Below are 67,665 nucleotides of genomic sequence, written 5' to 3' on the forward strand. Positions count from 1 at the left end.
GGGGTACATGTGAGGTACAGGAGGCTGGACTAGAGGCAGCAGGGCTGTTCTTATGTTCCCTGACAGGCCTTGGCCTGTACCCCTCACTGCAGCGCAACCAAGCAGCCAGAGGGAAAAGCAGAGTGGCCTCTCTAGGAACTGGGCCCTGGTTAAGGCACAGGAAGTAAGGCGGACAGAAGGGACCGGGTTCACAGTGGGCAGAAGCAGCGTGTGGAACTGTCTCATGTTCATGATTCACCTGGAGTTGGCAATTCCACAGTTCCAGGTGCCACCAAACTCTTCAGAGCGGTGAGGATGTCTGCCTGGGGAAGTGCGCCACTGGGAGACTGGAGCGCTGGGGTTGCAAGTGGCAGGCGGTGTGCATGGGGGCCAAGTGCCCCTCCTTCACACAGAAGCTGCTGGGGTGCAGTCTGGCACCACCAGACCCAGCTGGAAGCCTGGGCCCCACAAAGCTGTCACCCCAGTGCGGCACATCTCTCGCCTGCTCCTGGGGGCTTTCACCTGAGCACCCGCTGGGCCTCTGTGGCAGACGGTGACGGTAGACTACGTGGGCCCCTGAGGGGGTGTTTGCCTCCTCTGCCCAGGACCACGGCAGGGCTCCCTTGCACCCAGAGTTGCCTGGAGTCTGCCCAGGGACACGCTGTCAGTCAAAGAGCAGGCTCCGCCTTCAGCCACGCTCCTTGGGTGCAGGACTCGACCCTGCACAAGCGCTGGCACAGGGCCTGCCCGCTCAACGGCTCCTGGGCCCTCCCCGCCCTCTGCTCACCATCCAAAGGAGAAGCTGAATCACAGGAATGGAGTTTATTCGTAATTTTCGACAACACAGACTTCCTTCTCTGCGGACAGCCGGCAGCCCCTCTTCCCTCTGCAGGGAGGGCCTCGGCCTTGAAGAGCTGACCTGGGGTGTAGGGCTGGGGCTGCCCCCCTCTTCAGGGTAGCAGTCGCTCCTCCCACACAAACACACCCTCCCCCAGCAGTGGCCAGAGTCTACAGACTGGGCTGGGGGATGAGACCGAGCGGGAGGGGGGCTGGTCTCACCCCCCATCACCTGGGAGAGGTGATGCAGGTGCCCTGCCAGTATTGGGGAACAGGAACCTCTCTCCCTCCCCAGCAGGAGCCTTTTGCACCGATGCGCACACACATTCATACCTGATAAATACGGACCTCACACCCCTTCTTGCACACAGAGCACATATGCTGGGGAGGGGACAGGGGGCTGCTAGGCCAGTGCAGGAAGGGCTGGCCCTGCTGCCCCCCAATCCCGCTGAGCAGACTCCAGCCAGGACCCCCTGGAAGGGCTCACGGAGTCTGGGCCCCCTGCCGCTTGGGCTTAAGGGTCCCCAGCAGCGTCTGGACCCCCTTCCGGACAGTGGAGCCCACGCGTCGAGCCACCGAGTCTGCGGGGGGTGCTGGGAGGCAGGAACTGGTGCTCTGGGGCCGGGCGTCCAAGCACTTCTGGTAGCGGAGCTGCAAGGGAGGCACCCGCGTCGTCACACGGTCCCCGCCACCAACACACTTCAGCCCCCCTTGTGGCTCTGAGCGCATAGGTGGCGCTGCACCGACTACAGCTGCAGCTCCTGGCCTGCTGGCACGGGAGAGCAGCCTCCCGTCCCTGCAGCAGAAGCAGGGCTGCCCGCCTGCGCGAGGGACGCCCAAGGGGCAGCCCTCCAGGGACTTGCGCACTCACCATGCACGCTGCCTGCACAGCCTCGCTCAGCCCTGCCGCGTTGGGCTCGCACCAGACCACGTGGCAGCAGAAGCGGCCAGGGGCCGTCGCCATGATGAAGGCGAAGGAGCGGACGTCCTTCCCAATGCCCATGAAGGAGAGGAACCGCACCCGGCACTCGCACAGCACAGCATCTGTCTGCAGGGAGCCAGCACAGGGGTCAGCAGGAGTGTGCAGGCCCCCTCCCCCTCCCAAAAGCCCCTCCCCTTCGCTCAGTGGCAGCCATCACTGGACTGACTGTGCCCTCAAGTGGCAACCCAGGACTTGAATAGGGCCGTGGGGGGGTCCCACTCTGTCTCCCCAAGGTGCTCACCTGCTGGTGTGTGAGGGTGAGGGTGGCAGGTGCCACGCTGACCTGGGTGGGCATCCACTGCTCTTTGCTGCCAGTGGCTAGGGCTGCCTCCAACACCATGTTGATGACGTCCATGCCTGGAGAGCCAAGTGCAGGACTGAGCAGAACCATCGTCCCAAGGCAAGGAGGTGGGATGACCCCTTTCTCAGGCACCTACAGCTTTGGCCAGAGAGGCCTTGCAACTAGGTTGCTCCCCACCAGTGGCGTAGTGGGCAGCGGTGGGTGGCGGTCCACCCCAGGTGCCAGGCCAGAAGGGGGTCAAGATGGTGGCTTGAGAAGCACCTCAGGTCAAGTCTGGCAGGCTTGGCCAAGGAAGGGTGGGCGACACCCTTGCGCGGCCTCCGATGTCTCAGGTTGCGCTACAGCTTGCAAGAATGCGAAGAGGCAATGCGCCCAGGCTCAGAGTGGCCACATCTTCACTCTGAGGTCTGCGACAGCACGGCCACTGCAGCACTCTGAGCAGGGCAAAGCAGGGGCCTTTCCAAGCTGCAGACCCATGAAAGTGTCACATCACCACCAATTACTTTTGCATCTGCACACTCAGCGGTGATGCCACAAATCACCTCCTCACTTCGACAGGCAGGGACCCCCCCCCCCAGGCAGAGATACCGCTTCACATCTCTTGCTGAAGCCCCTTCCACAATACGTGGCTGGAGGCTGCCGGAACAGCACCCTCGCTGGTGTAGGTAATGCCTCCCCAGGCACCCCCCCCCCACTGCTCGCGGCCCTCCTCCACACTGCTGCCCCTCCCCCTCCCCCAACATGCCCCAGGCTCCTCCCTGCACGCCAGCAACTGGCTGTCCCTGGTGGCTGATCTTACCCACAGGCTTGGCGACCGGAACGCTGCCCAGATAATACACCTGGAACTTCTGCACAGACTCACTTTTGGGGGCTGGAAACTCCACTGGGGGAAGGAGTAGAAGCAGCTGTGAGCAGGACCAGAAGCACAACCCCTCCCCTGCCCAGCCACGACATGCGGGGCTCTGAGGGACCTCCTGGCCCCCTCCCCACCCACCCCAGCAGCAAACGTGTGACCTGCTCCACAGGGCACGACCCAGAGGAGAGGAGAGGGAGTGGTGCGAGAGCAGCCCCAGGCCGAGCCTGCTTGGCGAGCGCGGCACCTCTGGTGCAAGCAGCACTTGGGGGCACCTCCCCACACAGCCCCTGGGCGGCAGGGACGGCAGGCCAGCAGGCTCCTGCGGCACTCTGAGCCCAGCTACCTTGGAAGGGGATCTCCACCAGCTTGGCGTGATCTGGCGACAAGGTGTTCAGCGGGGCCTGTGCCCTCCGCCGCTCAGTCGTGATCTGGGGGGAGCAAAGGGCAGGTCAGTCGGACGGCTGGGGACGTGTGTGTCCCAGGCCCAGAAGCCCAGCACCACCTCCACAACCACTGCACTTCCCATCCAGGACCAGCCCTGTGGCCAGGTTGGGGCTTGTGGTTGGAGGGAGGGCAGCCCAGAGGACGAGCCTGGCGAGAGGAGAGCAGAAGGGCTGGCAGTGCAGTTGAGCTGCATCACTGCCCAAGTGGGCAAAGTGGGCGTCTCCCTGACGCAGCCTCAAGGCATCAGGCGGCAGCAGCACCTGGCAGGAAGGGCGGGAGCTCTGGACGAGGGACGGCCCTCTCAGCCCCGACAGGCTCTCCATATAGCAGGGCTGGGAAGGCCTCTCTGCCCAGAGACCTGAAGCGCAGGCAGGACAGACCTCGAGAGGCAACCCCCGCCCAGGGTCCGACTCCGCAGGGGGCAGCCCTGTAGCTTGGTGTGAGGCCAGGCACTTGACCCTTCTGGCCGGTAAGCCCGACCTCCAGGGAGCTGAGCCACCCCCTCCTGCCACACCTGCCCCTTTCTTGCAGGAGGGCTCCAGGCTGCAGAGCATCAGCAGAAACCCCCCATGCCAGTTCACTCAAAGATGCCCTCCCACTGCCGAGCAGCTTCCACAAACTGACCCCCCTGCCGGGCAACTGGCAGCCCGGACTACACCTTCACGTGCGTTCCTCAAACCGCAGGTCAGCCCCCCCCCACCCCCGAGAGGCCACAGCAGGCCGGCCCCGGGCAGCGGCACGAGGAGGAGGGCCGGGGGCTGGGCAGGGCATCACCTTGGAGCAGATCTCCTGCAGGCTGGTGGCGATGCTCGTGGCTGGTGTGTTGCAGCGAAACACGTGGCACTTCAGCATCTGGGCCAGGGGGTCACGGGCCACGTAAGCAAAATCCCTGGGGGGGGGGGGAACACTGTGTCACAGGCTGCGACAAACAATGACTGGGGCACTTCTGCCTTGCCCAGCAGAGACATCAATGTGGGGCCTGGGGATCCACCTCAGAGGCTCCTTCTGCCCCTCTCCAAAATGCAGCACCATCTCATGCGAATGTGGGGAGGGAACCAAGTGGAGCTCTGTGTGTGCCCTGGAGACCTTCAGCAAGCATTATCCCCCCTCCAGGGGGCAAAGTGGGAGGCCCACAGAGAACTGAGGGGAGAGAGGAGGACAGCAAGCGCACAAGAGGGGCATACCTCTCCCTGAGTCCCAAAGCGGAGCAAGAGAGAAAAAGGAGAGAGGGCAGGGAATTAGCAGGGTGTGCAGCCACAGGTTTTTCTCACTATCCCCCCCCAATGCCCCAAGAGGTTCCCTTCCACCCAGACCTCGTCATGACCCCCCTCCCAAACCAGCTGCCCTGGACCCAGCATTCCAAAGCAATTCTTAGGCAAAACCAAAGAAGAGGTTTGGTCTGTCTCAAGGAGGCAGAGAGGTCGCCTTCCACCCCTGCTGGGAGGGGTCCCCCAAGAAAGCCAGAAAATGCCCCAACGTCAGCCTCAAGGCCGCCTCCCCCCCGGCTCACACACATGCACGTACACACCCAGAGACCCACCTTCCACTGTCCCGCCCAACCCCCCAGACGCGGATGGCGGCAATGGGTTGGCTGTGCAGCAGGGTCCGCCCTTCCGTGTCCAGTAGCTTCAGCGTCTCGTCCTCCAGGACCAGAAGTGTCCCCCTGGCCTGCAGGGAGGGGAGGATCACATGCTGAGGGGGCCCTTCCAGGCAAGACTCCCCCTTCTCCAGTGCCTGCACTTGGTCCCCTGACATTCCCTCCTGAGTGGAACAGGAGGCCTTCAACTCACCCCCTCTGCCAGGCCAGGTGCCCACCCTCCGATCCCACCAGCACTGGCACTCCTTGATCCCCAACTCACCTCTGCCCAGGAGCCACCGTGGTCCATGTTCTGGCCCGAGAGCTGCCGGATGCAACTGTTGACGGCCGCACTGCTCCTTCCCACAGCCAGCTCCTCCTCCGCCATCTCCACCCAGCCTAGAGAGCGCACCACGAAGCACTGGCAGGAGAGATCACGGGGCAGACTGCATGAGGCCACTGCTTCTGCCCTGCTGGACAATGCCCTGCACCCAAGACTGCAAAGGAGTGGCCATGGGTGGACAAGCCACACTGCCACCCATGGCACACTCTTCATGGTGCAGGGCGACCATGCCACTCTTCTCAACCTCCTCTCTTTTGGAGAGTGGCTATGGGGGGAGACTGGAGGCACCTTGGGGGATGAGGGGCTCAACAGGACTTCTCGGTGAGGGGCTGCCCCAGCACTGTGTTGCAGTTGCTCATCTCTGCTCTATATAAGAACAGTCCCACCAAAGGGGCTTCCTGCATCTCACAATGGCCCACAAGGTGCCTCAGGGAGAGACCTGCATCCTGGCGCTATCTGTTGCATCTGGCATTCTGAGACAGCCTCCTTCTAGTCAGGAGGTTGTACATACACATCATGGCTTGTAACCCATGATGGACTTTTCCTCCAGAAATCTGTCGAATCTCCTTTCAAAGGCATCCAGGCCAGGTGCCATCACCACTTCCTGTGACAGGGAGTTCCACAGACTAATTACTTGCTGGGTAAAGAAATATTTCTTTTGTCTGTCCTAATCCTCCCAACACCCGGTTTGAGTGGACGTCCCCCGGTTCTGATGTTGTGTGAGAAGAAAAAGGAACATCCCCTATCCACTTTATCCATCCCCTGCATAATTTTTTCTCTCAAACCTCCCCTCAGGCACCTTTTTTCCCAAACTGAAGAGCCCCAAACGCTGTCGTCTTTCCTCATAAGGAAGGTGCCCCGGCCCAGTCATCATTTTGGTCACTCCCCATTTCCACTATATCCTTTCTGAGGTGTCGGGACCCAAACTTGATGCAATACCCCAGGTGCGGCCTTACCATCGAATTGTACAACGGCATTATAATATTAGTCGTTTTGTTCTCAATAACTTTTCTAATGATCCCAAGCATAGAATTGGCCTTCTTCACTGCCACCGCACATTGGGTTGACACTTTCATCGACCTGTCCACCTCCCCCAAGATCTCTTTCCTGATCTGATACAAGGACATCTGCAAGAGGGATCTGAAGGCCTTAGGAGTGGACCTCAACAAGTGGGAAGCCCTGGCCTCTGAGCGGCCCGCTTGGAGGCAGGCTGTGCAGCATGGCCTTTCCCAGTTTGAAGAGACACTTGGCCAACAGACTGAGGCAAAGAAGGAAGGCCCACAGCCAGGGAGACACACCAGGGACAGACTGCACTTGCTCCCGGTGTGGAAGGGATTGTCACTCCCGAATCGGCCTTTTCAGCCACACTAGACGCTGTTCCAGAACCACCATTCAGAGCGCAATACCAGAGTCTTTCGAGACTGAAGGTTGCCAACACAGTTATTGATAGATTGAACTTGATAGTTCTTAGGCTGGGTGCCAGTCTAGTTTTTTTTTACCTAATGAGCCTAAACCAATCCTAAGGGGGGGCTAACTATCACCACACTAAAACTAAGGTAAAAACTGAAAACTAAAAATAACAACTAAAGCCCATGTTGCTGTGGGAAGGTATACACTGGCACTCCAAAAAGGAGTATACAGACCTGAGTGACGGAACATGAAAGACACTGTCGCTTAAAACAGATTGAAAAATCAGCAGTTGCAGAACACTCAGTGACAACAGGACATAAAGTGGATTTTGAACACACTGAGGTGTTGTCTAATACTATACATTACCAGGCATGTATGTATAGAGAAGCAATTGAAATATATAAGCAGTAAAACAGTTTGAACAGGAAAGAAAAACAATGAGAATGGCTGCCACCAGACCTGAAAAATGTTACTCAGAGAGCAAGGAGCCAGGTGGGGCTAACAGCTGACAACAATGTTCCCTAATTCAAGAGGCCAGCAGTTACAACCTGTATAAGAACAGCACCAAGTTCCAGTGCCTGAGGAACTCATCAAAACTGGGGGTGAAATGTCAGGTTTCTGTCTTTAGCCTCTATAGTTTTATTTGATGCTTAGTTTCAGTTTTAATCCCAAGTTATTTTAGCTTCAAGCGTGTTTTTAGTTTTTTAGCTTGGTTTTATTTTTTAGGTTGAGTTTTAGGTGTTGTTATTAGTTTTCAGTTTTTCACTTAGTTTTAGTGGGGTGATAGTTAGCCCCCCTACTTTAGGATTGGTTTAGGCTCATTAGGTAAAAAAACTAGAGCATGGCAGCCAGCCCGAAAAACTGTCAAGTTCATACGAATTTCAGCCATGAAAGCCTCAGCATGTTTACTTTGATTGACTGCCCTCACCTAGCTCCTGGGACCTGATTTACTAGACCTTCAAATTACATTCTAACTTACATTAAGTTCTAACGGGTTAAATATAAAGGAAATTTAAATGAAGTAGAAAAGCTTGCTTTCCTCTTTATTCTCTTCTGTTTTGTTTGTTTTCCAAGTGACTCTGCCTTGGGCTCTTACTCTCAAGTAGTACTCTCCAGTAGACTTTGTTCCTACTCAGAATAGACCTATATAGATTTGAGCTGTACTTCCCTTCAGAATCAGTTCCTGTCCAAATTCTGCCTTACTGCTTACTGCCTTACTGCCCTATACTGCTCTGGGCCAGGGTATCTCAGAGATCGCCTACTTCCGTACAATCCGGCTCATCCTCTTAGGTCATCAGAGAAGGCCTTTTTACAAGTGCCACCGCCTAAGGAGGTATGTGGAGCGGCGGCAAGAAATAGGGCCTTCTCAGTAGTGGCACCAACATTATGGAACTCCCTTCCCCTTGACTTGAGAATGGCTCCCTCTCTTGAGACTTTTCGGCGAGGCCTGAAGACCTTTTTGTTTAAAGAAGCCTTCTGAGAGCATGGCCTTTTTAAACATCTTTTCTGTATCTTTTTAGTATTTTTACAGGCCTGATTCCTCTGATTTGCTACGTTTTGCTCTTTTTATCTGACTATGGTTTTTATGGGTATATGTTAATGTGTTTTTAATATGTTTTTATTTGTGGTTAATTTATGTTTTTAATCTGTTTTTAATATGTTGTGAGTCGCCCTGGGTCCCTTTGGGGAGAAGGGCGGGATATAAATAAAGTTTATTATTATTATTATTATTATTATTATTATTATTATTATTATTAAGAATGCACTTACTATTTTTATTGCCCTCCCCTATCTCCTGTGTCTCAAATTACTGGACCTTCAGCAGAGTTTCCTCAGGTTAGATTAAGTCCTACCTTTAGGCAAAATTAATTTTTAAAGTTGATTTAAGGTTAGAAAACTGAGAGACTACACTCACCTTCTCCTCCTCTCTTCCGTGCACTGATGCTTACTCACTCTGTCTTGCCTTGCTACTCAGTCCCAGGTGGCACTTCAACCCAACGAGGGCACTCGCTGCTTTGTGCTCTTCTTCCTTGCAAGTGCCCTCGGCAAGAGAGCACTGCTGGCAAGTGGGCCTTTCCCCACACAATGGGCCCATCACAAGGCAGCCAGCTGTGAGGGAGGGGCCCTGTGGCCCCAGGTCTCTGGCTGTCTTGAGTGCTCCCTGCAGCACCTGGTGGGTGCAGAAAGAGGGACCCCTTTGGTCTGCCCCAGCTGCTTGTGCCCAGTGGCAGTGACAAAGTTTGTACCTTGGATGTTGGGCCAACACCGCAGAGCAGATCCTCTTCCTCGCCCTCCTCCTCCAAGGAAGACCTGGAGAAAGGATGGCAGAGCCACTTGAGAGGCCAGCCAGGCCTCTGGCAGGGAAAGTGGGGCTCCCCTTGCCACAGAGAATGAGGAGCCCTCATCCCTTCCTTGTGGCCTGGAGTCAGCCCACAGTGCCAACCTCTGCTGATGAATCAGCCTGCCTTGCCTCCAGGCAGGGAAGTGGGCAGAGCAGCCACAGAGTACTGTCCAGGGCAGGGAGGGCCTGCAGCAGTATGCCATGAGTTGGCAGGAGGCGAGTCAGAAGGCTTGCCAGAGGAGGGCCACCCCCCCCCCACCTGCCCACTGTTTTCTGCCTTCAGGCAGCCTCCACTGCTCTGAGAGACCCCAGGCACTGGCAGAAACTCAGGCAGTGAGCCCTGGGCAGGCACTGGTGGGCAGCAACTCATGGGGGCTAGGGTCACTGCACTCTCCTCAGGCCCACAGACCACCCCCAGGCGGGGTGCAGAGCAGCTTGGGCTGTGCCTCTGGGCTGACCTAGTGGTCGCAGAGCAGCACTTGGGCCAGGACAAAGCATCCACTCAGTGCCCAGGAGCTGCCCTCCCCTCCCCGCCCCTCCGCCGACTGTCCTAGGACTGCACGGGCCCTTCCCGCTCTCCCCGCAGAGGCTGTGGCCCCTACCCCCACTTACCTGATGCTGGGTGATCCCGAGCACAAACTGGGCCGCCCCTTGTCTGGCTGTGCCTCAGGTGTTGCCTCTTCCAACGGAGGCTCCTAGGACACAGCAGGAAGGGGAGAAGACCGGCAGGGTGGGTGACCCTGGCTCAGCACTCCCTATTCCCACTCTCCACCTCCCACCCTCCATTCACCTTCCAGAAGTCTGTGGCTTCAGCCTGTTCAGGGTGTCCAAAATCCATCCAGGTGAGCTGCAGGTGGGTGGAGGGAGAGAATCGGGGCAGTCAGTGGCAGGGAGCAGCAGCCAGAGGCAGTCTGCTCACCCGCCCAGGTCCTCTCCCCTTTCCCGCCTGTGTGCCGTCCCCCTGGCCCCACACCCCCTCCACACATGCTGCCTGCCTTCTTCTCCCAGAGGCAGGGACTTCATTCTACAGCTGGCCCACAGCCCCCACTCCAATCAGCAGCTTTGGCTGGACCAGTCACAGAACTGTGTCATTCCCACCCGTGGGGTCTGGCAGGAGGGTCTGCAGTGTGGTGCAGAGGGTAGTGCGCAAGGGCTGCCTGCAGCTGGTCCCTTGGGCGCAGGAGGCCTGCCTGGCTGCTCTGCCTTCACCCGCCTACGTGCTCCAGAGAGATGAGCAGCGTTCCCTGTGTCCCTTCAACAAGTGAAGTTACTCTGAGGACCAGAACATCCCGGGACGCGCATTTTGTCGAGAATCGTGCCGGGGCCCTAGCTGTGGATCTGTGCATGTGATCTGGGTTCAACCCTCCCTTCTCCAGCTCACGAACTGTCCCCTCCACAGGCTCCAGAGGCTTCCTCTGGCACCACGTCACTGCCGTCTGCTCCATAGCCCCGAGCCCCAGACTGAGCTGCTCCCTTTCCCGCCAGACAGGAGGCGCAGGGAAGGTCTCCTCCACTTTGGAGCAGGCAGAAGTGTCCCCCTGGGGCTCCCTGGTTCCTGTCTTTTGGCACCCCAACTCCATGGCCTCGCCAGGGACACTTCCCTTCCCATCCTGGGGAAACCTGCCTCGCCTGCCCACTGCACTGCCTCCAGGGCACTACAGGACAAGGCAGAGGCAGCTGCTAGAAGTGGGTCAGCTGATTCACAGGTGAGCCCCACTCTAAAGGCGGGAGAGCTACCCTTGGTGTGCAGCACTTGGGAGCCAGTCACAGCCAGGGTGAGGCCAAGGGCAGGGGAGTCCCACTGCTCGCTCTACAGGAGCTGCGCCCAGGAAGGGGCTGGCCAGGAACAGGGCAGGCGAATGCTTTGAGTGACAACCATGACACCAGCCAAAGGCCAAGGCCCCCAAGCCACAGATATGCCGGGGGGGGGCAATATGCCTATGAACCCCCCTGGGGGCCGTGCACCTGAGCACCTGAGCCCTCCCCAGCCAGGAACCGGGCCACAGCTCCTCAGAACCGAGGGCGGAGGACAAGCCCACTGAGGCCTTCCAGTCGGGGGGGGGCTCACCTGGGTCTCCCTGGAGGGGGTATTTCCCGCAGAGTCGCTGCTTCCACTCCCCGGAGGAGGCTCCCACTGGGTGGTGCCCGTTGGAATGTGCCAGTAGTAGGTACCCGACGTGTCCTGCACCCGCATCCATCCGGCTGGGAGGTCAGAGTCCGTCTCCAAGGAGTTGCAGAGCCAGAAAGAGTCTGTGGAGAGGAGGAGGGAGGGCAGAGCAGGCCCCGGCCATTGGGGAGGGGGTTCTCTGCAGCTCGGCCAGCCCAGACAGGGCCCAAGGAGGTGGCAATGGGACAGCAACTCCCCCCTCCCCCCACACACAAGCACCTTCCCACAACACAGCATGGCCCTGTGCCTCTCCCACTTCTGCACATCTACCCCCCTGCTTAGGAGGAAGGCCAGGGTTTGAGTGGACTGGAAGAGCAGGCACCTGCAGCCCCAGGCCGTGAGCCTGCCCCCTTCCCCCCAAGCGGGGGTCAGTTCGTGACTTCCACTGAGCAACCCTGGAAGGGGGGATGGGGAGCAAGAGTGTGCAAGACACACAGAAACCATCACCGCACCGCCCAGGCCACCTAGGCCTTCTCCACCCAACCCGTCCGTGTGCAGAGCCCGACACCCTCCCCACCCAGACACAATCAGGGTCCCTCCAGATCTGGGTGCTTTTAACCCTGACACAGCTGCATTTGACACACGTGCACACACTCACTCGCACACCCTGCAATAAGCCAAGCGTTGAGGCACGAGGGGGGGCTGTTCTGTCCCCACACACCTAGGGGTCAGCAGCACTCCCCCCCCACTGTCCCGCTGCTGACACCTCTCTCTCTACCCAACTGTGGTAGGGGAGCACCCCGGGTCAGGTCAGAAACAGGTCAACACGTCAAGAGAGACAGCTTGCTAGGGAGGAGAAACCACAGGCTAGAGGCCGTCTGGGCAGAGCCATGTTCCCTGTACACCGTGAGGCTGTTCCACCCGCACACACATCCCACTGCCAGGCAGATCAGCTCAGCTCAGGTGAGGCTGCCACAGGCCAGGGCAGGACAGAGGGCAACCAGGTGGGGGGGCACAAGGTAAGACTTCTCAGCAGCTGCCGAAGGTGCTGGTCCCTTCTGGACCACCTGACTGGGATGAGACCCCGGGATGGGACCTGCAGGGCCAGAGTCCTTCCAAGGGCGTGGGCTGCAGGAGGCTGCGCTGGGGTCTCCTGGCTCGGCTGAGTTTTCGCCTTATGGGACTCACAGGGTCCCCCATGTTCTTGAACACGAAATCGTTGGAGGAGATTGTCTGTGGGCTTGGTGTGTGTGGGGGGGTGTCAACACACGGGTCACACCCTTCCAGTCTTCTATGCCGCCACCCCCACCCCCCGATTGGGGGAGCTATGGAGGTTCTGAACAGTTTGTTGGGAATGAATGAATGAGGACTCAGGTGGGCCAAGCAGGCCGGAGTGAAATCCTGCCAAACAGAGGCTCTGCTGGGCAGGAGACTCCCGACCTGGCAACGGCCTGTCAACCCATTCTGGATGTGGAGCAGCAGCTTGGGGGTCTTCCTGGAGCCAGCCTGGTGGTGGAGACTGTGACCTGGTATGTCTTCACCCAGCTTTGGGTGCAAAGCTGCACCCAGCTCTATCTCAGGCAGACTTGGTTATCTTCGTGGACTTCTTAGTCACTTCTTGTCTAGATGACTGCCAGCTGCGCTACGTGGGGCTGCCCCTGAAGATCCTACAGAGACATCAGCAGATACAAAATGCTGCTGCCAGAGTTTTATCGGGGACAAGGCTTTGTGGTCTTGCCGTGTTGTTGTCAGTTGCCAGCTTGTCTCTGGGCAAGGGTCACAGGAGGGTCATGATCTCTGAAGCCCACTATCTCAAGAAACAAAGATTCCGCCAACGGAATCTGCCCCCCCCGGGTCACCAGGGAGGCTCTCCTGCATGCCTCCATTTGCACATACCGGACATGGTGCATTGCCCAGCTGGAGAGGGCAGTGCAGGTCTGGCAGCGCCTGGCCCTTGGGCTTAGTCACAGCAGGCAGAGCGGGCCAGGGCCTGGTGAGAAAGAGGGGCTTGGAGAGGGGGTCAGCAGGCAGGCATGCTGTGCGGCAATGCCAAGCCAAAGGAGCAGCATGGCACAAAGGGAGCCAGAGCCGCTCAGATGTCTAATGGGAGCAGCCTGGCAGAGCAGCAGTTGTGGGCAGAACTGCAGCAGATGCCAAGCTGGACAGAGGCGTGTGGACCAGCAGCGTGGGCTGGGCTGGGAGCCACCAGGGGCCACTCAGTGCAGCCGTTTCAGGAGGGGGCGATGTGGTCGGGGAGGTAAGAGCAGTGCAGCATTTGGGTAGCAGATGAGGGGGCTGCACCACACCAGGAAGAGGCCGGCGAGAAGGAGAAGGCTGCAGTCACCAAGGCCAGGAGTGCTCAGGGCACAACAGGGGGCAGAGATGAGGCACTGGATGCTGCAACGCCGGAAAGGGAGAAATGACCAACTGACTATGGGGGGGGGGGAAGTGCGAGAGGATTCCAGGGTCCAGCTGAGACAGAGGCAGGGTGAGCAGGAGATGCCCGCAACACTGCAGCCAGGGGCACAGGGCTGGCCGGGGGGGGGGGGGAGGCGGACCGCTAGGCACTTCCAGTGTGATACTGGAAGAGGTCACAGGACACAAGAGCAGGAGCAGTGAGCAGGGGGAGGACAGCAAGGGCCCCAAGGCACCCTGGGAGAGGAGGAGAGGTTTCTCCTGAGGAAGCATCGGACACACACGGGGGGCAACCATCTGAGGAGGGGAGTCAGGGAGAGAGTCACGCTGGAATGGCAGCTCTGCCAGACACGCCAGAGAGCCTTTTCTGTGGTGGCTCCCACCCCGTGGAACTCCCTGCCACAGGACGCAGGATTGCTGCTCTCCCTGCCAACATTTTGTAGAAAACTTCCTCTTGCCTCTTGATTTTTCCCTCGAGCTCTTTTTTGTTCTTCTGGTGGGAATTTGATCAGTGCTCCCCATGACTTCCTCTCCGTTTAGGCAATGGCTTTAATTGCTATTTCTGGCTCCTGATTGGATTGTTTTGAAATTACAGCCGAAAGCTGCCAAGTCATTCTTGAGGAAAAGTGATTTGAATTCAATAAGTAAATATTGAATTATGGCCTCCTGGCCATGCCCTGGGGCAGCTGCAGCCCCTCTTGAAACCTGTCCTCCTCCTGCGACCCCTGGCACCGCCCGCCCCGCCCGCCACACCCCCAGGCACCACCCGGCTCCCACCTGCTTCGTCTGGAGAGCTGCCTGTTGGGCTGCCTTGGCTGAGGGAGGCCCAGCTGGAGTCCTCGTCGCTGGCGGTGGCGTGGCGCATCCCGAAGAGGAGGCTGGCGCTCCGGCCCTGCTCCCCACGGGGCAGCCCTCGCTCAGAGCTCTGCTCAGACTCGGTCACGGGCTCGCTCTGCACTGGGGTGGAGTCCTCCTCCCTCTCATCGTCCTCGTCCTCGTCCTCTTCTTCTTCATCCTCCTCTTCCTCCTGATCCCGGTCTTCTCCTTCACCGGGCAGCGGACTAAGCAAGGTGCTCAGTTCCTTCGTTGGGGGGTCCAGCTCGTTGCGGTTCTGGTCGCGGCCACGCTCCACTGCCTGCCTCAGCTGGTTCTGCCCGTCCTTCACCCACTTGGTGTTGGCCGATTCCTCGGCAGAGGATGGGAGGCCCAGGACGATGTTCTGCAGCTCAGAAGAGCAGCTGTTGCCGCAACGGCCCTTGCGAGGGAGCCCCTCGCCCAGTGGCGGTGCCAATGCCAGGCCCAGGCAGCTGTTGTCGTTGGCCAGGTTGCACCTCTTGCTCAGGCTGCCCGACATGGTGCCAGGGACTGGGCTGCAGGGCAGGGAGGGGGCAGGATGCACTGCCGCAGAGGGAGGGAGGGAGGGAGGGAGGAAGGAGAAACACTCACTGCTCCTGAAGCCTCCCAAAACCCTCTCCCGCCGCCCCCCCCATAGCCAAACACACACAAGCCATCTGCCAAGGACAGATGGCACATGGGTTTCCTCGACCTGTTCCAGAACTCCAGAGACCAGGCAGGTGGGGACAAGCTGAAGTGCCTTGGGGCAGAGGAAGGGACGCTAAGGGACATGCACTCAGGAACAGTGAATGACCGGGCACGGACACAGGTCCCCATGCCTCCAGCAGCTGCTTCTGACTGGGCCAGAGGTGCCTTCCATTTGGCACCCAGGGTGCATTTCACAACACAATGAGGTCTCAAGCTCTGAATCTTCATCCCAGGGAGCTCGACTGCTGACCCACTCAATTCAAGAAATTCAAGATTTAGGGCCCAATCCTGTCCAGCTCTCCAGCACCTGTGCAGCTGCAGTGCAGCCCCAGGGTAAGGGAACTAATGTTTCCCTACCTTGAGGAGGCCTCTGTGACTGCCTCCTCACCCACAGGGTGCCCCACTGGCACAGCTGCACCAGCACTGGAAAACTGGACAGGATTGGGGCCTTAGTCACTACACTTGACTTGCAGCAATGCAATAGCTGTTCTGAAACAGAACCCACATTTCCCTGGACTTGATGACTCCCACACAGGTCTGGGCACACAGGTGGGGCCAGTTTTCTGAAGTGTTGCATTAAAAACTACATGCTACAGAAATCTATTTAAACTGCTGCCCAATTAATAACTGCTGCCATGTTTCTGGTACAACAAGGTGTTGTTTTTTGCATCTATTATTCTAGTTTCTTGGCCATTTGTAACCTGCCAGCCCTCTTAAATCTGCACAGATCGGTGGCCACCTCAAAGCGCTTCCATGTCCATCCCTCTGCCCATCTCCCACCCTCACAGTGAGGAGCAGCTCTTCATTGCCACATTTGAAACTGCCTTCTGCCCTCCCAGTGGGGGCCCCCTAATTCCAAGTGCATGGGGGCCCCGACAGTGGCTGCCCAATGATGACAGGCAGGAGGTGCCAAGCCCTTCACTCACCACACCTGCCCCAATGCCCTGGGGCCGCATCGGCTCAGTGCCCATGGGTCTTACCTGTTGGGGGCTGAAGAGGGGCGGCAGGCTGGGAGGGCTACATGCTTTGGGGACAACACGGGTGGCGGCGGCTGCAAAGAAGGGCCAGCTCAGCATCCAGGCGGCCTAGGGGAGAGGAAGCGGCGGTGGCTCAGGGCACCCCACAGGTAGGGGTCCTGGAGGCAAGAGCAGCCTTCTCTTCTGCCGGGGGGGGGGGGGGCTCCTCCACAGGCCAAGCCACAGCTGCCTTCTGTTCCAAGGGCAGAGCTGCCCCCCCCCGGGACAGGTGCCCACGCATCTGGGAATGGCACTGGGGGCAGGCGGAGGAAGCGGTCGGGCGCCCCCAGGGCACCTGCCCAAGATGCAGCCCCCCCCCCAGGCGGGCAGAGCTCGTGCTCCAGGCCGGCTCCGGCCCCCCGGGGCAGCACAGGGCAAGAGGGAAGAGCCGAAGGGAGAGGGGGTCGGAGGAGCCCTCTGCGCTTCCCGCACAGCTGACACCCCCGGGGGCGGCCTGCAGCCAGGCGGGCAGCGCGAGGAGTCTGGCCCCGGCAGCCTGAGCAGGAGCTCTGCCCGCCCGAGGTGGGGCCGCACCTGGGTCGGGAGCGGGAGGCGCCCGGCTGCCTCCTCGCAGGCCCCGTCCTCGCCGGGCAGCCCGGCTGCTCCCCGCCCAGGCGCCCCCCGGGGACGCGGCTGCTCGGGCGCCTCGGGGCCCGGGCCCAGGCAGGCGCGAGGGGCCGAGGCCGGTCTCCCCCCGTCGAGGTGAGGGGCTCCGTCCCGGCCCCCCCCCGGCCCCCCCCCGGCCCCCCCCCGGCCCCCCCCCGCGTCGCGGTACCTGCAGCGGCGGCTTTGCGGGGATGGAGAGACCGGGCGGGGGGAGCAGCAGACGTCGCTTCCGCTTCCCGGCCGGAGCCCCGCCCGGCAGCCCCCCGGGGAGGGAGAAGCCGAGAAGGGCTTCTGCGCGCGGCCGCGAGGCAGGAGGGCGTGGGCCGCGGCGCTCTCGCGGGGCTTCCGCGGAGGGCGCTCTGCACGTGCTCAGAAGTGCCCCCGCCGCCGTCGAGGGCAGAGGCGCAGCAGGCGGCGGGCCTGGGCGGGGCCGGGGGAGATGCGGGAGCCTGGGCTGGGCCAAGCCCGCGGCTGCTCCGAGGCTCCTCCGGCGTCGCGACCGGACCGTGCAGAGCCAGTGTGCGCGCTGGACGCCTCGTTGGCTTCAGGGCGCGCCGCCGCGAGTGCAGCCCCAGGCCAGGCACGGGCCTCCGGCTGCCTCCCCCGCCGGCGAGCCGGGTGGGCCGAGGCCCAGAAGTGAGAGCGGCTGCGACCCTCCGGCCGCCCACTTCTGGCTCTCTCGTTGTTGGTCCATAAAGCCTGAGAGGGTTCAGGTGTGGAAGCGCGGAGTGTTCACCTGCGTTCTGCGTCGTGGGTCTGACTGGGAAATAGGAGGACTTCGCCGCTTGGGAGTAGAGCCAGTGCTTGTGTTTGGGCTCCAGCTTGAGCGAAGGAGGGGCAGAGTCAGGCACACTGGGGCAAGGAATCCAGGCTTCACCTAGAGGCTGAGGGGTTCTGAGCTGTCTGTGACGGATCAGGAGAGTGGGGGGGGGGGTGGACAGGTCCATGAAAGTGTCAACCCAACCTGCAGCTTGTTGGAGTTTGGAGCAACTCCGTCTGCTGTCCAGAGGTGGAAGGATACCTGTCCTGAAAGGCTTAAGCCATGGCCCAGTGACCCTACACTTTACCTGTCCCCTTTTGGTGACCTATGTGGGATGTGTGGCCCAGACCCTAGAACCTTCCCTTCTGCTCCGTGCATGCCCTTTCTTGCTCTCGCCCTCTCTTCCACACTGACCTGACAAGGTGGCACCCAGCAGGGCTCTGCTGGTGACGCCATCTTGACCACATGGCACACAGGGCGAGGCAGCTTTAGGGCCTTGCTGTCTCAAGTTTAGTGAACCTCTGATCGTAATCAGATGCTATAAGCATGCTTCTATGGAACCGTGAGTAAATGACTTCTTTTGCAACTTCAACCAGCCATTGTCATTTGTCTTTCTTGATTAGCAGTCAGCCCAGTGTGGGAGCTTCCCTGGGTTGCTACCCAGCAAGAGGGGGGGTCAGCTGCTGAAGCTACTCTGCTTCCCCCCAAAGAGGAAACCACTTTTTAAGATTCCTCCAACACGGCGGCAGTGAAGAAGGCCAGTTCTATGCTTGGAATCATCAGAAAAGGTATTGAGAACAAAATAGCTAATGTAATGCCGTTGTACAAATCAATGCTGAGGCCACACCTGGAGTATTGTGTCCAGTTCTGGTCGCCAAAAAAGACATAGTGGAAATGGAAAAGGCGCAAAAGTGAGCAACTAAGATGATTACGGGGCTGGGGCACCTTCCTTACAAGGAAAGGCTACGGCGTTGGGGCCTCTTCAGCCTAGAAAAGAGACGCCTGAGGGGGGACATGATTGAGATGTACAAAATTACGCAGGGGATGGACAGAGTGGATAGAGAGATGCTCTTTTCCCTCTCACATAACACCAGAACCAGGGGACATCCACAAAAATTGAGTGTTGGGAGAGTTAGTACAGGCAAAAAAAATATTGTGTGGTTAATCTGTGGAACTCCTCACCACAGGATGCAGTGATGGCATCTGGCCTAGATGCTTTAAAAAGGGGATTGGACAAGTTTCTGGAGGAAAAATCCATTACGCGTTACAGGCCGTGATGCATATGTGCCACCTCCTGATTTTAGAAATGGGGCATGTCAGATGCAAGGGAGGGCACCAGGATGCAGGTGTCTTGTTATCAGGTGTGCTCCCTGGGGCATTTGGTGGGCCGCTGTGAGATACAGGAAGCTGGACTAGATGGGCCTATGGCCTGATCCAGTGGGGCTGTTCCTATGTTCTGTTGCCTGAGGTTGGGTTGACTCTGATGAATAAGGCTGGAGGTGGATGTAAATGTTGAAAGAAAGAAAGAAAGATGTCTTACAATTATCAGCAGGGCTAATAATAATAATAATAATAATAATAATAGCAGGGCTAATTATTATTATTATTAGCAGGGCTGTTATTATATTCTTAACTTTATGGCCTCCATAGCTGAGCTTCACTGGGCAGCAGACCTCCTGCCTGGAGTTGGAGCTCAGATCGAAGTGGTAGATAGATCTGGGCTTCCGGTTTAACTTGTGGCTTCCATGGTGGGGATTCACAAGGTGGTTAAATCTGGGCTCCAGCCTGGTCTTGGAGCTGTTGGCTGGAATGGGAGTCCAGGTCTGCCCAGCTGGTATATCTGGGCTCCAAGTCCACGTGGGAGTGCAGCTCTATTCAACCATAGAGACTATAAGTTAAATTGGAAGCCCAGGTCTACCTAGCAGAGTATACATGGCTGGGTAGACCTGGGCTTCCATTCCAGTCAATCTCATTGGCACCCCACCCAGTGGACGTTCTCCCTTCCTGATTTTGCTCCCCAGCCCAGCAGGCACCCTTCCCTGCTGGCAGATAGTTTGGGGGGGGGGCTGCACACCCAAGGCCCCCACCTTGGATCCACCCCTGCAAGGGAGCCAAAGCTGATTCAGGCCCAAATCCTAACCAACTTTCCAGCATTGATTCAGCTGTGCCAAAGGGGCACAAGCTGCATCCTGCAATTGGGTGGCAATCACAGAGGCCTCCTCAAGGCAATGAAATGTTTGTTCCTTTATCTTGGAGCTGCAGTGCCCTTAGCTCAGTGCTGGAAAGTTGGTTAAGATTGCACCCTCAGTCCCAAATCCAGGTTGACATGGCTGGAAAGAATTGGCTTCACGCAGACATCTGGGTGGCAGGGGTGGCAACCCAAGAACGGGCTTCGAAGCTGGCTGGCTGGCTGGGGTCTGCTGCAGTGGGCCCCAAGGAGGGCTTTCTGGGCCAGAGGCCAACAGAACCCTCCCTTGACAGCTCCAATAAGCCAGGATGAACCAGGTTCCAGCACACACACGAAGGACCGACCGGATCCCCTCCACATTTGCAGCTTGGAAAGAACCCAGAACAACTGGGCAGGACCCCACAGAAAACAGGGAGAGCGCAGAGGCCAGGATGGCAGACCAAGGAGTTGGGCAGTGGGACAGTGAGCTTGGTGGCTGCAGCCAGACCCCTCACCCACCCCTAGAGAGCAGCAGGGCAGGTCAAGGAGTGGGGCTCCTGGCACTGTTCTGATAGCACCCAGCCTCTTTGGTCTTTGGGCTGACCTCTGGTGAAAGGGGGAGTGCGCGGGATGGGGGACAGCCCCCCCCCAGTTCTGTGTAAATGGTGTGACAACTGGGATGTCATCCCCCTGCCTGGCCTTTTCCCTTGTCCTGCAGACCCTGACCTGGGGGTTAAGAGAAGCTCTAATTTTGCCCTGTGGAGGTTGGAATTATTCTGGGTGGCTCTGCATGGCTTGGGAGAGATGTGGGCCTGGCTGCTGGGGGTGCCTGTGTCAGTTCTTGTAGGGTGTGGGTGTTTACATGTCCTTCCTTGTCTATAATCAGGATGCATCTTTGCAGGGTGGGGGTTTCAGAGGGAGCTCTGCAGATCAGGTGACGGGTAGAGAACCAGAATGATGGGCAAGGAGGATCCCCTGCCTCTCCTGGATCTTCCCCAACCAACAGAATTTGGGGGCAAAGTGGTGGCAGCCGCTGTTGCTGGAGGCCAGATGGGTAATCGGAGATCATCTGAGCACCCACAACAGGACCCTGAGTGGATCCCTGGTTCGATCTGGGCACAGAATCGGGGCTTGGCTGGATGAAGTGCAAGGAGTGACTCTGTCCCACCGTTGCCTGCTGGGCATCAAGACCTACTGACCGCCACCGCAGCCTGGCCTTATTCTCTCCCCACCTGCCTGCAGACCCCAGGGTTTTTGAATGGGATTCTGTTGCTGTCCTGCCTGAGCACTGAGTCCTGCTGGCTGTTAGTGCGGGGGGGGGGCCTGCATGCATCCTGAGCCCCCCTCTCCAGGGCAGGAGCAGCTCAGGACTTCATGGCCTGGCCCTGCTACCATCCGAAACAAGGAGTCTCCAGCTCCAGGACCTACTTCCGGTGAATGGGGAGGGCCTAGTGAAGGAGGGAATTAGCAGCACCTGCTCTGGGCAGGTCTGGGCTGTTGGCAGTCTCAGGACTTGGGGGGGGGCAACTTCACCTGGCCCTTCATCAAAAGGTTCCCCCTCAGGGGTGTAGCAATCCAGATGGATTCCTAGTGGCTCTGGGTTCTTCCTACCATTCTGGTGTGGAGACCCCGGCTGGCCTCTGGAAGGGGCACCTGCATGCGTGCCCCCCCCCCGCAGAGCTAAGGCTGCACTCGTGTTTGAGGGAGATGCACCAGGAACGTGCTTCCAAGGAAGGGTCTCTCTTCAGCCATCACCACATGGGGGGGGCTGTTGGAGGCAGGCATGCGGTGAGGGCTCTTTGTTCTGTGCTGCACTGTCTGCAGGCTGAAAATGGAGCAGTGAAGTGGCCCCTTGCCCTCCCAGTGGATGATGCTTTGTTTGCCCCCAGGACGTCCCACCAGTCTTGCTCCATGGGCGAAGGGGCTGTCCCACTCGCTCTGTGACAGGCCTAGCCTGCCCACTGCACCCAGATTCCTCCTGGGGACTGCCCCCCCCAGAGACCCCACTGCACCCTTGAGTCCCCCAGGCCTGCCCGTCATGCTGTGTCCACAGTGACTGCTGCAGAGATCGGCTTCAGGCAGAAGGGAAGGACTCCTTGGGCTGCGCCAGACCAGACCAGGAAGAGGTGGGCGGAGACTGTCCTGCACCTGTTTCCCCCAGGCCTGAGTGCAAGCAGAGATAAGGCCCCTGGCATAGCAGAGAAGGCAGCAGCAGCCCCGGGCAGCTGGCAATTCACAGTGGGAGGCAGCTCAGCAAGGGTTCTACGCAGCCAGGTAAGGGTGCCTGGGCAGCCCCAGGGCATGTTGGCAGGTGCAACTGGGAGGGGAGCCACCTGAGGCCAGGGCACCCCCTCCGGACCCTGTGAGTGCCAAGCAGGTGGGGGGGGAGGAGCCCTGTGCCCGCAGCTCCGTCCTGGACGTGAGAAAGGACGGGAGGGACCTCGGGGCTGGGGGGGCAGGCCCTGGGTTCCTCAGCAGCCTAACCCGGTGCAGTGTTGCTCGGCCTGCCTGGGGCTGCCCGCTGCAATGGCCTGCTCTCCGCCTGCAGAAGGCAGGCTGTGGCTTCTGTTTGTCACTGGCCAAAGAGCCCCGTGACACACACGAGCTGGCTTGGTGGCCACACGGACGCTGAACCAGTGCAGCAAACAAACATGCTCCGGACCAAACCCAGCTGTGGGGACCTCCTGCACCCTCCGCCTGCCTCTGCTCCCAAGGGCCAGGGGCAGCTGGTGCCTGGTGCCAGCCCCTCCCAGCCTGCCTGGGTGCCCTTTGGAGAACCGGGTCACCTTCAGCACCTGCTGGGACCAGCTTTCTTCACTGCCACCGTGAAGGGCACTGGAAAGGCAAGGCGGAGCCTCTCCCCTGGGTTTGGCACTGCCCAGTCCCAGCAGGGCACAAGCGGCTCCAGCAGGCAAGGCGCCATCACTGTCCTCCCCATCCCGGGACTGTGCACAGAAATGGGAAGAGTGCCTCTGAGCAGCGGAGCTTGCTGCTGTTCTCCTCTCGCCGGATTGCTGAGAAGCGAGAGGGAGGGGTGGGTATCGCGGGGGCTCCCTTGCACCGGGACAGCCCAGGGCTTGCCTTGGCTGAGCCCCTTCCACTTCTCGTTGCAGGATTCCACATGGCACTCTTCTCCCAGTGCCTGGAGCCCGTGGGCTTCCTGCAGTCCTTGCGCTCGCTCGCCCTGGGCGTGGTCTCCCATTTGAAAGGCGCTGCCAGCCCCGAGGAGCTGACCTTCGTGCGCCGGGAGCTGCAGCGGCTGGAGCAGGAGCTGGCAGCAGGGCCGGGGCTGCTGGAAGACGAGGAGCTGGGCACGTGCGAGGACTGCGTGGCTGCGGCCTTTGGGCAGCTGTGCCTGGCTGTGCGGGCAGGGGGCCCGCAGGCCCCCCGGGAGATGGAGCTCTTCCTGCAGGGCTGCTCCCGGGACAAGCTGGAGCGCCGCCTCCTGAGCCTGTGGAGGCGTGTGCAGGGCTGCGCGGTGGTGGCCCTGCGGCAGCCGCTGCTGGCCCAGGCTGTGGAGCGCCACCAGCCCCGCCGCCCGCAGATGGCGCGCCTGTGCCAGCAGCTGAATGCGGTGCTGGGGGCAGGGCTGCTGTGCCTTCTGAGCGAGGCGGGCCTCACGCAGCGCGAGCCGGCCCTGCTGCTGGGCGTCTGGAGCGAGCGGGTGGGCGCCCTGCACCAGCGCATGAAGGAGGCCCTGGCGCAGTGTGCCCGCTACTTCCGCCAACAGGCCCAGGAGGACGTGGAGCAGGCCCTGGGCCAGGCGGTGCTGCCGGGGCCCGCAGAGCTGGCTGCCGGGCTCCTGCAGCTGCTGGAGCAGAACTACGACTGGCTGCGCTGGGCCGTGATGGCCTGGCAGGGCGGGGCAGAGGCCCAGGAGGTGCTGGCCCAGGGCAGCTTCGTGGCCGGCCGCACCCCTGCGGGGCTCCAGCTGGTCGCCTGCTACAGCGAGAGGCCCGCTGCCCTCGACAGAGCCCGCACCCACCAGCTGATCGGTGAGCTGGAGTGGAAGCTACCGAACCCGCCCCCCGAGGTCTATGCCAGCCTGGAGGCTGAGCCCAGCCGAGCCTGTGGTTACCTGGCCCGCCGCATGCTGCAGAAGCTGGCCGAAGGGCTGGGCCCCGACGTCACCCTCCTGGTGGTGCCGGGCAAGCTGGAGATGAAAAGCGGCTTCCCACCAGCTGCCAGCCTGCTCCACGAGTACCGCCACCGCTTGGCCTCAGGCACCGTCTGCATCTTTGGCTGAGCCCCTCCAGCAAGTGCTGCCAGGGCCGCCTGCCCCTCCCCCCGCATGAAGAGCTGCCAGCTCCGCCTGGAGTGTCGTCCAATAAAGCAGGGTTTTGCTGAGCCTTGCCCTCCTGTCATCTCTTCCACCAAGCCCCCTGCAGCTCCTGGCTGCCACCTCCATCCCCCAAAGACCAGGCAGATGCCTTCCCACATGCCTGCTCCACATCAGGCAAGCAGAGGCCATTCGCTCTCCCAGGAGCCACAGCGTGGCTGCAGCCAAAGCAAAGGCAGACAGGCGGGGTAGCCCACAGGGTCAGGTTTTATTGGCACCAGTATCTGAGAGCAGGGAGGTGACCTCACCCCCCCACTGCAGGGCACCCAAAGAAGACCGCAGTGGCATTCTGGGCTGGTGCCGGGGCAGCTGCAGCCAGGAGCTTGGCTAGGCTGGGATAGTGATAGACGCTGGCCCCGTGGAAAAGGAAGACCCCCTTGGCGGTGCACAGCGCTCCGTCTACGTGGGCATGCGGGACAGGCAGTGGTGGTCCTGGCTGTCGGGGACTCTGCAGCAGGTCCACGTGTCTCATGTGGCTTCCTGTAGGGGACACACACATCAGATCCACAGGCCGAGCCCCAGCAGAACCTGGAAGCTGCCCTCCACTCGGGCCTCTTGCAGAAAGCCCTGCTCTGCTCCCTGCAGTGCAAAACTCGCCTCCTCCCCAGAAACACCCCCAGCCTCCTCCGCTTGGTTCCCCACTTGCCACCGGCGGTGCAGTCGTAGGCTGTGTACAGCCCCAGCACCTGCTTGGAGGAGCAGAGCTTGCCCTGGGGAAAAGAAGAGGCTGCCTTGAGGCATGTGCAGTGAAACCAGCACCTGCAGGCAGGGCAGGGGAAAGCTTCCTCAGAGAGTTGCTGCCTGTCTGAGCCTGTTACAGTTTGCACAGTCAGGACGGCAGTTTCCCGAATTCCTGCACTGAGGGCAAGTGGGTAAAACAGGCCCAAACCAGAGGGCTTCGCAGGCAGGCAGAGCTCGTGCACCACTCGCTTTCTACCCTGACACAACCCTTTCTACCGCCACCCCTCCCGCAAGTACCTTGGATAATGTAAAGATGCTGGGAAAAGGGGCAAGTGAAGGCAGCGTCCATTTCCATAACCCCCAGCTCCTCCTGCAGGGCCCGTGGGTAGCCCTCCACAAGCCTGAAGCCCTGGCCAGTCCGGTAGATGGCCACGCGGGAGCCCTGCAAGCCAGGAGCAGAGGACGTGAGTGGACCCCCAGTTCAGCCAAGGCCCCACCAAGTTACCAGACACTGTCCTTCCCCCCCCCCAGCCTCAGCCACCTTTTGTTCCTGAAAAAGTCCTACATAAGAACAGCCCCCTGGATCAGGCCAGAGGCCCATCTAGTCCAGCTTCCTGTATCTCACCCACCAAATGCCCACCAAATGCCCCAGGGAGCACACCAGATAACAAGAGACCTCATCCTGGTGCCCTCCCCTGCATCTGGCCTTCTGACAGCCCATTTCTAAAATCAGGAGGTGGCACATGCACATCATGGCTTGTACCCCGTCATGGATTTTTCCTCCAGAAAAATTTCTCAACGTTTCCTCAACATTTCTGTGTGTGTTCCGACAAGTTCTCCCCCACCCCCCGACAGATCATAGAACTGTACCATTGTTACAGTCCAATGTTGTTATAGTCCCTACTAAAACAACCAATACAGTCCTAAGAAAAGACTAAGAACAGTGCTGGAAATCTGAACTCACAGTGGAGAGAAGGGCCTACCACCCCAAACTGAATGCTGAAACAAAAGCATTCCGCAGCACTCCATAACCCGGTGCTGGTTCCTCCTTCAGTCACTTCACGTGCCTTTTCTTGCGCCTTTTCTACCTCGACAACACCCTCCTTGAGGAATGGCAACCAGAACGGAACATGGTGTTCCAAATGTGGCTGCCCTATAGATTTCTATAGGGGCAAAGTAATATTAGCAGTTCTGAGCCAGGCAGCCTCCAGTCACCTGCCTCCTGGACTACACCCTGTTCCTCCCCCCTAGAACCTGCACCCCCTTTCCAGCCATCTGCAAACTGGGTCCCCTCTGACTCAATGGAAGCCAAACGGTAGATCCAGTAGATCCAGACCCCTGGCCACCTACACAGACTGGCAACAACTGCCGGGGGGGGGGGGGTCCTTCCCAGCCCTGCCAGGGAATGCTGCTGCCTGCCTGCCAGGGGCTAGCCTGAGACCAGTGGGCAACTGGAGGAGCCCCGACACAGCCCCCCCTTCCAGAGACAGGGGGCAGCTCCTCTGTCCCCTCCCTCCCTGCAACTGTGAGACTTGTTCCCCCCCCCCACTCAAAGCAGATTGCAAATGTTCAGCTCTTGGGGGGGGGGGAATCAAAACACACACACACACCCCACACAGATCTCAAACAACATTTGAGTATAACCCTGGGCATGTTTACTCAGAAGCAAGTTCCAGCTACTGCTGCCAGGCTCCTGGGCTTCCAGCCCACTCCCTCCCTGAGCAGTCTGAGCTCAGCTGACCTGTTCCCCTCCCTGCCACCTGACCTTATCCCAGGCCCTTCCCCTCTGCTACTGTGCACCCCCATCCCCCCAGGTCTCAGGACACACCTTCGCCTTGCCTTCCATGGTGAGCCTTGTGGGCTGGGGGAAAGCACAGGGCAGCCTGTCCTCAAGCCCAGGAAGACCAGCCCTGCAGGGCCCCCCAATGGACTTCCCTGCATGGGGAGGACGACCCACCCCTCCCCACTCTCCTGTCCCTGATCCTCAGCCAGCCATGATGGCGCCACCACTCCAGATCCAACAAGTTTTGGACTTTCCACCTGTGCTGCTCCTGCCAAAGCCACCAGAGATGGCTCCTGCCAAAGCCACCAGGCCCTTCCACCATCCCAGAAAGGCCTGCTGGCAGTGCGGGACTCCCGAGATGGGAAGGCAGGCCCAGGTGCCACCTCCAGACTCAGCAGCCACTAGCCACTGCCGGGGGGGGGGGCAGTGGTGGGAAGGAGGACCCCTTCTGTTCCAGCCTCCCCAGCGGCAGCTGCTGAACTGGTGGCCCAGGAAGGCTCAGAGGCTCAGGATCCAGTCAGTAGCAGCGGCTCCATTCGTTCTTTTGCCCTTCCCCCACGCACCACCAGCCAGGGAGCCCCCCTCCCACCCCTCCTGCACCTGAATCAGGTGGAGCTTGTCCTCCCAGCTGAAAGCCGCGTCCACCTCCCCCTCCAGCTCTGGCCAGTTGTGGCTGAGAGTCCAGGAATGCCAGCCATCCCGGGCAGAATCCAGGCGGAAGTAGTGTCCCCCTAACAGAAGGAAGAGGCAGAGTGCCTTACAGGGCAGGAGGGTGTGGTCCCCCACATTCCCTTCCCCCCATACCTAGGTGCCATCAGCTGAAGCCCAGCTCTGTACGGTCTCAGTCCCGATGGCATGGTGGGCCTCTCCCCGGGGCAGACTCCCCCCCCCCGCCAGAACAGCAGGTGTCTCCTGCCCACTTTGGCTGGAGAAGATAGTGAAGACCCACTGCTGTCCCCCATGCCCTCTGCAGCATCAGGGACAGACCGCCCTGGGCCTTCCCTATCAGCCCTCACAGCTTACCACGGAAGGCGTAGATGCGCCCTGAGTCATCAGAGGAGAAGGCCTGGAAGGAGCGCCCACTGCAGCGGTCTGCGAGTGCCAGGAGAGTGGCATTGATCTTGTGCCAGTGGCCTGCCAGGGTCACAGGAGAGAGGTCAACAGAGGCGGCAGCAGAGCCAGGGGAGTGCCTTCTGCAGGCCTCCTGGGTGGCGTGCAGAACAAGCAGTGCTTGGGTTGCCTCCTCACAGCTGGCATGTGGTCCTGCTCCCTTGCCGCTGGGGGGCCTTCCCTGGCCAGGTATGAGGCGCATGTGCCCAGAGGCCACCCTCCCTCCGCACGATGCTGGCTGCAGACAAAAAGGCCTCTGCAGAGGCTTTCTGTGGGAAGCCAGCAACACGCACGCCTGGCGCCCCTGCGTGTGGCCTCAGGTGGGAGAGCAGCCGAGAGCCGGTCCCCACACTGCCGGGACTCACCCCGCCCAGGGCAGCGCATGAAATAGTCCCGGGCATCCCGGGGGTACTGAGGGGGCACCTCGCCCGTGACGGGATGGAAGCGCAGGAAGTGCAAGCCCCGGAAGCAGTAGTAGCGCTCCAGCCAGCGCAGAGCCGCTGAGCAGTTGGCCAAGGCCGGCCACACCCGCCGCTTCAGCTCGCCCGTCTTCAGGTCATAGGAGAGAACGGCCGGGCCTGTGAGGAGAGCGACCAGAGCCATGAACGGCTGCCCAGCCAGGCCAGCGCCCTGAATGACCCAGCTGCGCCACGGCCCAAAGGCGCCCAGACAAAGCAGAGAGAAAGCGGGCTTGGGAAGGGGGGTGAGGGGTCTGCAAAAGGCAGGAGCCGAGGAGGGCTTCAGCAGCGGCCGCAGGAGAGTCAGGCCAGGAGCCCGATGCCTGCAGAGGACAAGGAGCTGCCTTGCAGACACCACAGCCTGCAGCAGGTTCAGCAGACGGCCCTTTCCAAGACGCTTTCGGAGAAACCACATCAGCTCTGCGGCCTGAAAGCAACACGTCCAGACCTCCTTCAAGGGCCTCTGGAGAAGCCTTCCCTGTGCCAGAGAGGCACCCAACAGGAGGCGGGGGACCCGGTGACCCAGCTGCCTGCCTGGCAGCCAGGAGGGAGGCCTGCAGTGCCAGAGGCCATTTGGCAAGCCAGCACTGAGCAGCCAGCAGTGGCACCAAGTCAGATGGGCACCCCTCCCCCACCCAGAACACCTGCCCCTGCAGGCAGGCAGGCAGCCTGCTGGCACCGGATGCACCAACACCCTCCTGCCGGAGACCCACAGCCCCTAACCCACAAAGAGAGCCTCCTGTTCCCGTTCACCCTTAAAGAAGAGGATGCTCCCGGCCGCACACTCCCAAGGGTGGCACTCCACAGCTGCGTCCAGGTCCGCGGGCACCCCCTGGAACTCCTGCTCTATGAGCCGTGGGTACCCGTCCCTCAGGGTGCCGTTCTGGTAAGCCCAGACTTGCTTGCCCTGCAGGAGAGAGCACATCTGTTGGCCCCACACCCTCAAAGCCAGGCCCCTCCATACAGGGCACCCCACCTCAACCTGCCCAGGACTCCAAGAACCCCATGGAGATGGAAGTTGGGGTAGCAGCCCCAGTCCTTCGCCCCAAGAGAGACTGCGAGGGCACTGACGAGGACCCGCCTGGGGAGGAGCAGCAGACCTGAAAGAGGTAGAGGCTGTCGTGGACCGCAGGGTGCTCTGCCTGGTGCATCCGGAGGGCGGCGTCCACAGGGCCCTGGATCTCAGGCCAGGAGGCGTTGATGGGCTGGGCCGGGCCAGCCAGCCCCCTCCAGACAAAGCGGCCTTTGGAGAGGAGGAGGAAACCTGGCAGCCAGGCCGGCACTCCAGACCCCACCCGAGCAAAGTCGCCGCTGCCCTTCTGCTTGCTCCGACCAGCCCCTGCTGTGCCTGCTCTCAGGAAAATGCAGGCAGCAGCGACGCTGGCACCCGGCAGAGCCCACAAACTCCTCACAAGCAGGTTCCACCCCCCCAGCCCTGCTCCCAGCCCTCAGCCAACGCGGAGGGCAGCAGGACGACAGGTGGTACCTTTGAAGAAGAGCATGGTGCCCGTCTCATCCAGGGTGGTCGCATCAAAGCCGCCTTCATCTGCACAGCGCCACAGTGTCTCTGGAGGGGGTGGCCCAAGTCAGGGTAGCACAAGAGGCTGCCTCTCCCACACCGTCCCCCACCCGGCTCACCCTCCATGAACCAAAGGGACCAAAACCAAGAAACGGCTCCCTCCACGGCGTCAGCTCTGGGGGGACGCCTCTTGCTCAGGGGGCCAAGGGGGGCAGGCAGGGCCCACTCCCCAGGAGCGATCAGAGCATGCTCTGCCAGGTACCAGCAGCCAGCCCCTGGTCCCTTCCAGCCATGGGCAATTACAGGACAAGCTGGTGGCATTTGCGCACGCCCCTTCCTCCTGGCTCAGTCAGCGTGAGAGTGGCAGCGACCTGCAGGTCCAAGCGCCATCACGTGCCAGGCAATGGACACAGCAGGTCAACTGCCAGAGTGCCAGTGACCAGACCTCTCGCTGGAGGTTGGCCAGACAGGAAGTGGGCTCTGGGAAAGGATGTTTCTAAACACCCAGGGATGACCCCTTTGTGGGAGGCCGAGAGGGCGCTGGACTGTTCCTGAGGGAGAGAGAGGAGCTGCCTCACAAGGGACAAAGCACTTGCTGTTCTGGGGTGAGCATGAGTGGGAGTGGAAGCACCCTGGGATGGAGGAGCCCCCTCCAACAAACATTTATGGCTGGTGATGCAAAGCCAGGGTCTTCCAAAGACACCTTCCCCCTCTGGTGCTCCAACCAGCCAGAACCTACTGCCGCTCAGAGAGACAAGGAAGACACCACCCTCCAGTCACACAGCCAGGACCACAAACACCCAGGCCCCCTGTGCAGCCCTTCTCTGTGCCAGAGAGACCAGAGGTGGGTGGCCCTGCAAGGGGAAGAAGCCCTCCGAGGCTGACCCTACAGAGGAACAAGCCCCCCAGGCAGGGGTCATGCCACAGTCGCAAGGACTGACATGCGGCCAAAAGTCTGGGCCCTTGGGGTGCAGTGGAGGATGGGCGAATCTGGATTCGCTACTGTGTGGCCCCCAGGACCCCGCTAGGGGTGTCAATGCGATGGAATCGCTGGGGCAAAGTGGCCATGCTGTTGATGCCGTGAGCCAAGAGTTCTCACTAAACCCTGGCCAAAGTAACACCATTTTAACATCAGTTCTGACTCTCGTCCTCAAGATGCATGTTAACCCCTCACCCAGCGTCTTGTCCTCATCCAGTGTCTCAGAGCAAGGGCAACCTATCTCAAAGCGTCTATGGTCTCTTATCTCTCTAGTATGGTCCAGCTCACTATGGTAAAGGGTGGAGGATCAGGCCAGTGGGTGGGTGACTGGGTAGTGAAACTGGAAAGTTACTGGACCCTTTTCCCCTTAGTTTTGCTAGCCATGCCTATGAGTTTAACGGAATATAAAAATCTAGCTGTGCCTAGCTGCACTTGCGCATGATGTGAGGCAATGGCCTCCTTGCTGCCTTGCTTTGGTACCAGCAATAAACAAGCTGTTTTCTGCTATACCTTCCCTCAGAGCGTTAAATTAGAATGTAGCACTCAGGTAACGGTTCAAGGGCAACACTGTGATTGAGGGAAGAGTGCCAACAAATCCAACATGAAAACCCCCAGCTTGGAAGCCCAGCCTTGGAAGGGGCGGGCGCCCCTCACATGAGGAGACTAGTCAGAAAGAAGTTGAAAGGGAAGGTCAAAAGAGTCCAGTCTCTCCAGAGTGCATGGGGGCTGTTTAAAAGCCCAGTGGAAGTGTATACTGCAAAGGAAGAAGGGCTTGACTAGGTCCAGGAGGGTGCCAGCATGGCTAATGAGCAAAATTAAGAGAGGCTGTAAGGGGCAAGGAAGCTTCCTTCTGGAAATGGAAGTCTTGCCTGAAAGAGGAAAATAAAAAGGAACAAAAACAGTGGCAAAAGAAATGTAAGAAGGTATGAGAGGCCAAGAAGAACTTTGAGGAGCGCATGGCCAGTAGCATTAAGGGAATAACAAAAGCTCCTTCATGTATGTTAGAAGTAGATAACCTGACAGTGAAGTGGTTGACCGTCTGGATGGTGAGGGAGTGAAAGGGGAGATAAAAGGAGACTGAAAGGTGGCAGAGAAATTAAATGAGTTCTTTGCATCTGTCTTCATGGCAGAACAGCCCCACCTGCCCAAAGAATTAACAGCCCAATCCTATCCACACTTTCCTGGGGGTAAGCCCTATTGACTCTAATGGGACTTACTTCTGAGTAGGCATGCATAAGACTGGGCTGTAAGTCTTGCAGCATTTAAGGGAGAGAACATTTCAGAACTTCCTTACACGTTAAAGATCAACAAGTCCCAGGCCCTGGAGGACAACTGCAGAGAGTGCTGAAGAGCCCCAGGGAGAGGCTGCAGGCCTTCTGACCAGAAGGTGCCACTTGTCCCTTGGAATGGCCACAATGGCAGAAGCCTGGAGGGCAGCTGCTGTCCTGGCAACCTTTGCAAACTGCACCTGGTGGGCCACTGCGAGATCCCAGAAGTGGACAGGGGGGGGGGCGGCCTGGGCCACAGTAGGCGTCTCCTGATACTCCGCCAGGGTGGTGGTGGCACAAATCAGCGGGGTTTGGTGGCTGCACTGCCCAGAGGGCATCGTGACAACAGGGAGGGAACTGGCTGGCTCAGGAGCAAGCCACTCTTGAGCAGTGGCCCCCCAACCGCATCAGGTGGGGCACAGGGCATTTTCAGGTGGCTGGTGCCAGGCAGAAGGACAGCCCACAGTCACGGGGCGTTTCCTGCACGATGGCGGGGGCAGGGTCAGGCGCAAGCCAGTCCCAGCAGGGGGAGCCTCGTCCCCCGGGCTTGAGGGGCACTGCGAGGAAGAAGAGAGAAGCGGCCTTCGGGGGCGGGCGCGGAGATCCCCACTCCGGCTCCAGCGCCTCCGGGCTCCCTGGCTCGGCGGGCAGCCTACCCCGCCCTCCCGAGGATCGCTCCCTCCGCGAACGGCGCCGGAGGACTGGCAGGCGGGCGGCCCCTTTCCGGACCAGCCCAGGCCTCGCGGCTCCGGCAGCCCGTGCGAGCGCCCCCCGCGCCGCACCGCAGCCTGCCGCCTGGCGCGCCGCTCTGCCGAGGCGAGGGCGCCTGCGCCTGCCGGGGAAGACCCACCTGCGTCGCCGAGCGGGGGCTGCGGTCCCAGCGGGTGTCCCGCGCCGCCTCCGCCGCCGCCCCTGCCAGACAGACAGACAGACAGAAAGTGGCTCCGGCGCTGCTCGGCGGCCGCCCGGCCTGCCTGGCAGGGTCGCTGGGAGCGCGTGCCTGCGGGCCCTCCCCGCGGAGAAGGAGGCCTCCCCCCGAGCGGCCTGCCGGCAGAGCAGCGCTCTCTCCGCCCACGCGCGCCGCGCTGACACGGGCAGAGCGAGCCCCCCGGGCGCCCCTCCGCCCGCCCTGCTTCCGACTGCGGGTCTCGCCCTGGCCGGCCGGGCTCCCTGCAGCCGCTCTCCCGTCGGCCGGGGCAGCGCTGGCCCCCGACGGCGGGCACTCACAGGAGCAGCGCAAGCGCCAGGTGCAGCCACAGGGTCCCGAAGGCGCCGTCGCCGCGCATGGTGTCGGAGGTGGCGCCGCGCCGCTCGGCCCGTCCTTATAGAGGGCGCGGCGGGGGGGCGCGGGGCCCCTGCCAGAGAGCGGCCTCGACCCTTTGCCCGGCCGCCACACGTGACTGCTGGAGGCGGCACCGCGCCAGCCCCAGGAGCTTTGGGGGGGCCCTGGGCGCTCGCCCCTGCCCGGCCAGTGGGGGGAGGGCAGGGCGCGGGTGCGGAGGCCGGGAGGCCCCGGGGCGCTTCCTGCCCGCCGAAGAAGGGGTCCTGCGGGGCGCGGGCCGGCCGGCCGGGCGCCCGACGGGCGGCGGCGGCGGCAGCGCGATGCACGGGGAATGGGCGGGGGAACGGGGCCCCACAGCTCCCTGCCGGCTTCTGGGAATGAAGCAGCCCCCGGGGGGGGGGGCCGGAGGGAGACGGCTGGGCAGAGCAAAGTGCAGGGGGCAAGGGCGCCCACGTTGCCGGCACGTTCCCTGCCAGTGGGGCGGGAGAGGCTCGCCTGCTCAGCGGGGGAGGGGAGACGCGACGCCTGGGGCTGGACGGGAGGAGCGCGGCGGGGGGAGCTGGCAGGGGTACTGGGGAGCAGCGGCGCCGAGCGCCCCGTCGGAGTTGGCGCAGCTCCGCCTGCCGCCCAGTGACCGGGCCCTCCTGCCTGCGACGAGGCAGCTCCAGCCCTGCTCTCGCTCAGCGTCAGCAAAGCGCTTCTCGTCGCCGCAGGCTGAGGGAGGCTCCTGGCGCGACACCCAGAAGGGGGAGCCGCTGCACCGAAGGGGACACTCCCTTTCCTCGTGCCCGGGCTCCCGCCGGAAAGGCCAGAGCCACTGCGGGGTGCGCGGCCCGGCGCCGCCCGCCGAGGGAGATGGCGGGTGCTGCCGCCCCCAGGCAGCCGGGGCGAGCGAGGCCTGGCTGCGGGTGGCTCGGAAGTGCTGTGCCGCCAGCCGAGGGTGGGGGTGCTCCGCAGGGGGGCGCTCTCTGCAGGCTGGCCGGGCGAGGCTTTTCCCGGGGCAGGGATGGGGCCGAGCTGCGGAGGCCTCCCGCTCTCCTGGCAGGCGCCCACCGCCGCCTGCACAGCACGCAGCAGCCCTGCCTGCCACACGCGTGGGGAACTCGCCCTTGACCCGCCCCTCCCCGCCCCAGGGGGGACACGATTGAGACATACAAAATCATCCAGGGAGTGGACAGAGAGGTGCTCTTTACACTCTCACGTAACACCAGAACCAGGAGACATCCACGGAAGTTGAGGGTTGGGAGAGTTAGACAGACTAAATAAAATATTTCTTTACACAGCGTGGAGTTAATCTGCGGAACTCCTTGCCACAGGATGTGGTGATGGCGTCTGGCTTGGGTGCCTTTAAAAGGGGATTGGACAAGTTTCTGGAGGAAAAATCCATTACGGGTTACAAGCCATGATGTGCATGTGCAACCTCCTGATTTTAGAAATGGGTTATGTCAGAATACCAGATGCAGGGGAGGGCACCAGGATGAGGTCTCGTGTTATCTGGTGTGCTCCCTGGGGCACTTGGTGGGCCGCTGTGAGATACAGGAAGCTGGACTAGATGGGCCTATGGCCTGATCCAGTGGGGCTTTTCTTATGTCCCCCAGGGCAGAGTCATATATTGCAGATGGTTGTTTAAAATCAAGGGGCAACAGGCAGATGGGGAATGGCCTGTTTATAAGGCTAGGCTTGTCGCCAGGGGATTTGCTCAGGTCCCAGGCCAGGATTATGATGAGGTGTTTGCCCCAACACTCAGGCCTGACAGCTTGCCTTGTCTGGGCGGCATCATGTTGGCAACCTTCAGTCTTGAAAGACTCTGGTATTGCGCTCTGAATGGTGGTTCTGGAACAGCGTCTAGTGTGGCTGAAAAGGCCGATTCGGGAGTGACAATCCCGTCCACACCGGGAGCAAGTGCAGTCTGTCCCTGGTGTGTCTCCCTGGCTGTGGGCCTTCCTTCTTTGCCTCAGTCTGTTGGCCAAGTGTCTCTTCAAACTGGGAAAGGCCATGCTGCACAGCCTGCCTCCAAGCGGGCCGCTCAGAGGCCAGGGCTTCCCACTTGTTGAGGTCCACTCCTAAGGCCTTCAGATCCCTGTTGCAGATGTCCTTGTATCAGATCAGGAAAGAGATCTTGGGGGAGGTGGACAGGTCGATGAAAGTGTCAACCCAATGTGCGGTGGCAGTGAAGAAGGCCAATTCTATGCTTGGGATCATTAGAAAAGTTATTGAGAACAAAACGACTAATATTATAATGCCGTTGTACAATTCGATGGTAAGGCCGCACCTGGAGTATTGCATCAAGTTTGGGTCCCGACACCTCAGAAAGGATATAGTGGAAATGGGGAGTGACCAAAATGATGACTGGGCCGGGGCACCTTCCTTATGAGGAAAGACGACAGCGTTTGGGGCTCTTCAGTTTGGGAAAAAAGGTGCCTGAGGGGAGGCATGTTTGAGAGAAACAAAATTATGCAGGGGATGGATAAAGTGGATAGGGGATGTTCCTTTTTCTTCTCACACAACATCAGAACCGGGGGACGTCCACTCAATCCGGGAGTGACAATCCCTTCCACACCGGGAGCAAGTGCAGTCTGTCCCTGGTCTGTCTCCCTGGCTATGGGCCTTCCTTCTTTGCCTCAGTCTGTTGGCCAAGTGTCTCTACAAACTGGGAAAGGCCATGCTGCACAGCCTGCCTCCAAGCGGGCCGCTCAGAGGCCAGGGTTTCCCACCTGTTGAGGTCCACTCCTAAGGCCTTCAGATCCCTCTTGCAGATGTCCTTGTATTGCAGCTGTGGTCTACCTGTAGGGCGCTTTCCTTGCACGAGTTCTCCATAGAGAAGATCCTTTGGGATCCGGCCATCATCCATTCTCACGACATGACCAAGCCAACGCAGGCGTCTCTGTTTCAGCAGTGCATACATGCTAGGGATTCCAGCACATTGTTGGATACAATAAATCTAAAATCTGCCATCTGAACATAGCTACCGCATATTTTAATGCCCCATTGAATCTACATGCAGGAGCCACTGGGGGTGACTCCAAAGACCCCAAAATGGTGTGGCGACTGCAAAACGCTCTTTATGGTTTACACCATGCTGGGCACCAGTGGTACAAGTGCCTGGATACTGCCCTCTCCAAAATGGGTTTCAAGGCTGCCAAGGCAGACACCTGCCAAGGGGTCAGGTGACAACAAAATGTTGCTGTTGGTTTTTGTGGATGATCTGCATAACATGCCAAGAGGAGGGGCGGACTGAGCAAACAATCAACTGAGAAAAGTGTTCAAAGTGAGAGACCTTGGTGAAATAAGATACTACCTGGGAGTAGAAGTAGAGTGTTTGCCAGGAGGGGGCTATAGATTATCCCAGAGGGCAAAAATACACCCCTTTGCCAGCCCACCAGGAAGGACAGCCACTCTCTGGGGATGGGGCCTATCACCCTCTCCCCCATGAACGGCCCACAGCCAGTTCTCCCACTGGCTGAGGCAGCACCACTGTTGCAGCGGGAGGGTGGGTGGGCCAAGAATGTGGCGGCAGCAAAGCTAATCAAAACAAGTGCAGGCACTGACCCCACTCCCCCCTGCAGCCCCTAAGGGGCAGGCACTGGGGGAGGAGCCAGCCTTGCCTCAAGGCTCAGCAGTCACTCCCCCTCCCATTCCCACCCCCCCAAAGCAGAAAGTGGGCTGGTTTCTTTCTTCTTTTTATTTGTCTTTGTAGATACAGCAGGGGAGGAGGGCATCAGCGGGGGCAGGGTGCCAGCCCGCTGGCTGGTCCTGGCCAGGGGGGACGGCAGCCCAGCTCTGCCACAGCGGTGCGACGGGCGGCCCAGACTGCAGGGGAGGGGGAGGCACGGCAGGACTGGTGCTTGCCCCGCCACTCCCAGTGCAGAAGCCAGGGTAGCGAGGAGCAAGGCATCAAGTGCAGCTCCAGCCCCCTCTCCCACCGTGCTCCCAGGCAGGGAGGCAGGAGGAGAGCCTCTCCCTCCCCCAAACCAGTCCCCACCAGCACAAGCCCGGCAGGCAGGAGTGGGGCAGTCCCCCCCCTCCTAGGCAGAGATAAAGTGCAGAGAAGATTCAGGTGCGGGAAGGAGCAGGATGATGGCCAGGGAGGGAGGCGGGGCCAGGAGCCAGCTGCCGGGGCACCCACAGGTAGGGTGGGGTGGCTACAGCTGCCCTGCTGTGCCCATGGGAGAGGCCGTCAGAGCCCAGGCCGGCCCCTCCTGAAGAAGCCTTACGCACAGATCCCCCTTAAGCGTCCAGATCGCTAACGTATAGCTGCCTCGGTAGCAATTGGAACCGTCACACAGCTGCCAGAAGCCCCAGCGCCCATTGGGGGGTCGCTGAGAGGGCAGGGCAGGCCCCTTCCCCAGCCCCTCAGCTTGAAGGCCAGCAGGGCGCCCCCAGCCTGCCCCCCTGAGTTACTGCAGGTATCTGTAGGCCTTGAAGCAGTGATTGCCCGAATCAGCCACCACGACATGTCCGTCCGAGGTGAGCGCCAAGCCCTGTGGCCCATACAGTGGATCCGCCGTAGTGTTGATGTAGGACAGGAAGGACCCTGAGCTGTCAAAGACCTGCGAAAAGAGAAAAGCAGGGAGAAGGTGGAGGTTGGCAGCAGCGCTTGCGGGCAGCTGCACCGCAGGGGGAGGACTCCTCTCGCAGCTGTGGAACCCTCGTGGGGTCCTGGCTTCAGGAATGCGAGCAGGAGCAGGACTAGGTGCAGAGCGGCCAGAGCAGGGATAGAGCTCTGCACAGAGAGCAGTTGCAAGAGGAGGAGGAGGAGGCAGAATCCGAAGGAGGCAGTGAAGAGGTTCTCTGTGATGTGGTGGCCAAGAGACTCATCCAGGCAGCTGCAGTAGGCACCTCTGTGGGGCTCAAGGAAGCCCCCACCCAAATCCCACCAGCACAGGGTAGGCTGCAGGGGGAGGCCCTCCTTGGAAACTTCGGAGTGGTCGTGGGTGGCCCCACCTGGTCTGAAACCCCAAAGGGTGTTCTCATGAGGAAGGGCAGAAAGATGAAGTCACCCTCCACCCTCCTTCCCCTCCCACAGAGGGCTGCAGTCAGAAATCAGCCCCAGAACCCACCTGCAGGCCCAGCCCTGGCCGTGCTGCTACCAAGACAAGTGTGGATGTGGAGCGAGCGTGGGTGGCAAGGCCATCGCGGTGGAGACGCTGCTCCTGTGGAACCCCACGATGGGCCGAATCCTGTTTACCCTCCCAGCCTCACCTGGCACCAGGCATGGGGTGTGGGGCCAGCCCTCCTGCCAAATGGAAGGGTCACTTCTCCTAGTTCACAACGAAGATGGGGTGCTTTCACCCAGCCCCACCCCCCATACCTGGATCCGGCTGTTGCCCCAGTCGGCCACTATGATGTTCCCGTTGGAGTCCACGGCCACGCCTGTCGGGGCATTGAACTGCCCGTTGCCCTCACCGTGAGAGCCAAACTTGAAGAGAAACTCTCCATCTGCACTGTATACCTGGGGAGCGAGGAGCAGACACGCCATTAGCCAAGCTCTGCCCCCCCCAGCACAGAAGCACAGCGGGAGCCTGGACTGCAGGGGAGGGTGGCTCAGCCACACAGCTCGTAGAAGGGACTCCTCGCAGCACTGTCTCCTGCAGACGCTGGTGCTTCACTGGAATGTCCTGCAGGGAGGGGTGTTGGCAGCAGGACACACGACTCACAACCTTCTGTTCTAAGCCCAAGAAGCAGCGAGGGCACCTCGGGGCCACCAGGACACACTGGGCCGGGCAGGGAGTCTGCTCTCCCCTTTCGGCTGGCCCAGAATCCGCGTGGGAGGCTCCTTCGCAGCCTGGGTGGCATCTTGGACTTGCCAAGCAGGGCACCGGAATTCAAATCACTGGAGTAGACACTGCCCTTGGCAGCAAGGCCTCTTTCAGGCCACACGCACGAGCCACACTCTGCTTGGCCAGCGCTGTTGGTCTCGCTGGACAACGACCAACGTCCAAGTCTTGGCAGGAGTGTCTGGGGACTCCATAGTCTTGCCCTTGTGCCACTGGGCCCACAGAGCAGGGGCTTTTTCTCACCTCCTCTCAGCAGCAGCAGCAGCTGCCCACCTTGCCACAAGATAGTGCAAGGGGCACCAAGTGGGGGGCACACCCCTCTGCTCCATCACCCCATCACCTCAAACTCCAGTTGCCCAGGCTGCCAGACATCATCACCATGTGAGCCAAGCAAGGACTGGAGCCTATGGTCCTCATGCCCAGGGCAGACACCAACTACTGTGATGGGCACAGGTGTGACAGATGAGGATGACGGTGGCGGCAGCAGGAGTAGCAGCAGGTTACACCTGCAGGGAACGCAGGCCGGTGGTCCCTATTCAAGGACCCAGGGTCAGGCAAGCCCACACCTGACCAGGGAGGAGACAGGGGGCCTCCCGCCAAGCAGCTTGGCTCAGTCACTGCCCATCCATGATGGGGGGAGACACCTGAGGGCTATGCAGTGCTGCAGACCACATTCTGCATCCTCCTCAGCAACACCCTGCAGATCTTTGGGGCATTCCTGGGTGCAGCCACCACAAGGACACTCTTCAACCGTCCTCTTAAAGAAAAGGGCAGAGCCCTGCCCTCCTCTGCAGACCAAGGGCTTCTCTGGCCTTCTCCTAGCAACAGCCTTCCTGCAGCTGTGGAAGGACAAAGGCTCAGAGAGACAAGGGGGTGGGGTGGCTCACACAAGACCCCCTGGCAGGATTGGCGGCAGAGACCGTGAATCGAGTGGGAGATGTCCTGGTTCATAACTCCACCTCCCAGTCACGCACTCACACAGCCCCACTGACTCTTCAGGCATCAGCTTCCTAGGAGGGGCGGTTCTCACCTTCACAGAGTGGTTGTGAAAGTCCGTCACCACAATCTCGTTCTTGTTGTTGACGGCAACAAAGTGGGGCCCTGGGAAAGAAGAGGGGAAGCTTGAGCTGTGGAGGCGCGGTGGCAGGAACAGCATGTGGGGCCCTGGGACCCGGCAGCAAGAGAAAGGCAGCTGGGGGGCAGCCTTTCCCACCTCTCATGCCACTAACCAGAGGGGTCTCTGGGAGGGTAAGGAGGGTCCTCTCACTCACTCCAGGGGAAGAACATCCTTCCCCAACCCTCCCCGCCAATGGGCCAAATCCAGTCTCCTGAGGGGCCCTGCCTGCCTGCTCCCCCCCCACCAGGGAAGAGCATGGGGTGGCAGGAGACGGGGCCTGATCCTCTTCTCACCAAGAGCCCTCCATGACATCAAGTGGACCCCCAGAGCTTTACACAACCAGGGTGACTGCAAGGGAAAAAAAATTCTAGGGGTGTGTGTGTGTGTGAAATCTCTCTCTCTCTCTCTCTCTTACAAATGTGGCCCAATGTGGGGAAAAGAGAATTATGGGAAAGGCCAATGTTAATTCTTAAAGGGAGATTTCCAAGGGAGCTTTTCCCTATCAGTGACCTACAGAAGATTACAGGTTCTGATATTCACGGATCTGTCACCTCTGGGCATTGAGGATACATTTCTAGGCATTTTGAAGGCATGGAAAAAATGTTTTTGAAATGGAAATCAAGAACATAAAATGTACCATGTGTACCAAAGCTGCTGTCTCTGTCTGGCATATGCGTAACACCTTCTTTACATACTTTGGGTTTTTAAAATTTAGCTTTATTCGGATAATGACAAAGACTGCCTGTGTTGGTGCTGGAAGCTGCTGCTGCAGCCACAAGGCCAAGATGCAGGGACAGAAGCTCTGCCCCTCTCTGCAGGGTTGCAGGCACAAGGAAAAGGGCTGTTGTCAGTATTGTTATTTGGGTTTTAAAAACAGTTCTCTCTCTGCCAGGATCGTGTTGGCATCATCCAGAACAGAAGAGACAGTGCAAAGAGCTGCCAGCCCCTTCTCCAGAGGCCTCTCTCTCTCTGGGGGTGAGCACTCCCTCCCCCAAGCCTGCCTTCCAACCTGACTGGTGGCAGCACCAAAGGCCTTCAAGCAAATCCTGACAGTCAGGGGGCAAAACGCTGACCCCCAGGCCCACGGCAGCGCATTTCACCCATCATGGGGTCACCCAGCAGCTCACAGAGACCGCAATTGCTCAGTACTGTTGAGGGTCTTAGACACTTATCAGAAATCATGCTGAAGGAAAGGCAGATTTAAGACTTTACCATTCAGAAAACTTCACTCAGCTAACGAAGAGAATATTTCACAAGAAGCCATTTCCAAAAATTTCCTGCTTTTCAACTGGAAAAACACACCATACCACAAAAACAAACACCCCGTTTTCCAGATTTTTCCCAGGCCTTCTGATCTCTACCTCCTTCTGGTGACATTCCCCTGCACCCTCCCCCCACCCCATGCAGTGCTAACCACAAAAGAGAGCAGGGCATGTGACACCAGCTGTCAAGTAAGGTGGGGGGTGCAGAGAGAAAGAACCCCCCACAGCACCAGTGGCAGGGGCAAGGCTGGCAGAGCACACCAGGCAAGGTAAGCCCTTTCCTGCTTCGACTAGCCAGGAGTCACAGGAAGGGTGGTCCAAAGAGGAGAGCGCTCACCCCAGCGGCAGCCGCAGGCATGCAGTAACGAGAGGAGATCTGTCGCGGCATTACCGTCAAGGGTACCTGCAAACTGGCGCTCCGAGGTGCCCCGGCTCCCAAACTTGGTCACGAGCTTCCCGTTGGACTGGAAGATGAAGACGCAACAGGCCTTGTTGTCCACCACAATGATGTGCCCGTTGCGATCCACAGCCACACCCTTGGGGCCCATCAGACGGCCTGCCCCGATCTTCGTCTACAGCAGGACAGAGTCAGAGATGAGCACCACAGGAAGGAAGGAGCCACCACGCTGAACACGCAGGGCTCCGTGCACCTGCTGACCAGCGCTTTCCACCTGGCCAGAAAGACCAAGCTCGATTCCAGTGGCTCCGTGTTCCACGTGCAGCATCAACGCAAGTGTTTGTCACTCTGCTGGCAGGACCTGCGGGAGCTCGGTTGGCTGCAAGGTACTTCTAAAAATTACGAGCGGTGGGACCTCAGTCTCCCCTGACCTGACTCACCACCTTTAAAGGCCTCGTAACAAGGAGAATCCCATTTCCTTCCTTCGCGCTGCTAAATAATTAAAATTTCATTCCACCAGATTCCATCTAGTGGCTGAATGTAGTATAGCATCTAAACCACTGCATTCTGGGGTGACAATATAGGAACAAGACACCTGGAGGTGGGTCTTCAAAACTACTTTTCCACTGATTTTTTTTATCCACTCAGGGTTCTGAAACGGAACCCCCACTGGATAACAAGGCACAACCTGCACTACAAAATTAACGCAAACACATTTTCGTTATTTCCCAAGTAATGATCTGAGTAAAGACTCGGATCCAGCTACATCCTGCTTGGGAGCACCCCAGGGGACATCTGGTTAATGAGAGGCGCCTAGTTAAAGAGGCGCCTGAGGGGGGACATGATTGAGACATACAAAATTATGCAGGGGATGGTCAGAGTGGATGGGGAGATGCTCTTTACACTCTCACATAACACCAGAACCAGAGGACATCCACTCAAATTGAGTGTTGGGAGAGTTAGCACAGACAAAAGAAAATATTTCTTTACTCAGAGTCTGGTTGGTCTGTGGAACTCCTTGCCACAGGATGTGGTGATGGCCTCTGGCCTGGATGCCTTTAAAAGGGGATTGGACAAGTTTCTGGAGGAAAAATCCATTATGGGTTACAAGCCATGATGTGTATATGCATCAGAAATGGGCTATGTCAGAATGCCAGATGCAAGGGAGGGCACCAGGATGCAGGTCTCTTGTTATCTGGTGTGCTCCCTGGGGCATTTGGTGGGCCGCTGTGAGATACAGGAAGCTGGACTAGATGGGCCTGTGGCCTGATCCAGTGGGGCTGTTCTTATGTTCTTAACTACAATTCCCAGGAGGCCTTGCAGGTCTTCTTGTTGTCTGGTGTGCTCCCTGGGGCATTTGGTGGGCTGCTGTGAGATCCAGGAAGCTGGACTAGATGGGCCCATGGCCTGATCCAGCGGGGCTGTTCTTATGTTCTTACTGCCGAGCTCCAAACCGGACAGCTCGTGCTGATGGCTCCCACCCGACAAGGCCCTCAAGCAACCCATGGTCTGGCTCAGAGTCCTGCAAGGCCAGCATTGCTCTGCCCGGGAGTACCCACCAGGGGGAACATTAATGCAAGCCTGACGAGCTATGGCATGCCCACCCACTGGACCAATCAGTACCCTCCCCCTGCCAAGATCCTCCACGATGCCAGGAGCACAGCCCACAATAGATGCAACACTGATGGGGTGGGGAGAGTTCCCTCCTTCCCGTCTCCTCTGCCAGCTTCAGAGTCCTTACCTTGAACTTGCCTTCGGGGGAAAAGATGCTGACCCAGCGATTGTCATAGTCAGCAATGATGATGTCCCCATTGAGGTCGACGGTGACCCCTGTGGGGCGCTGCAGCTGCCCTGGAGAGCGGCCCCGTACCCCAAAGCGCAGGCGGAACTGCCCTTCATTGGAGAAGACCTGAAAAGCACACCAGACAACCTCTCAGAGAGGGGTTGCCCCAGCAACAGCAGCCAGCACCAGCCAGAAGGGCAGTTCCTACCTGGACACACTGGTTGTTGCTGTCGGCCACCACAATTCGCCCACTGCTGGAGGTGGAAATGCCCTGCAGGTTGGTGAACTCGCCCTTCTCCCGGCCCCGACTTCCTGCAGTGAGTGGGCAAGAAAGAATTATGCAGGGGATGGACACAGTGGATAGAGAGATGCTCTTTACCCTCTCACACAACACCAGAACCAGGGGACAACCACTAAAATTGAGCGTTGGGAGAGTTAGGACACAGAAAACAAAATAAATCTTTACTCAGCATGGAAACTCCTTGCCACAGGATGTGGTGATGGCGACTGGCCTGCACGCCTTTAAAAGGGGATTGAATGAGTTTCTGGAAGAAAAGTCTATCACGGGTTACAAGCCATGATGTGTATGCGCAACCTCCTGATTTTAGGAATGGGCTATGTCAGAATGCCAGATGCAAGGGAGGGCACCAGGATGAGGTCTCTTGTTGTCTTGTGTGCTCCCTGGGGCATTTGGTGGGCTGCTGCGATACAGGAAGCTGGACTAGATGAGCCTATGGCCTGATCCAGTGGGGTTGTTCTTATGTAAAGGACCCTGCCATGAGCAGCACTTAAAACACACTTATGCCCCACCCTCACTTCCAACACTGGGCTCCTGTAAGACAACCAACTTACCTCAAAGCTGGCGGACAGAACATTCCCCCTACCCTGGCATGCACAATGGCCAGCCACCAGTTCCTGGCCAGAGAATCCCAGGGTTAGAAGAGAGCTTCAAGGCCATCTAGACCAGCCCCCTGCTCGAAGAAGGAAAATCCTCCTCCCCAGACTGTCTCCAGTAATGCCTGTCCAGCCTCTGCTCAAAGCTCGCCAGTGCAGCAGAGTCCCCAGCTCCTCGGCAGCACAAGCGGCTCTCAAGGAATGCAGAAGTCACAGCCACACCCGGGGGGAAGTGGCCACGTTCCCAGGTCCCCTTCCATTGCACCCACACCACTTTTCCTGCATGCGTCCAGGACGACTACCACCCCCTGACCACGTGCAGATGCACAGCACTGACCCACACGGAAGATCAGCTCATCCTCAATGGGGTTCTCCTTCTTCTTTCCACTGCTGTACATGCTGGAGGGCCGGCGAACAGCTTTCTGCCGGATGTGGCCGCTACTGGGGGACTTGACACGGCGCTTGACGTCATCTGGGGAGGGCGGCACGTCGGAGGCCTTGACAGCCTTGACCCGGAAGGGGCTGCTGCGGATGGGCTGCCCGTAGAGGCGGATGGAGAGCAGGTGGTCGCCCTCGTGGTGGGGCGTGTACACCAGTTCGTAAGTGCCGTTCTTGTTGTCGAGCACGTCGTGGTCCAGGGCAGAGCCATCCGGGGCAGTCACCTCTGCCTGCAGGCAGGCACTGCCGCTGCGCACCAGCTCCCCGTCCTTGTCCTTTGTGGTGATGGTGAGAGAGGCGGCCTGCCCCAGCACGGCATGGCGCAGCCCCTCCCCCGTGGCCACCGTCTTGTGGGCAATGGCACTGGTGGTGAGCAGCACCCCCAGGTTGAGGATGGACTTGCGCACGCCCTCCGTCTCCACCACGTAGTCCACCTGGGTGTTCTCGTGGGGCTTCTCGGGGAACTCGCGGCTCGCCAGCTCACTCAGTCGTTCGCTCATCTGCTTCTTCACGAGCAGCACCTCCGTCTCGGAGCCGTGGTCCAGCGCCTGCTCCGTGAAGCTGCAGCTGCTGAGGATGTTCTCCTGGCCTTGGCGCAAGGTGTCCAGCTGGGCCTGTAGAACCTGTGGGGGGAAAGGAGACCGCACCACTAGGTTCTGGAGTGGGAGCAGGAGGCTGTGGGCACTCCGGTTAGGGGTCACACACACAGGCTGCTGGGCCTCCTGGCTCTTTCCGCTGCCGGCCACCAGAGGGGCCAACACTGCTGGAGAGCGGCCCCCAGAGCTCTGCCATCCACTCCCTGCACTGACTCGTGCAGGGCCAGTCGTCTGGACACCACAGCCGTTTGCGTGAGTCAGTGCAGGGAGTGGATGGCAGAGCTCTGGGGGATCGAAGGGGCAGCCTGGGGTAAAGGACAGGGCAGGCCCCAATATGGACAGCCTCCTTGGCCCGAGGCAAGGCAGGGGCGCTGCAGTGTTTCCAAGGCTGCCAGCAGAGAGCCCAGAAACGATGGAACGAAGGGTAGGTGTGACTTTGCCTGGACAAGCAGCAGTTTGGGCTGTGCCTGTATAGATTGGGGATTCTTCACCGGGGTATCCGTACCCTTTGGGGATACGGAATCAAGCAATGGGGGCACCTGAGTCTCTGGACAATGAGCACTTAAGAACATCAGAAGAGCCAAAGGCCCACCTAGTCCAGCTTCCTGTATCTCTCAGTGGCCCACCACATGCTTCAGGGAGCACACAAGACAGCAAGACACAGCCTGAGTCTTGGAGCCCTCCCCTGCGTCTGATGGCTGTGAGAGCAGATTCTTAATGCTACATTCCCAATATGGATGGAGGAGCTCAGCTTCTGGCTCTCCATCTGCACAGCAAAGCCAAGCTGTTGAGCTCCGCTGAAGGCAGGCTGGTACTGAGCAGGCCTGGTGGTGTTGACAATTTTGACCGTCTGGCAAAGAGATCCTGTGGACAGGGAGGCTGCAACTGTGAAGAGGTCAAGAGCCCTGGTCTAGATCCGCATGGCCGTGCTCTCCCCCTGTCTGTGTGCAGCAGCCTCCCCCATCCAGTTCCCCAAGGTTCAGCATCCAACAAGGGGGGGTCACACCCTGTTTGGGCTGCACTTCACCTGCAGCCTGGGTCAGGGAGAAGCAGCAGAGAGCTCAACTCTGCAAGGTGGGTGTGCCTGACCAGTCTGACAGCTGAGCAGGACCGGGGGAAAGCAGGCAGCAGGTGCACACACATACAGGAGAAGCCCTGGGGCTGAGCCTGGCCTTTAACACTCCACTGGTTAGCCGCAGTTAAGCTGCTGGCTCAGTCTGCAAGACAAAAGGGAGGTTTTGGAGACCCTTCCCTATCCTTGAGATGCCAGTGAACCTCCATGCATGCCAGCCAGCGCAGATGTCCACCTGCCAACAGATGGGCCACTGGTGCTGATGCCACACTGGAAAAACCCTGCATTAGCATAGTTTGGATGCTGGCACAACTTCACCAGCGAAGAGGTCAGAACAGGGAGATAGAGTGGCACAAGGATCAGGCAAGGAAGGGGTCAGTGCACGCAAATTCCAACCCCCTGCAGAATACAGAACCACAGAGACAGAGTTAGAAGGGACCTCAAAGGTCATCCAGTCCAACCCCGCCAGTAGCAGGGAATCCTGCTGGAGAGCATCTCCAGCAGGTGCTTGTCAAGCCTCTCCAGTGAGGGAGAGCTCACCACTTCCTTCAGCATCCATTCCACTGTTTTTCCCTAATATCCAATTGGAATCTCTTCTCCTGCAGGATCCAGTTCTGCTTTCAGAGGCAGTTGAGAGCAAACATGTCCCTTCCACAGGACAGCCCTTCAGGGATCTGAAGAGAGCTCACAGCTCCCTCTCAGCCTCCTCTTCTCCAGGCTGAACACACCAAGTTCCCTCTGCCTTTCCTTGTTCTCCAGCCCTCTGAGCATCCTCATCTCAGTGGCGAAACCCCCATTATATTCGATGGGACTAATGTCCCAGGCGCAAGCCTTGCGGACCCCGTGGAAGCCTCTCTGAGGCTCCCGATGGGGTTGGAACCTGCTTCCTTTTTCCGGCATCACAACTTATAGCGTTGGGGAAGCCTCAGGAAGCTTTCCTGCCGCAGCCTGGGGTCGCGCAAGGCTCCATGAGTCTCAGGAGAGTTGGAGGGGGCAGATTTGTGTACAGGGGCGGCGACAGCCTTTGGGGGAGCGTCATCATGGACCTTTGCCCGAGGTGCGGGACTGGGCAGGTTCGCCATTGCCTCATCTCTTTCCACTGGCAGTCTGGCTGCATCCTTCCTAAATGGAAGTGCCCAGAACTGGATACTCCAGGCGAGGTCTAATCAGACGAGGGACCCACACAAGGTCATTCACGAAAGAAAGTGCCTGCCAGCGCCAGACTTGCCATAAGTAAGAGGAAGCCTGTGGAGATTCACAGGGAAGAGAAAAACGCCAGGAAATCTCACCTCCCACAACCCCCCATGGCAGGGCATAGGGTGCTGACTACATCTGACAGCCCATTACAGCACTGCAGCCCCAGAACAGAAGCCCCTGCCCAGGGAGACTGCGCTCAGGTGCAAGGCACAGGGCTACACCTCTCTGGCCTCTCACGCAGGAACCGGAAGCGTGTGCCTGAGGCACCCTGAGAGCCCTTGGCGCAAACAGCCTTTTGTCCCTCGCAACAAGTATGGCAACGGGGCTGGCAACTCATCTCCTCAGAATTCCAACTTCGGGCTCTCTGCCCCTGGAGGTCTCCACACACCAACTCCCAACAGGAACCTCTACCTCACCACTCCAACAGGAAACGAGAGAGCTCAAGGCCCAGCACCTTGATGTGCACATTCCATGGCAGACAATGAACCAACCGGCGCAGCCAGACATTGCTGGTGCCCGTTACTTGGCTGCCTGTTGGATAACTTGCAATGGCACAACAGCCCTGCTGGGAGAAGGTAGTTGGCAACCCCCCTTTCAGGTGGTGCTTGATCACCAACTTTTAAAACTTTAACTGGGATCTTTTACTCCTTGGGTTCCAATGGGGGGTGCTCCAGAGGGGGGGGTCATGAGCACCCTGTCCCCTCTGGCCTTGCTGCCTGGCAAGCAGCTGCAGGGGACAGGATGGGAGCACATCAGCAGCCCCACAGGCAGGTGAAACAGTTTTGCAAAGGGCACAGGGTGTGTGCGGGTGTGGCTAGATGGGCAGAACACTTCAGGAGGCACCTTGTGTGACATGTGCAGGGGCTTTGCACCTGCAGTGCTCCCTCTGATAGGTCCATGTGCTGCAGCCCCCACGAGGTGTGCCTGTTTGTGGTGATGCAATGTGTTAAGTGCCAGATGGGGTGCTGCTTGCCCGTCTCCTGCTGTGGATGGTGGTTAGTGAGCAGCTTTCAGGAGTGGCTGATACAGGTTTAGCAACATTAAGGGGAATAATAAAAGCTTCTTCACATATGTTAGAAGCAGGAAACCCGCCAGAGAAGCGGTTGGCCCTCTGGATGGTGAGGGAGGGAAAGGGGAGATAAAAGGAGACTTAGAGATGGCAGAGAAATTAAATGAGTTCTTTGCATCTGTCTTCACGGCAGAAGACCTCGGGCAGATACCGCTGCCCGAACGGCCCCTCCTGACCGAGGAGTTAAGTCAGATAGAGGTTAAAAGAGAAGATGTTTCAGACCTCATTGATAAATTAAAGATCAATAAGTCACCAGGCCCTGATGGCATCCACCCAAAAGTTATTAAGGAATTGAAGAATGAAGTTGCAGACCTCTTGACTAAGGTATGCAACTTGTCCCTCAAAACGGCCACGGTGCCAGAGGATTGGAGGATAGCAAATGTCATGCTGATCTTTAAAAAAGGAAGAGCACAGAAACTACAGGCCAGTCAGCCTAATGTTTATTCCAGGTAAGATGGTGGAATGCCTCATCAAAGGTAGAATCTTAAAACATAGACAAACAAGACTTGCTGAGGAAGAATCAGCTGAACCTTATAGTATTCTTTGAGAAGGTCAACAAGCATGTGGATGCGGGAGAACCCATGGACATTTTATATCTGGACTTTCAGAAGGCTTTCGACACGGTCCCTCACCAAAGGCTACTGAAAAAGCTCCAGTTAGGGATTTAGAGGGCAAGTCCTCTCATGCATTGAGAACTGGTTGAAGACCAGGAAACAGAGAGTGGGTGTCAATGGACAGTTTTCACAATGGAGAGAGGTGAAACGGTGCTTCTCAACCTGTTCATAAATGACCTGGAGAAAGGGTTGAGCAGCGAGGTGGCTAAGTGTGCAGGCGACACCAAACTTTTCCAAGGGGTGAAGACAGCAGCGATTGTGACGAGCTCCAGAAGGATCTCTTCAAACTGGGAGAATGGGCAGCAAAATGGCAGACGCATTTCAGTATAAGTGTAAAGTAATGTACAATGGGGGGAAAAATCAAAACTTCACCTACAGGCTGATGGGTTCTGAGCTGTCTGTGACAGATCAGGAGAGAGATCTTGGGGTGGTGGTGGACAGGTCGATGAAAGTGTCGACCCAATGTGCGGCGGCAGTGAAGAAGGCCTATGCTTGGGATCATTAGAAAAGGTATTGAGAACAAAATGGCAAACATAATGCTGTGGAACTCCTTGCCACAGGATGTGGTGATGGCATCTGGCCTAGATGCCTTAAAAAGGGGATTGGAATGGGCCTTGACGCAGAATCAACGACAAGGGAGCGTGTGGTGTCACAGAGGGTGCCAACGTCACACACACTGACAAGACGCGGCTTTTGAGAGTGGCACACAAGTTGTGTTTCCATGCTCAGCAGGGGCTTTTGCACAAGTGCCTCCTCTCGTTGTGGTGCTTTTTAGAGGAGCACAGGAAGGAGAGAAGGGGTCCGTCGGGGGCTCTGCGCTCTCATGGCTCCGCAGCAGCGAGTTCAATGGCACCACAGTGTTCACAGAGCAGCGTGGCCTCTCAGCTCAGACCAGAGAGCATGCCCTCCTTCTAAAAGCAGCTGGCCGGTTGCCACTGGAGAGGGAACGGGGGTTGTGGGCTGGCCAGGAGGAGGGGCTGGGACACTTTGGGCCCCTGGACAGGCAGCTGCTTGGGAGGGAAAGGGAGGCTGGGCTGGGCTGGGCTGGGCGAGAGCACCCACCCCAGGGAAGAGTGCTGAGCGGTCCCACCCCGGCCACAGCCTACCTTCTGCTTGGCCCCACACAGGGCCTCGAGGTCCCGGACGAGCAGTCCCTTCCGCTGGTGCAGAGCCTTCTCCAGTTCAGCAAAAGTGCTGCCAATCTCGGCCACGGCGTCGTTCTTGCGCTCCACTAGCTGCTGGCTGATCTCAGACACCAAGCCGATGGCCGCGGCCAGCTGGGGCAGCCTTCGAGGAAATGGACGCGTCAGTCCAAGTTCAGGCCCGGCCACCTACCGCTCCGGCCCACCAGCGGCCCAAGGCCAGCGGCAACAGCACACACACCAGCCCCCACCCGCCGTACCGGCTCTTGATTGCATCCAGCTGCTGCCGCAAGGAGGCCTTGTGCTGCTCTACCACATCGCGCAGGGGCACAGTGACGTGCTCCCGGTGTTCTGCCGCCGTGCACTCTTGACACATAGCCGTCTCGCACGACTCGCAGTAGTACTCCATCACCTGCAGGGTTGTGGGGGGAAGTGAGCAGAGCGCCGGGTATAGGTCCACTTGCTCCCCCCTTCCCCCCCTCAGGGATCAGCTTCAGCCAGCCCCATAAGAGGTAGTGCAGCAGATTTGGGGGGTTGTTTCCTGGAGGGCCTGAGACCAGGCCCCTCCTGCTGCCACCCCTAGCCAGGAACAGAAAACCATGCCTGCCCCCACCCACCATCACATGGATCAGCCCCACTGAGGAACACAGGAGGCACCTACCTTGCCCTCATGGTTGGGGCAGGAAAGAGGCTTGCCAGGCACTGCGCTGACTGAATCCAGCATGGCGGCGGCAGCATCCTCATGGCTAGCGCTCTCGGGCTGGCGCTGCAGCACCTCCATCAGGTTGGTGATGAAGAAATTGTTCTGGAGAGCGGCCACCCCCTTCTCCGGCAGGATGGAGGTCTGACGGCACACGGGGCAGGAGAGGGTCAGGCTCTGGGGCGGGATATAGTTCTGGAGACACCTGGGGCAGAGCAGGCAAGAGAGGCCAGGGTCAGGGGGCCTAGCGCCTGTGGCAGAGGAAGGAGGAGAGGAGAGACCAGCAGGAGGCAGAGATGCAGGTGGGTGGGAGAAGGATCAGGAAGCAAAGGAAGGAGGAGGCAGGCTCAGCCCTGTAAATGAGGGAGAGGGACACGGGGAGGGGGCAGACAAGGAGGTGAGATGGTCCCCGAGCTCCGCACTGCAGGACAGGCTGGGAAGAGAAATGACCCACAGGGACTGAACGGCTGGAGTTCTTCAGAGAGCTGCCACCTCTAGGGCCACAAAAGTCTGCCATAGCTCCTGGGGTGCCAGCCCAGACGGCCCTAAAGCAGAGCCTGTGGAGCAGCCACCTGAACCAGGCCCGCCGCGGTTCCCAGCAGGCTTGCACTGCTCAGTCTCGCCACGCCCCACAAGCCACTGCAGGCAGGCTCTACGAGGAAAGCAGGTTTCCCCTGCTGCCCCAGAAGCACAGCAGCTCCAGGCCGCTGGGCACTTTTGGCTTCTGTCCCGCCACCCCTTCCAGGGGCCCCAGTTATCCCCCCAGCCAATCCGGCTGTCAGAACAGCCTCTGTGTGTCACAGCACCATCCCGGTGCTGCCCCGGCTCCAGCCCCCGACTGCTGTGCCCAGTGAGGTGGCTCCTGGGCTGCCCCGGCAGGTGGGGTCCTCTGTACACAACACAGAAGCCCTCCGCCCATAAGGCCGTGCTGCTTCCTGGCTCTCGTCTGGGTATCTCTGGAGCTGGCATCTCCTCTGGTGGTGGGGGAAGCATAAGGGGCGGCCCAGCTGTGTGGCACACCCCTCGCTCCCAGCATCCTGCCGATCACAGGAGCCCCAGCCCTGGTCCAGGCCAAAAGGCCTTAAGACACCTTGGCAAGCCTTCGGAGGGCCTCTACAGTGGAGGGATGTGAAGCTTCCGGAGGCTCTACTCCCACCCCACCGGCCATCTCAACTGGGTGGGAGCCTTCAGAGGCCTTGGAGCTCCTGGCTGAGCAGCAAGAGGGAGGGAGGAAGGCAGCTCCCGCCCCCCCAAACGCCCTCGCCTGCCTGCCTGCCTGCCTCCCGCGCCTTGCAGCTGCAGCGAGCAGGAGCCACACCGCTCTAAGGACGCGCGTCCCCACCCAGACCCCACAAAGAGCGCAGCTCGGCACGGCCCCCCCGCGGCAGGCCCGGCGGAGGCTCGCGAAGCCCGCGGCGCCGCCCTCACCTCTCGCAGAAGGTGTGCAGGCAGGGCAGGACCTTGGGGCTGCGGTAGCGGTCCAGGCAGATGCTGCACACCAGGAACTGCTTGTCGATCTGCCTCACCACCGGGCTGGGGCTGGAGCTCGCCTCGCGCCTCGCCATGCTGCCGCCGCCGCCTGTGGGGAGAGCCGGGCTCAGGCCGGGCGGCGCCCCGAGGTGCGCGCTCCCGCTCCCGCCAGCGCCCGGACGAGGCGGAGCACCTTCCGGGTGCCGCAGCGGGGCGAGCGGGGCGGCGCTCCTCCCCTTCCCCTGGAAAGGGAGGCGGCCGCCGCAGCCCCTCCCCGCCCGGGCCGGGCCGCGCCCCCGCCCGCCACTCACCGGAGCTGCTCAGGGGACGTGGCACCGGCGGCTCAGCGCATCCCCGCAGCTGCCGGGCGAGCGGGGCGCACCACTGCAGGCGCCGGCCGGAAGGAGGAGCCCAGGCCCGCTGCAGGGGAGCCCGCGCCCCCCTCCGCCCTCCCCGCGCCGGAGTGCTGCAGCAGCCGCGGCGCCTCCGCAGTGCCGGGGGGCGGGAGTGGAACGCCGGCCGGCCGAGAGGCGGCGGAGCGAGCGGGAGGCGGCTGGCAGCAGGGGATGCTGGTTGCCGTGGGAACTGCATCCAGCCCGGGGTGCTCGCGGAGGATGCTGCAGAGGGGCGAGCGGGCGGGCGGGCGGGGCGCCTCCTCCACACGGCCAGGGGCCCCGGCAGCCAGCGCAGCGGGACTCGCGGCCGCGGAGCGTGAAGACCAGTCCTCCCTGGAGGGGGAGGCTCTGACGCGCTGCGCTGCCTGATGCCCCTGGAGCTCTCCTGTGCGCCCCCCATCCGGGTCGCAGCCAGGCTCCAGCAGCCCACTTGGGGGTCTTTCCTTTGGCCGACTTGAGGTTCTGTTCGTTGGGCTCCCCACTTGCAAGTTCCTGGGCCCCTCTGGTGCTTTGACAGCAGGCCAGAAACCACCCCCAGGGGTCGCCCCACTCTGCACCTGGAGGGAGCCAGAGTATTTCAAGGCCGGCTGCCCCAACACACCTCTCCTTGGGGGGGGGGGCATTCTTAGGCTGGGTGCAGGTGTGTGGCGGGAGACACTCATGCCAAGAGAAGACCCTTAGGGTTAGGGTAGACAGGAGGCTGGGCTCAGGCCTGTGCTGCTTGCTCCCCACCTTGTGGCCGCAGCACTGGATCCTGTGACCCTTGCCCTACTGCTCCCCCACATGCCAGAGCCCCGTATTCTTCACTCAGTCAGGATTCTCCTTTCCCCACACCCCCAGCCGTGGAGCTGGACACCTGGAAGGCAGCAGGCAGAAAAGACTGAGCTGAGATGCAGCAGTCAATGGGTGCGGGAGGTTAGGTGATGTGGGGCCCCCGGAGCCCTTTGGCTCTCCTGCAGGGCCTACTCCAGTGCAGCTAGATTAGACCCCATGGTGGTCCACTGCCACACATCTTTCTCCCACCCTGGCCAGCCCCATGCCTCTGAGCAGTTCACAACAGGGCTTGAAAACCACAGGCCCCCTCATGCTGTTGCTTTCCAGCAGCTGCTGCTCCTAGGTAAACTGCCACCCTGGAGCCATCCGCTGAGCCACTGTGGAGAAGACCCCCTTCTCCTCCACCTGGAATTTGTCTAGCCCTTCTTTGAAGTCACCTGGGCCGGAGGTCATCCCAGCTTCTAACAGCAGACTCTACCAGTAAGGCGAACTGTGTTGCCTCCTCGCCTTTCAAGGATGTCGCTGCAAGTCACTGGTCCCCTCTCCAGGTAGCTGGCTGAGCCTCCAACCAGGAACCTTGGCCCAGTCTCCCAAAGGTGTGCCACTGCCCCCTCAGCCCCTTCCCAGCAGTGCCTCTGCCTTGACGGGCGAGTAGAGATTCCTTGTGAGGACAAAGGAGAAGCCTTGCTGAACTGATGTGCTGTGTGAAGAAGGACCTCTTTCCGACTCCCTGAATCCCAGTTTCACAAATGACACCTTCCCCGGCCCCTCTGGGGGAGAGAGTTGGAGGGAGAAATGAGGGCAGGCCAGTGTCTTCAGCACCACTGAGGCAAGCTTGACAGTGGTGCTGGGATCCTATTCTGGTCACCCTTCAGTCTAGAGCAGGGGTGCCCAGACTCCAGCCCTGGGGCCACTTGCAGCCCTTGAACACTCCTAATCCAGCCCTCAGGGAGCACCAGTCTCCAATGACCCTCTGGCCCTTTGGAGACTTGCTGGAGCCCATGCTGGCCTGATGCAGCTGCTCTCAACGTGACAGCCAACTGTTCGACCTCTCATGTGAGCTGTGGGACAAGTGCTCCCTCCATTGCTTGCAGTTTCACACCTGTGATGCAGCAGCAGCAGTGAAGGAAAGGCTGACCTTGCTTTGTGCAAGGCCTTTTATAGGCCTTGAGCTATTGCATGACCTTCATTCATTCATATAAGTTCCAACTCTAATCTATTCATTTATGTTAATTTATTTGAATTTGAAATGTAAATTAATTCTTTTTTTCCCTGCCTCCAAACAGAGATGATGTGGCCCTCCAGCAAAAAGTTTGGACACCCCTGATCTAGAGGATGCTGAGAGTGGAAGAATTTTTGAAGAGGTGGTGGAGTGCAGGCAGTGGGGAGGGGGAAGAAAATGTGGATGCTGCTTCAGATGCCCTCCTGACTGAAGGGCTGGTGCCACCACTGACTCGTGGGCGGGGCTGTGTGTGACGGAAGGGCCACGGGAAGCCCAGGGAGGTCAGACATGGAATGCTTCCCCCCCACCTGGTCCACAGGCTGCAGCCTCCCAGAGGGCAATTGTGTTTTCCACACCAGCTGCATATGGGACTGGCCTCCACCTGCAGCCTTGGTGCTCCTGAGGGATGTGCCTGCTCTGGAGTGTATGGCTAAGCTCTGGAGGTGGGGGTGAGCTGCAAATGCCCCCAGTGCATCCATCACCTGGCAGTGTGGTTACAGAACGGTTTGCCTACCTGCAGAATTGGGACTCCCAACAGCAGAGTTGGCTGGTCTCAGTTCCTCCCCAGCAAAAGGGCTTTTCTGGAGGGGCTCTTGCTCCTCTGTGGGGACTTGGCCCTTATCCTGGGGAACTCCTCTGCAGCCCTTCTTCTGCTCAGAGAGAGCGCCTCTGGCATGTGTGTGGTCACAAAGGTGGCTGACAGCTGTCTCACAGCAGGGCCAAGCAGCTGGGCAGGATGGGAGACCAGTGCTGGGCAGAGGACTGGTCTGGGAGAGCCTTTGGCGCTGCAGCTGCAAAGCGAGGCACAGCCTTCCTGGTGGCCAGCAGCCCTCCAGGACACCCCTCCCACCTGCCCCCCTATACAGGGGGGAGCTTTCCTTGCAGCAGGAATGGAAAGAGGAGGCCGTCGCTGCCTCCCCTGGCCAGGAGTTGGTCTGGCACCGGGGCTCTGAGTGGAGGGGGAGTGCGATGCCCAGTCTGTTGTCTAGAGACAGGGGATCGCTGTTGTGGAGAGCCCCTCCAGAGCCCTGCAGAACCTCTCGCCCCAAGCACAGTCCTGACCTCTTGCTCACCCACTGTAGCCAGCTGTTATAGGGCATATTTGGATGGCCACTCTGTCGTATACTCCCAGGGTTTTGGGGTGCTCAGAGTTCTTGTGCCTAGAGCCCTCAAGGACCCCTGCTCGGTAGTACTGCCACCACCCTGTATGTGCCAGTGCCTCAGTCCAGGGACACTGAGACCCTCTAAGCTTAAGGCTATCCCTTGCAGGCACTGAGCACTTTCTTTAAATAAAGCCTCAGTCCTCAAGTTACTAATCCTCAATGAGTATTTGGTAGCTTGCTGAACGGCTAGGCAGGATTCTGAACTTTTGTCCCCAACAGACAATGAAACAACTTAGTAAAAGGATTTTTACTTTATTAAATACATAGGGTTACATAAAGTCACAAGAGGCAGCAAATGCTAGAGGCATAAAACTTCTAGGAAACATATCAGCATTAAATAACAAAGCTAACTGGCAATCTCTATTATTCCCTAACTCTCACCTGAGTCAGCTTTCTTTTGTAGATCTTTAGGCTCCAGGTTACCTATGAGGCCACATGGCCCTGGTGGACCAGGCTCTCCCTGCAGGATGTTGCACCCACAACCTTTTCCACCAAAAGACACAGACACACTCCTTGGGCTTTGTTCTTATACTTCTCAGGCTAACAGGATGGAGGTGACTCTGTACTTATTTAAACTGTCCAATCAGAGGCCCTTGGGGCCAGAATCTTCCTGAAGTGGGGCTGGATGCTATTCCGCTTAGTTCTTCCCCTCCCCACTGGAGATCCACCTGCATTCCATCCTTGATGGGCCCCTTTCTGTCTGCACAGGTGCTACATTATGACCTTCCATGGAGTTGTAAATTCTGTTGGCTGTTGTTACGCACATCCTTGCAGCTAGGAACTGCAAGCCGCTTCTCTGTTACTGGTTTAGTTGGGTTCAGGCTCTACATGCTACTAGGCCTAAACTGTACATATGCATGACACACTGCAAGCTGCCTGGAGCTCAGGAGTTGTGCAAGACAGGTGAAGACAGCAGCCAAAAGCAGCCGGAGCTGGAGGGTGGCCCCAGACAAACCACCATGGCTAGGTCCAGCTTCGGAACACTGCAGGCGCTGGAACCGAGTGCCAGGAACAGACAAAGCCAGTCTCGCTGCGGAGCAGCCCAGTTCCCTCCTTGGAAGGAGTAGCGCTTTTAGCAGATAAGGAGGTTGCAGTGGGTTGGAGGGGCAGCTACAAAGTTACATTTCAGTAGCAACACCCATTTCAACCCAAGCGCCAAGAATCCATCCCAACCTCCAGGGCCTCCTCAGGCATGTCACAGGGCAAAGCCCATCCTCTCCCATTCAAAATTAAGCTACTACCCTTTGAAACACTCCTGCAGCCAGGGGAGAGCTGGTGTAATGCAGCAGCCAGGAGGATGGGCTGTGAATCAGGAATTCCTCTTGCAAAGGTTGCCTCTGTGGTGAACTCTTCCTGGGTGGCCTCAGGCAAGCCCTTGTTGCCCTGGAACCCACACAGGCAGCCTGAGGTTCCTTACCTGGAGTACTAAATTCCAATTTAACACTCTGAGGGAAGGAATAGCGGAAAACAGCTTGTTTATTGCTGGTACCATATCAAGGTGGCTGAGTGGTGAAAAATGCTGGTCTGTCAGCTGGAAGGTTGGCAGCCCAGGAGTTTGAGACCCCAGTGCTGCGGAACAGCATGAGCTCCTGTTTCTTGCCTCAGCTCCTGCCAACCTAGCCATTCGAAAGCATGTAAATGCAAGTAGATAAATAGGTACCACTTTGGTGGGAAGGTAACAGTGTTCTGTGCACCAAAGCTGGCATCACCCCCTACAGTCATATACGGCTGTGCAGGGGAAACCTTTACCTTTACCATACCAAGGAAGCAAGGAGGCTAGTTGCCTCAGATCATGTGCAACCTCCTGATTTTAGAAATGGGCTGTCAGATGCGAGGAGGGGCACCAGGACGCAGGTCTCTTGTTATCTGGAGTGCTCCCTGGGGCATTTGGTGGGCTGCTGTGAGATACGGGAAGCTGGACTAGGTGGGCCTATGGCCTGATCCAGTGGGGCTGTTCTTATGTTCTTAACTACAATTCCCAGGAAGCCTTGCAGGTCTCTTGTTATCTGGAGTGCTCCCTGGGGCATTTGGTGGGCTGTTGTGAGATACAGGAAGCTGGACTAGGTGGGCCTATGGCCTGAGCCAGTGGGGCTGTTCTTATGTTCTTAACTACAATTCCCAGGAAGCCTTGCAGGTCTCTTGTTATCTGGAGTGCTCCCTGGGGCATTTGGTGGGCTGCTGTGAGATACGGGAAGCTGGACTAGATGGGCCTATGGCCTGATCCAGTGGGGCTGTTCTTATGTTCTTAAACTACAATTCCCAGGAGGCCTTGCAGGTCTCTTGTTGTCTTGTGTGCTCCCTGGGGCATTTGGTGGGCTGCTGTGAGATACGGGAAGCTGGACTAGATGGGCCTTTGGCCTGATCCAGTGGGGCTGTTCTTATGATGCGCAAGTGTAGCTAGACACAGCTAGCTTTTTATACCCATTTCAACTAATAAGCAGGGCTAGCAAAACTAAGGGGACAAGGGTCCAGTAACTGTCCGCTTTCACTGTCCAGTCCCCCACCCACTGGCTTATCCCTTCACCCTTTACCATAGTGAGCTGGATTGTACTGGAGAGATAAGAGACCACAGGCACTTTGACGTAGGTTGTCCTGGCTCTGAGGTATTGTTGTTGCAGACTGACTCTTGAGGCCCAGCTATCTCTAAAACAACACACTGGGTGAGGGGTGGCTTCCAGCTTCTTGCTAACAAGCATAGAATCATAGAGTTGGAAGGGGCCTCATAGGTCATCTAGTCCAACCCCCTGCCTTAGGCAGGAAATCCTCTTAGAGCATCTCCGACAGGTGCTTGTCGAGCCTCTGCTTGAAGATCTCTAGTGAGGGATTGTCCACCACCTCGCTCGGCAATCTGTTCCACGGCCAAACTGCCCTGACCGTCAGGAACTTTTTCCTGCTGTCTAGTGGAAATCTCCTCTCTTGCAGTTTGCACCCTTTGGTTCCAGTTCTGCTTTCAGAGACAGCGAACAAATTATTCCCTTCTTCCATATGACAGCCCTTTAGGTGTTTGAAGACAGCTCTCAGATCCCCTCAGCCTTCCCTTCTCCAGGCTGAACATGCCAAGTTCCCTCAACCTTTCCTCGTAGGGCTTCTCCTCCAGCCCCCTGATCAGCCTCATTGCTCTCCTCTGAACCTGCTCCGGTTTGGCTGCATCTTTTTTCAAGTGGGGTGCCCAGAACTGGACACAGTACTCCAGGTGAGGTCTGACCAGTGCAAAGTAAAACAACCACAACTTCTCATGACTTGGAAGCTGCAGTTCTGTTCATGCAGGCTAAAATTGCATTCGCCTTCTTTGCAGTCGCATCACACTGCTAACTCATGTCCATCCTGTGATTCCCCACAACTGCAAGATCCCGCTCACATGTAGTGCTGCCAAGCCAGGTATCTCCCATTTTATACCTGCATCTTTGGTTGTTTTTGCCCAAGTGCAGAACTTTGCATTTATCCCTGTTGAACTTCATCCTTTTCATTTCAGCCCAGTATTCCATTTTGCCCAGGTCTCCCTGAAGCCTTCTACTGTCTTCTGTTGGATTTGCTACTCCTCCCAGTTTGATGTCATCTGCAAATTTGATGAGGCTCCCTTGTATCCCCTCATCCAAGTCATTGATTAAGATATTAAAGAGAACCAGGCCCAAGACAGAGCCCTGGGGTACCCCACTCAAAACTGCCCTCCAGGTTGACGCAGAGCCATTGACAAACACCCTCTGTGTACAGCCGTCCAACCAGTTGCAAATCCATCTGACGATTGTATCATCAAACCCGTATTTTACCAACTTGCTGATTAGGATGTCATGTGGGACCTTGTCAAATGCTTTACTGAAGTCAAGATATATTCCAGCTACACATGCCCACAGTCTAGTAAGCTAGTGACCTGATAAAAAAAGGAGATGCGATTTGTCTGGCATGATTTATATTTGACAAATCCACGTTGGGTTCTATTGATCACAGAGTTGTTGTCTAGATGTGGGCAAACTGTGTTTTTTATGATTTGTTCTAATATCTTCCCTGGTATTGAAGTCAGACCGATAGGTCTGTAATTCCTGGGTCTTCTTTTTTCCCCTTCTTAAAGACTGGAACCACATTAGCCTGTCTCCATTGTAGCGGCACCTCCCCCATCCTCCAGGATTTTTCAAAGATAATTAACAGAGACTCTGAAAGTACCTCCGCCTTTAGTACTCTAGGATGCAGTGCATCTGGTCCAAATGACTTGAATACATTTAGGCCAAGTAAGTGGTTTTTAACTAGTTCCCTGTCAATCCTAAGCTGCAGCCCTGTGCCGTCCTGGTTTTCATTACCATATTTTTTGCTCCATAAGACGCACTTTTTCCCCCCAAAAAAGTGGGGGGAGAAGTGTGTGCGTCTTATGGAGCGAATACTGCAAAGCTGCAGGCGTTCTCAGGGCAGCAGAGCCTCCTTGGCAGGTGCTTCTGCCCCTGACCAGGGTCCTGCCTGCCTGCTCAATGGTAATGCAAATGCAAATGCAATGGTAATGCAAATGCAAATTGTAATGCAAATGCAGGCGCTCAATGGTAATGCAAATGTAATGCTTAGTGACAATGCACTTGCAGAAAAATACTACAGTACCTCATTCTACCAGTGCAAGGATGATAAAGCAGAAAAGGCTAGCATGTAAAATTCCTTTTAAACTAGAGGTAGTAAAATATGCTGTATCACACGAAAAAGGAAGGAAGACCTCGCATTGATACCAGCAAGACCCGGGATCAGAGAAAAGTGGAGGAATTTGCACAAGCGCTTGAGGAATCTCTTCCAGGCCCGGCCGACGCAAACGCATCCAACAGATGGGAACATTTCAAGAATACCGTTTACAACAATGCCTTGTCCATATTTGGCAAGAAGACCAACAAGGCGGCAGACTGGTTTGAAGCCCACTCTGAGGAGTTGACGCCAGTCATTGAGGAAAAGAGGAGAGCTCAAGCAGCATACAAGGCCTGTCCCAGTGAGCGCAACCTGCAGGTCCTCCGAACTGCTCGCAGCAAAGTCCAACAGACTGCCAGGAGATGTGCTAACGACTACTGGCTCCAGCTCTGTTCCGAGATACAGATAGCAGCTGACACGGGCAACATCAAGGGGATGTATGATGGTATCAAGCAGGCCCTAGGTCCAACACAGAAGAAAATTGCCCCTCTGAAGTCTGCCACAGGCGAGGTCATCCAGGATCGGGCGCAGCAGATGGAACGCTGGGTGCAGCACTACTCTGAGCTATATTCCAGAGAAAATGTAGTCACCGAAGAAGCACTGAACAACATTGAGTGCCTGCCTGTGCTGGAAGAGCTTGACAGTGAACCAACCCTAGAAGAACTTCACGTGGCCCTGGACTCCCTTGCCTTTGGCAAGGCACCTGGAAAAGACAGCATCCCTGCTGAAGTCCTAAAATGCTGCAAAGAGATCATCGTCACTGAGCTGCATGAAATCCTCTGTCTCTGCTGGAGAGAAGGTGGAGCACCTCAAGACATGAGGGATGCAAACATCATCACGCTGTACAAGAACAAAGGTGACAGGGGTGACTGCAACAACTACCGCGGCATCTCTCTCCTTAGCGTTGTAGGAAAGCTGTTTGCCCGAGTTGTACTAAAGAGGCTCCAGGTACTTGCAGAGAGCGTCTATCCAGAATCACAGTGTGGATTCCGAGCCAACAGGTCCACCACTGATATGGTATTCTCCCTTAGACAACTGCAGGAGAAATGCAGGGAACAACGACAGCCACTCTTTATAGCCTTCATAGATCTCACAAAGGCTTTTGACCTGGTCAGCAGAGACGGCCTCTTCAAGATTCTCCCCAAGATTGGATGTCCACCCAGGCTCCTCAGCATCATCAGATCTTTCCACAAGGACATGAAGGGCACTGTTGTCTTTGATGGCTCCACATCAGACCCTATTGACATCCGAAGCGGAGTGAAGCAGGGCTGTGTTCTTGTGCCAACCTTGTTTGGGATTTTCTTCACTGTCCTGCTGAAGCAGGCCTTTGGAACTGCAACAGAAGGCATCTATCTCCGGACCAGATCAGACGGAAAGCTCTTCAACCTCTCCAGACTGAGAGCAAAATCCAAAGTCCAGCTGAAATGTCTGCGTGACTTCCTCTTTGCCGACGATGCAGCTGTCACTACCCACTCTGCCAAAGATTTCCAGCAGCTCATGGATCATTTTAGCAAGGCCTGCCAAGATTTTGGACTGACAATCAGCCTGAAGAAAACACAGGTCATGGTTCAGGATGTGGACTCATTTCCCTGCATTACAATCTCTGAGCATGAACTGGAGGTTGTCCATGACTTTGTGTACCTTGGCTCAACGATCTCCGACACTCATTCTCTCGATACCGAGCTAAACAAGCGCATCGGTAAAGCAGCTACCACGTTTTCCAGACTCACAAAGAGAGTCTGGTCCAACAAGAAGCTGACGGAACATACCAAGATCCAGGTCTACAGAGCTTGCGTCCTGAGTACACTTCTGTACTGCAGCGAGTCATGGACTCTTCGCTCACAACAGGAGAGGAAACTGAGCGCTTTCCACATGCGCTGCCTCCGACGCATCCTCGGCATCACCTGGCAGGACAAAGTTCCAAACAACACAGTCCTGGAACGTGCTGGAATCCCTAGCATGTATTCACTGCTGAAACAGAGACGCCTGCGTTGGCTTGGTCATGTCGTGAGAATGGATGATGGCCGGATCCCAAAGGATCTCCTCTATGGAGAACTCGTGCAAGGAAAGCGCCCTACAGGTAGACCACAGCTGCGATACAAGGACATCTGCAAGAGGGATCTGAAGGCCTTAGGGATGGACCTCAAGAAGTGGGAAACCCTGGCCTCTGAGCGGCCTGCTTGGAGGCAGGCTGTGCAGCATGGCCTTTCCCAGTTTGAAGAGACACTTTGCCAACAGTCTGAGGCTAAGAGGCAAAGAAGGAAGGCCCATAGCCAGGGAGATAGACCAGGGACAGACTGCACTTGCTCCTGGTGTGGAAGGGATTGTCACTCCCGGATTGGCCTTTTCAGCCACACTAGACGCTGTGCCAGAACCACCTTTCAGAGCGCGATACCATAGTCTTTCGAGACTGAAGGTTGCCAATACAAGTAAAATATGCTAAGGAGCATGGAAACAGAGCAGCGGAGAGACATATTTTATTACACTATTTGGTTCAGAATATTTTTTTTCCTGTTTTCCTCCTCTAAAAACTAGGTGCGTCTTATGGTCAGGTGTGTCTTATAGAGCAAAAAATACGGTACCTCTTCAGCGATGTAAGCATGTCCCCCCATCAGCCAAGGACACAGCACTCCCACTTGCACAATCCTTGCTAACTAGGAGTTGAGCAGCTCTGCCTTCTCTTGGTTTCCAGACACTGATTGACCATCCTTGTCCAGGAGCAGTCCCACCCCTCGTTTCTCTTCCTCTTTCCTTGGGCATAGCTAAAAAAACCCTTCTTGTTGCTCTTGACATCCCTGGCCAGCCTTAGCTCGTACTGGGCTTTAGCATTCCTAACCCTCGCCCTGCAAGACCTGGCTATCTGACCGTATTCCTCCCTGGTGATCAGTCCCATCTTCCATTTTCTATACGTCTTTTTTAATCTTCAACTCACCGCTGAGTTGCTTGTTGAGCCGTCCTGGTTTTTTGAGGCATCTTCCCTTTTCTTTTTCATCTGCCTGGGCCTCTAGAAGCTGCTTCTTAAAGCGCTCCCACCCACCTTGTGCCCATTTTCCCATGAGTTCAACAGCCCTCAACTCTCTGTGCTTGTTAAAATCAGCCTTCCTGAAATCCAGCGCACGGGTTTCACTGCATGTTCCTTTTGTATCCCATAAGAGTGAGAATGCCAGCAGTTCGTGATCACTTTCTCCTTGGTTTCCTACTACTTTGACAGCTTCAACCAATTCTAACCAATCCTAACCAATTGGGCTTTAACCAATTGGTAAGGATCAGGTCAAGGATGGCCCCCTCCCATTCCTTCCTCCACTTTCTGGAAGATGAAGTTATCCTCCAGGCACAACAGGAATTTATTGGAGCTGACATGCTTGGCTGAATTAGTCTCCCAACAGATGTCCAGATAGTTAAAGTCCCCCATTACACCAACCTCGTGTTCCCTTGCAATGTCTGCCAGTTGTTTCAAGAAAACATCATCCACTTCCTCCCCTTGACCTGGCAGTCTATAGTAGACTCCCACCACACTGCTGTATTTGTGGTTTTTCCCCATAACGTTCACCCAGATGCTCTCCACAGGGGTACCTGGATAGCTTTGTTGGACTTCCGAGCAGGTGTAGACATTTTTTAACGTATAATGCCACTCCACCTCCCCTTTTACTACATCTGTTCTTCCTGAACAACTGATAGCCTTCCATTTCTGCATTCCAATCATGGGAGTCATCCCACCAGCTTTTGGTTATTCCTATTAAGTCAAATTTCCCTTCCCTTGCTAGAAGTTCAACCTCATCTTGTTTATTTCCCATGCTCCATGCATTTGTATATATGCAGCATAAACCCTGCAGATTGTGACTCAATGTCCCTTCCCCTTCTTTAATTAGGCTGGACCTCTCCAAATATTGCCTAGTTACAGAGATCTTTAAGGCCAGCATCAGAACTAATGTTAAAATGGCATTACTTTGGCCAGTGTAGTGAGAGCTCCTGGCTCACAGCAACACCCTCCTCTCTCTGTCTCAGTCTTCCTAGCTGTAGTATGGGGAGATGACTTGCTTATCCACCAGGTGTGTTGCAAGGACAACATCAAGAGGACCCACCCAAAGCCCTGCACACACCCAGAAAGTGCAACAGCGGCACCAGGATCCTGCCTAAGTCACCTGCAGAAAGCAGCTGTGGGGGGGGGGTCTGTTTGGAAAGAGAGTCTGGGGGCTCACTGTACTCTTAGGAAGGAAAACGGCTTCAGAAATGTTTACAGACCATTTTAAAACAGGGAAAGCAGGGCGTACTGTGTTCCGAGCGAGCCCCTCTGCTGCACAGGACACAGGCACAGGGGGTGCTCTTTGTGGCTGGAAGCTCTCCGTGCCCAGGCCAGCACTCAGTTCTGCTTGCTGCAGACCACCCTACCCTTGCCCCTCCAACAGCAGCCAGAGGGGCAGGCAGACACAGGACGGGAGCAGCAAGACGTCCCCCATTACTCCGAAGCTCTGTTTACTGCGACATTCAGGCTCCCCCACACTGGGTCAGATTCAGAACTTCCCCCAGTCCACATGACGGAGTCCATCAGGAGTGGGAGGTGTCCTGAGGCTTGTCCTTAGCACCCAGGCGGCGGAAGAATCGCGCCAGGACAGAGCCCTCTTGAGGAGGGGCAGGGGGAGGTGGGGCTCTCCAACTCCTCAGGGAGAGTCTTGTGGAAGAGGTGGGGAAAGCGAAATCTATTTGGGGTGCCTGGCAAGAGAAGCCCCTTGGAGGGGTTCGGATGGCAGTTGGGGCCTCCTGCAAGTCACAGCTGGGGGGGGCACAGGCAGGTTCTGGAGCAGAAGCTTCCATGCCAGAAGGGTGCATGATGAGCGTGTGTCAAGGGCCAAGGGGCAGCTGTGCCGGCTTCCCTCCAGCCCAGGGATTGTCTGCAGCAAGGTGAGGCCCCTGGAGGAAGAGTGGGTCTAGCTCCACGTCCTGCAGGCCGGGGTCCAGAGCCGAGCACGTGGCGATGGAGCGGCGCTTTGCCTTCCTCTCCTGCTGCTGCGCTGCTGCCTTCCAGGCCTGGTTCTCCTGCGGTGGGCGGGAGAAAGAAGCAAGGCAGGCTGAGGCCAGGGAGGAACTGCAGCGGGCTCTGGGGCAGGCACTACTGAAGGGAGCCCCCAGGCTCAATCACAGGCAGGACAGAGGGGGGAATCCTGCAGCAGTCTGGCGCAGGAGGCCAGACTTGCCTGGAGAGACCGTGCCTTGCTCTTTCCTCCCCGCCCTGCATCACCGCAGGGGTGACCCGCCAGTCATTTCCTTGCCCACCCATGCTTGGGGGGGGGCTGTGAAAGGGCCTGTGTGCACAGAGGAGGCTGTGGAATTGCCTGGCTTACCTGGACTGCAGCGAGAAAGCGCTCTCCAAAGGTATGGAAGATGCCACGGCACTCAGCCACACTGAAGCTCTCCAGGTCCTCGCAGAGGAAGTTGCAGAGCGTCCCTGTGACCTGGCGGAAACCCTCCAGGGAAGCCCTCATGAGGCTTGGCCTCTGCCTCATGCAAGAAACCGGCCATTGGGCCTCCAGGCCCGGGGCCTTCGTGCTCCCCTGAGCCCCCAAGAGGCGCTGACCCAGTTTCTGAAACTCTGCCATCCCCTCCTGATCCACAAGCCTGAAGAAGAACAGGCAAGATGATCTGTGGGTGCTCAGCCAGGCGCTACAGATGGGGCTGCTGACACTGGCCTGGGGCAAGACCCCCAACGGCCTCCTCCCTAAATGCATTGGGTGGGGACAGAAGCAGATTGAAAGCAGATTAAAGCTGTAAAACACAGCTCTGGAGAGGCTGAATTTGATACCCAAATTTGTCGTAAATTTGTGTACTATACAGTTTTTGTCATAGCCTTGGAGGCCTGGGCCCCTGGGATTTTGTCCTCCTGCCCCCCCTTCAGGTCTGACTACAGGCACCTTCAGCTCCTCTCTGCACCTGATCCCCCCCCCCCCACAGTGGCCAGCAAACTGGCAGCCCTGCCTCGAGAGTGAAGGTGCAGGACGATGACTGGAGCCTGGTCCAGCAGCCCCCTCCACAGTCCCAGTTCAAACATCTGGTGCGCTGTGATACCTCTGCTAGACTCCTCCTCAGGGAGCCCGGTGCCAGTGAGCAGCCAGTCTGCCAGGCAGGCCAGGGGGAGGAGTGAACCACCCAAGCCCCCTGCCCAACTCTCCAAGCAGCACAAAAGAACTGCCAACTACCCAAAGCCCCCGAGAGCCATTGTTCAGGATGAGGCTGCTGTGCTGTTTCAGCTCCCCACCAGTGCTCCAAAGGGGGCTCCCAATGGGGGCCCAGGAAGTTCCCCTCCTCCCCGAGAGGCAGGCCCAAGATGTGGAGCTTGCTGGGAAAACACAGCAGAGTTGGAACCTTCTTCTTCACCTCCTGCGTGGGCAGGAGAGGGAGGGATCAGTCAACTCTCCCCTCAGCCACAAGAAGGATGGGTCCAGCCAGCGCAGCATGACCTTGCTGCACGCAGTCGTTCCCGTGCCCGAGCTCCCTGGAGTCCCATGGGACTGTCACACGCAGCCAGGGGCAACAGAACCTGTGCCTGCCACCCCAAGAGTTACAGCCCGGCTTCAAGACGGAAACCACTTGGTTGGGGCCTGGGAAGCACCTGCAAGCAGCCCTCTTCCAGAGAGCCTGTGAGCACTGTCAGCCTGGCACCATGGGCATGCCCCGCATGGCACCAAGTTGGTCTGCTGGGAGGCCTGGGCCAAACCGCCACAGCTCCCCTCTGCCTGTTTTCCAGCCTGAGAGGCTGAAGCCAAAAGCCCTAACTAAGGGGGAGCGCATGGCTGAGAGAGCAGAGGCAGGATGTCACTGCCACCCTTGTTGGCTC

General features: G+C 58.3%; 3 protein-coding genes across 6 annotated transcripts; all 3 read right to left on the reverse strand.

The window, feature by feature from the left end:
- Nucleotides 1–786: 786 nt before the first annotated feature.
- On the reverse strand, nt 787–17,104 carry APBB1 (amyloid beta precursor protein binding family B member 1). Of its 2 annotated transcripts, none has more exons than XM_066619677.1 (15): nt 16,925–17,104; nt 16,114–16,218; nt 14,369–14,989; nt 11,138–11,319; nt 9,860–9,916; nt 9,682–9,764; nt 8,975–9,038; nt 5,259–5,396; nt 4,940–5,067; nt 4,174–4,288; nt 3,299–3,383; nt 2,899–2,982; nt 2,040–2,155; nt 1,688–1,864; nt 787–1,467 (listed from the first exon to the last, which is right to left on the reverse strand). In XM_066619677.1, the coding sequence occupies exons 3-15, from the start codon at nt 14,943–14,945 to the stop codon at nt 1,300–1,302; spliced, it is 1,974 nt and encodes a 657-aa protein (XP_066475774.1). In that variant the 5' UTR covers nt 14,946–14,989; nt 16,114–16,218; nt 16,925–17,104; the 3' UTR covers nt 787–1,299. The 2 variants fall into 2 exon arrangements, with proteins under 2 accessions (XP_066475774.1, XP_066475775.1); XM_066619678.1 differs by lacking the exon at nt 16,925–17,104 and adding an exon at nt 16,684–16,793.
- Nucleotides 17,105–24,265: 7,161 nt separating this feature from the next.
- Nucleotides 24,266–32,157, reverse strand: HPX (hemopexin). Its single transcript, XM_066619239.1, has 10 exons — nt 31,933–32,157; nt 30,018–30,123; nt 29,540–29,620; nt 29,154–29,296; nt 28,807–28,960; nt 27,961–28,173; nt 27,509–27,619; nt 27,086–27,216; nt 25,000–25,144; nt 24,266–24,501 (listed from the first exon to the last, which is right to left on the reverse strand). The coding sequence occupies exons 1-10, from the start codon at nt 32,155–32,157 to the stop codon at nt 24,266–24,268; spliced, it is 1,545 nt and encodes a 514-aa protein (XP_066475336.1).
- A 4,877-nt stretch (nt 32,158–37,034) lies between these two features.
- Nucleotides 37,035–52,812, reverse strand: TRIM3 (tripartite motif containing 3). 3 transcript variants are annotated; one of them, XM_066619126.1, is made up of 11 exons: nt 52,588–52,812; nt 51,121–51,364; nt 50,720–50,871; nt 50,424–50,604; nt 44,669–45,392; nt 43,646–43,749; nt 43,396–43,563; nt 41,661–41,829; nt 39,909–39,979; nt 38,413–38,553; nt 37,035–37,651 (listed from the first exon to the last, which is right to left on the reverse strand). In XM_066619126.1, the coding sequence occupies exons 1-11, from the start codon at nt 52,722–52,724 to the stop codon at nt 37,499–37,501; spliced, it is 2,244 nt and encodes a 747-aa protein (XP_066475223.1). In that variant the 5' UTR covers nt 52,725–52,812; the 3' UTR covers nt 37,035–37,498. The 3 variants fall into 3 exon arrangements, with proteins under 3 accessions (XP_066475223.1, XP_066475222.1, XP_066475224.1); XM_066619125.1 differs by having other exon boundaries at nt 41,649–41,829; XM_066619127.1 differs by having other exon boundaries at nt 41,649–41,829; nt 51,121–51,512; nt 52,588–52,638.
- Between the last annotated feature and the right edge of the window lie 14,853 nt (nt 52,813–67,665).

The sequence above is a fragment of the Tiliqua scincoides genome, chromosome 3, assembly GCF_035046505.1.
Source record: "Tiliqua scincoides isolate rTilSci1 chromosome 3, rTilSci1.hap2, whole genome shotgun sequence".
NCBI classification, from domain to species: Eukaryota; Metazoa; Chordata; class Lepidosauria; order Squamata; family Scincidae; genus Tiliqua; species Tiliqua scincoides.

Bases quoted from the DNA above. Each gene is read 5' to 3' on its own strand.
- HPX (XM_066619239.1), bottom strand. From the start codon at position 32,157: ATGCCCTCTGGGCAGTGCAGCCACCAAACCCCGCTGATTTGTGCCACC. The intron at 30,124-31,932 runs GTCAGAAGGCCT...TCTCTCCCTCAG, and splicing joins GGGACAAGTGGCACCTTCTG to GAACAGTCCAGCGCCCTCTC. The intron at 27,217-27,508 runs GTAAGCTGTGAG...TCCTTCTGTTAG, and splicing joins GCGCATCTACGCCTTCCGTG to GGGGACACTACTTCCGCCTG.
- TRIM3 (XM_066619125.1), bottom strand. From the start codon at position 52,724: ATGGCGAGGCGCGAGGCGAGCTCCAGCCCCAGCCCGGTGGTGAGGCAG. The intron at 45,393-50,423 runs GTAGGCTGTGGC...TTCCCCCCACAG, and splicing joins TGTGTGGGGCCAAGCAGAAG to GTTCTACAGGCCCAGCTGGA. The intron at 37,652-38,412 runs GTATGGGGGGTG...CTCTTTTCGCAG, and splicing joins GGGGCAACAGCCGGATCCAG to GTCTTTGACAGCTCAGGGTC.
- APBB1 (XM_066619677.1), bottom strand. From the start codon at position 14,945: ATGTCGGGCAGCCTGAGCAAGAGGTGCAACCTGGCCAACGACAACAGC. The intron at 9,039-9,681 runs GTAAGTGGGGGT...TCCTTTCTCCAG, and splicing joins TCGGGATCACCCAGCATCAG to GTCTTCCTTGGAGGAGGAGG. The intron at 5,397-8,974 runs GTACAAACTTTG...CTCTCCTGCCAG, and splicing joins GTGTTGGCCCAACATCCAAG to TGCTTCGTGGTGCGCTCTCT.